At 37.1% G+C, this 72,089-nt stretch overlaps 1 protein-coding gene and 4 pseudogenes across 2 annotated transcripts in view; 1 reads left to right on the forward strand and 4 right to left on the reverse strand.

The window, feature by feature from the left end:
• Positions 1 to 13,075, forward strand: part of DYNC2H1 (dynein cytoplasmic 2 heavy chain 1) — a 372,064-nt gene extending 358,989 nt beyond the window's left edge. For both annotated transcript variants that reach the window (XM_060157926.1, XM_060157925.1), the window contains 2 exons: positions 2,589 to 2,705; positions 12,597 to 13,075. In XM_060157926.1, the coding sequence (XP_060013909.1) occupies positions 2,589 to 2,705; positions 12,597 to 12,755 (276 nt within the window). In that variant the 3' untranslated portion in view covers positions 12,756 to 13,075. The remainder of the gene's footprint in view (positions 1 to 2,588; positions 2,706 to 12,596) is intronic.
• An 11,567-nt stretch (positions 13,076 to 24,642) lies between these two features.
• On the reverse strand, positions 24,643 to 27,203 carry LOC132526532 (NADH-ubiquinone oxidoreductase chain 5-like; annotated as a pseudogene).
• Positions 27,204 to 28,943: 1,740 nt separating this feature from the next.
• LOC132526267 (cytochrome c oxidase subunit 3-like) lies at positions 28,944 to 29,711 on the reverse strand (annotated as a pseudogene).
• Positions 29,437 to 30,394, reverse strand: LOC132526266 (ATP synthase subunit a-like; annotated as a pseudogene).
• Positions 30,395 to 30,642: 248 nt separating this feature from the next.
• Positions 30,643 to 31,324, reverse strand: LOC132526268 (cytochrome c oxidase subunit 2-like; annotated as a pseudogene).
• Positions 31,325 to 72,089: the final 40,765 nt, after the last annotated feature.

Consider the following 72,089-nt stretch of genomic DNA (forward strand, 5'->3'; position numbering starts at 1 on the left):
GATCTCAGTAATTATTTCTTTGCATCCAAGGGATATGTGTCATGCACAATAAGGTACTAATGACTAAGATAGACTTCTAACAAACTTTTAATAGAAAAGTATGAAGTTTGCCCCATAAGTATATATGTTAAATATAAATAGCATTTTAATATGGCTTATCATTTAAAGGAGGTGAAAAAGAGAGTGGAAGTACAGTATTGATCAAATTAGAAAGCATGCTCTAACACATCGCCTAGCTGTTTGATGTATAAATGAAGTGATGGATAGACTCAGTTATCTAGGACAAATTTGGGAAATATTTTGCAAAATCAAATATAAGCAAAAATTTTTTGATTGAAATTATTTAAATAATTTCCAATCAAACCTTATTTTGCCTTATTTAAATGGATACACTATATGAAACAATTCTAAATGTCTAGAAATTTGAATATGGATTAGATTAAATGAACAGTAATAGCTAATACTTATTGAGCACTTGCTGTATATCAGGCAATTTTCCAAGTATTTTAAATATAATGTTAGAGGGGATTTCTTATTTCCTGCTCCTATTGTTTTTTTCTGCATGGAGGAATATTTACTAAGGTTCATACTCCTAGACACTCTCTGCCTTCTACCTGACTCCTTCCTTTCCAGGAAAGATGTCAGATAAAGGTGTTTATCTGACTGTGAGTTTGAGTCAGAAACCCAGGGCTGAATACTGTGCCTTCCTATGCTTTTCTTTTGGGTGTACACATTCTGCTCTGCCCCTTCAAGGCAGTCTCTGCACCTGGTGCAGCTGGCTCCTTAGCTTAGTACTGTCATAACTAGAAGTTAAGCCTTCCAAATTCTTGTGTTTAGTGTTGATATTAGCAAGTCCATTTGCCTGGAGACCTGTTATATCCTCCAAACTATCTTTTTCAGTAATAAAGGTAATATTTTGGGCCTACCTGTTTTTTCACCTTCCATTGATGCCGAATTCCAGATGGAACAAGGGTACCATTTGTTGATACTACTCCAATCCTTGATATATTATCATTTTATTATATAAACAACAGGGTATCACTTTTTGAAGTTCTTATGTTTTCATTTTTTTTACTTTACATTCCAAAGTAGGGGAATGATAGAGGGTATAGAGAGAAAAGGAGAGATTTAAAAGATTTTATTGGAAGTGGCTGGACTTGATAGTTGATGGCATGAGGGAGGTTCAGGAGAAGGAACCAAGAATGTCTCCCAGGTGTCTGATTAAGCAACTACATGGTCAGTAGTGCCAATTACTGAAATAGGCTCCAGAGAATAGTATTTCTCATCCCTCCTACCCCCTGGTTAGAAGAGGAAAATGATGAGTTTATATCTGTATATGCATATTACATAGTCAAGTTGTGACACTATCAGTGGGGGGACTACATTTACAAATTTCTGTAAAGACCAGTTGAGTGCAGAACTCAGTGAAATTTCTAGAAGAAGCCTTAGAAGAATTATCTTGCAGAGATTTTCTAGCACTGAAATTAGCAAGTACTCTTTAAATTTTAATTTACATTTCTTCAAGGCAATACTTCAACACCCCTGAAGTGGCCTGTATAACATCACATTAGTAGTATAGTAGAAAGAATATTGAACTTAGGAATTCAATAATTCTATTTTTAATCCCATCTCTTTCACTGACAAACAAGTTGCTTATCTTTTCATGGTAAAGAACCTTATTATAAATTTAGCTAATCAGAACTATTTGTCAAGGCATACTCTACTAGTACCTCCTCGTCCCTAAACCATTCTCTAGTTATAACTGAAAATGATTTCATCACTTCCAACTTAAAGTGTTCCCTTGACTCTAAAATTCTATAGTATGTTAACTTAAAAGGTACTATACAATATTTATAAGATTGTTTACATTATCTATCAAGTTTAAATTGTGAGACTATAGATGGGAGTCTGAATGCAAATGGAGGCTCTACGTTTGTTGCCTTTAGATAAACTCAGGGTAGATTAACACTACAGAAACGAAAAGAATGAACACTTTTAAAGAAATAGGAAACTAATATTACCAAAATAATTATATTTTTATTTTCATAACTTTATAAATTTACACTAAGTTTAATTTAGAATAAGAGATGAACTCTTTCTCCTTTTTTATTCTTCTTTCAGCTCTGCATGACATGTCAAGAATTTTTTCATTAACCTTTCCAAATTTTGTTCTATTTTTTAGAAAATGATGTTGGAATTCCAAGCAGGTAGCACATGTTCTTTTTCTCTAGTATGCTTTTCTTTCCCCCTCCTAGAAAAAGAGTAACTTTTTGGCTTTTGTCGTTATATGTCCATTAATCTAATGCCAAGACATATGCAGTTGTATAACTAATGACATTTATAAGTCTTTTTTTCCAAAATACTTGCTAAAATTGAGGATTCAGCCTAAAGGAAGCTCACAGTGAACATTGGTTCAGGTCTTCACCTACATTATTATCAAACAAAATACCGTGATCTTTGTTTTCACATTGTTTGGAATGAATAGTCACAATGAAAATTGTTGCCTTTCTTCTGAAGATATACTATAGTAACTCCTGCCATTTCAGCCTTTAATACATATTTTAATGGTTTATATGTTTCTATGACAGATCAGTGGCTTATTACTGGAAGGATGCAGTTTTGATGGAAATCGACTTTCTGAAAATCAGCATGATTCTCCTAGTGTATCATCAGTTCTCCCTTGTTTTATGGGCTGGATTCCACAGGTAATACATTTTTAACAGGAACAAGTTTTAATTTAATCAATTCATTTTTAGATTTTATCTTTTCAATAAGATATAATTGGCTTATGAATTTTTCATTTACTTTCTAATCTTACCTGCATTTGAACAAATTTACAGTCCAAATATTATGTCCTTTATAATTTTTAAGATGTACAGGACATTTTAAAAGCTTTATTTTGTTATGGAAAGAATAACATTATAGTTTTTAATTTCTAAATAAGTTATAGTCTAATAAGAAAAAAGCCTTAAATGGTAATCTGAACTACCACATATTGTGTTCCTATTATTTTCAGCAGTGTGCTAAATGTTTTATATACTTTACCTTACATACTTTTCTGAGTAGCCCTGCAAGGTAGATATTATTATTCCTATTTTCAAATGAGGAAATGTGTGTTCACATAAGTTAAATGACTTCCCTGTAGCTTGGCATGCAGAAATCGAAAGCATCAAGATGTTAATACACATCTAATACCATGTCACTATGCTGCTGATTGGCAGATGAAGAAAACTGTCTTGACAGAGGTCTATTCGGTTAACTTTTTCCCTTTTAAAACCTTCAATTTTTTTTAATAAATTTATTTATTTATTTTTGGCTGCATTGGGTCTTCGTTGCTGCACACGGGCTTTTTTCTAGTTGTGTCAAGTGGGGGTTACTCTTTGTTGCGGTGCACAGTCTTCTCATTGTGGTGGCTTCTCTTGTTGTGGGGCATGGGCTCTAGGCGCTCATGCTTCAGTAGTTGTGGCACGTGGGCTCTAGAGCGCAGGCTCAGTAGTTGTGACGCACGGACTTAGTTGCTCCACGGCATGTGGAATCTTCCCAGACCAGGGCTTGAACCCGTGTCCCCTGCATTGGCAGGTGGATTCTTAACCACTGCGCCATCAGGGAAGTCCAAAACCTTCAATTTTTGAAAGAACTTTCAACAATGGAACTTGAGGGATATTCGCCTTTAAAATAAGACATAGTTGTAGATGAAACACATAACTTTTACTAAATGTAAGTAAGAATACATGTGAATAAACTTTAAAGTTTTGATTCTGTATCTAATCACCAACAAGCTATTTCATATACTGTTACTACAAGAAAAATGAGTTTTCTAGTTGTGAAATACTTCATTGAATTTTCCAATTATTATAATTCTTTTTGTAAAATAAAAAAATCCAAAGCATCACAATATTTATTTTAAAATAAAAACTAATAAAGCCATAATTAACAGTTATTGCTCAGAGAGCTATAAGAGCATCCTCTGACCTAAAGGAACATACATTTCTGTGAAACTCGCCATTTCCACCCCCCATATAAGCTTCATTTTCTCTAGTAGTAGAGTGACAGAGAAGGGAGAAGTTGAAATCATCTTTATTTTATTTCTCTCTGGCTATTGATTCATGTAAGAAATTTGTATGTCAAAAAGTTGGTAACTTATGGATTACACACGTTAGGTGTGTGGACCAGATCGAAAGTTCTATACAAAAGTTAAGGCTAGGGCTTCCCTGGTGGCGCAGTGGTTGGGGATCCGCCTGCCGATGCAGAGGACACAGGTTCATGCCCCGGTCCGGGAGGATCCCACATGCCGCGGAGCGGCTGGGCCCGTGAGCCATGGCCGCTGAGGCTGCGCGTCCGGAGCCTGTGCTCCGCAGCGGGAGAGGCCACAGCTGTGAGAGGCCTGCATACAGCAAAAAGAAAGTTAAGGCTAAAATTTGCTGAGGGTTATAACCATAATATATAAAATTGTATATGATGACAGAGATGAATTCAAATGAATCCAAATTATGAGAAGTGTTACTTCTCTGGCAAACAAATTTAAAAGCCATATAATGACCTTGATGGGGGGAAAGGTAGGACATGTATAAAATGATTCACTTAAGGAGAAACCCCAGCAATAAAAATAGAGCATGGAGAATGAGTAGGCATAAATGCAAAAGAGAGTGACCTAGAGCAGTACCCACATAACTGACCACAAACTGAATGCAGATCAGGAATGCAGTGTGGTTATGAACAGAAGCCAATCTGTTAACTGGGTTGTATGAAAAGCAACATAACATTATAAGACTTGGAATTTATCCCTCCACAATATTTTACTTTGAGTATCATTTCTATCCAGTTTTATTTACCACACTTTAAAAAATCAGGATAGGAATAGAAAGCTAAAAGTAATTTAATTTGAAAAATATCTCATGTAAAGAGAGGTAAAATGAATTGGAATATTTAGCCAATAAAAGAGATGGCTGAAAGATAATATGAATTTATTATTTTTATAAAAGAGATTTCCCCAAAGGCTTCTGCACTTTTTCCTGCCATGTAATGGAAGGGTTTAAGATACTTCCCCACCTCTTTTTTCCCCTCCTTCCTTTACAGTGATCCTCTTCTTCCCATTAATCTTACTGCTTTGACTGCCTCTCCTAGATCAGCTAAGAAGGAGAGAATATGAGGTATATTGCTAAATGTTTCAGAACATGAAATTTTGGAGTCCAGCAGTCTAAATGCCACTCACAGCTCCCAAACTTATGAGCTGGGTGATTTGGGGCAAATTACCTAACCTCATTGAGCCAGTTTCCTCATTTGAAAGTGGAGATAATTATGTTTGTATAGGACCATGTTGAGGAATAAATAGGTCCTGTGTCTGTGAAGTACCTAGCAGGGCGTCATACACGGTAAGTCTAATTTTTCCTGATGCCAACACTTTTAAATGTTTTTATAATAGTATAATAATTAACTTATTTCATATGGTGCTTTATAGTGTACTAAGTGCTTTCAATCATCATTAGATAATTAAGTTCCTATGTACCATATTCTGAACACTGGGGTAACAAAAATAAATCTCTTCCATCAGAGTCTTCTGTTGAGTAGAGGAGCAAACAGGTAAAGAAACTATTACAGTTCAGAGTTACAGAAGTACAATTATGGAGGTTTACATGAAGTGCTTTGGCAAATGAAGGAGACCTCAGCTCTATCTTGTATAAGCAGATGAGGGAAAGTCAGATGACCTCACAGGGAGAGGAAGCAGCTTCTCAGGACTGTAGTCACAGTAGAAGTAAGAAAAGTTCAAGGACAAATTCAAAAATGGTAGGGGCAAGGCATTCCATATAGAAGGGGAAGTATATTTAAATGCATGGAGATACGAAAAGAATTTAGGTTATTTGGGGAACTGAAAGTATAGTATATCTGGAATGTACTGGAATGGTTCAAATGGAGAGTGGTAGGGGATGCGGTCAGAAAGGAAGACTAAGACCAAGTACGACAAGCCATGGAGCCATGCCAAGGAGTTTAGACTATCTTATGATCATAGAAAGCCATTGAGAGCTTAGAACACGTGTGTTGTAAGATCAGATCTGTAGTTTTAGAAAAGCAGTCTAGCACTGAGAGAATTGAGGATTGGCATAGGGTGAAATACAATCACACTTACCTTTCATTGCAGTCCTCTGAGTATGGTAGAGTAGTTTTTCTCTCTGTTTTGCTGAGGAAGAAACCGTGAATCTGGTAAATAGAGTGATTTGTTATGGGTCCCCCAGTAGTAGCACTAGTGTTTGAACAATAGCAATGAGCATTTATTTGTATTTATTATGTGCCAAGCACTGTACAAACTGTTTAGAATACAAGATATTTAGGCTTTCCAAAAACATTTGAAATAGGAATTATCATCTCCATTGTAAACTAAGAAAATGGAAGCTTAAAAGATTGTATAACTTGACCAAGATAAAGATAACATAGTTAATAGGTAAGCAACTAAGTTTCAAATCCAGGTTATCTCTCTTAAATCTTAGGCCTAATACTGAGGCAACCTAACAGTATAAACCAGAGTTTGGAAAACTACAGGCCACAGGCCAAATCCAGTATGCTGCCTGTTTTTGTACAGCCCACAGTCATGTGAGCATGAATGACTTTTACATTTTTAAATAGATGAAAAACTTAGAAGGATAGTACTGGGTTGGCCAAAAAGTTCATTCGGGTTTTTCTGCAAGATGTTACAGAAAAACCCGAACGAACTTTTTGGCCAACCCAATATTCTATGATGTGAAAATTATCTGAAATTCAAATTCCAGTGTCCATAAAGAAAGTTTTGTTTGGAAAACACCTATGCCCATTTATGTAGATGCTTTCAGACTACTACAGCAGAGTTGAGGATATAGTTGTATCCAAGACCATATAGCCCATAAAATATTTACTATCTGACCTCTTACAGAAAAGTTTGCTGACTCTGTATAAACTATCAAACTCTCCAACTTTGCTTGAGTTAAGCACTATTTTTGTTCAAGAAATCATTTTTTTTAGGGCAACTATAGCTGTTTTTAATAAGTTTTACAGAATTTGGTGGGGGGCATCAGCATTTTAACGCGTTTTTACCAAGAGGGAAGGAACCAGCATAAAATCAAAGGAAGCATCAACATCAATTTATATAAACAAGTAAAAAGAATTACTTTTGCCACTTACTCTTACAGCTACTTCATTGCAGAAAGTTCAGAATCCTTTGATAAGCTTAGATAAAATAATGGAGTTCAGAACTTTGGTGACTAATTCCTTTTAGGCCAGAAGAAGGTTTTTCCACAAATTATTTCGATAATATTATCTGACCCCTAAAAGTCCTGAATAGCATTATTTCAGCAGAAACATGCCAGACAACTCAGGCACTAGGAGGTACATAGCACCTACATTTTTTTAAAGAGCATTTTAGGTTGCAGAAGACTGAAGAACTTTGAGATTTTTTAATATGTGGTAATACTTAACAAAGGATATGAACAACAAATTCTAAGGCTTTTATTGAGGGGAGGGGGAGGTTTACCATTGCTTCTATTATAAATGTAATGTACTTCGCCAGTTAACAAAATTAGAATTATGAATGCTCAAGAATTAAAAGGAAGTAAAATGCTGGTGCTAATGTTTTCCTAGTGTTTCTGTTTACCATTATCTATGTGCAGGAAGTTAATATACCTACACTCACACTGTTCATTTATGCGTTCATTCATTCATGATGCAGACTCTTAAGGTTCTTCAAGTTCCAGTTCAGTTCTAGGGGTTAAATTAATATAGGTACAATAAGATTTCCCTACAGGATTTTACCCAGAAAAGCATTCACTTTCTCCAAAGCAGTTCCTAAAAAGTGTTTGACACTACATTATTCCATAATGGTTCTCTGAAAAATTGTTCAGTAAACAGATTTAAATTTGGAACTTCATGATGTATTTGAGGATATTAAAAACGCTGGGAACTACCAAAATTTACTTAACATGCAACCCTGTTCATGCATCTACACCCCACCCTCCATCTGGATCTATGTTCCACATCACGTAGTTTGGGAAACACTACTTTATGAGGTAAGTCAGTCTTAGATAATGTCCTGTTCTGACATTCCACAGGAAGTCAGTTTGCCTTTGTTCTATTTTTCCAATAAAGAGTGTTACTTCGGGTTTATCAGCCCCACAGTAACATAGAAACCCTGGACCAGCCTGAACCCCACAGGCCTACACCATCCAACAGTTGCCACAACTGACAGTACAACTTCAGAAACAATTTCATTCTCAGGGAAATTATGACTATATAATGATTACACAAGCAACTCACAGTAACAGTCTTTTCTTTACGTTAAAGTATTTTCACCATGTATATGAAATGATATATGCTGAAAACTCTGCCTTGGATGCACTCTGGTTTAAATATAATAAATATTTAATTAATGTCTTTTCTATGTGACAGGTTTTTTTTCTTAAGAACTTACTATGAGAGCAATGTTGTTAGCATTGTATTATTGAAAAATAGAGGGAAGTATTTCTCTGCCAAAGTAGAGTACCTAGACATTCTTGACAGAATGAAGTCTTTCAAAATAATCATTGTTGGCAAGTTGTTTTGTTTCCTGTTTTGAGATAGTTATATTTTCAAGGGTTGCTTTACTAATAATGCCACTTTTACGTACATGAAACCTCTGATGTCATAACATCTTCTTTCCTAAAAAAAAAATAACTCTTCACTGACTTGGTTCATAAACATTCAGAAAGCATATGTTAGAATAAGTTAGTTGGACTTTATGCATAAATATATTTCTGATGAGAAAAATATTTTGGTTTGCCCTCGTGTGTTTTATTATAATGAAATTTGAGTTGATATCGGCCAAATAGTTAACATAATTAACCTGGATAATTTGGGGCTTTTTTGTTTTCTGGTGTTGTTTTATTTTGTTATTTTCTTTAGTTTGTTGGCTAAGTAATACCAAATATCACCATTTGCCTTTGTAAATGTCTTCTTTCACATATTAGCTTATTGCCTTCTGTTTGTAGTACACGTATACTTTTAAGCCACTTTCCCTGGGGCATGGGCATGAGCGTGAGTAATCATAATATATAGATTTTTAATTATTTAATTTTAATAATGTCAAACTAATTTGTTTACATATAATATAATATTATTTGAAGTTTTCCTAATATATCTTTTTGCATTAACTGAGCACAGTGTATTTATTAATAGTTATTAATAAAATTTTAGTTTCATCCAAATATTTCAGCCCAGCAGGATCTGTACTTTGTCTTTTAAGATAAACATATTAAAGAGGGAATTGTGGCATAAGAATTTAATTCAGTTAAACAATATAAAGTTTCTGTCTGCATAAGGTATTGTGTTAAGTGTGAGAATGCCCAAGTACTTAGCTCTATTACTTTGATCATTTATTTATTGGTGACATAAGGGCAAGTCCATTTAACCTTTCTTACAAAAGGTTGTAACGTTTACTGTTTATGAGATTTTAAGCAATGACAAGTAAAATTTTAAGAAGCAACTGTGGTACTTCGCTTTTAAAACACTGTACGTTTTGCTGGAAAGATTTGTACCCTCACTTTAAAACAAACAAAAAGCCTACAACCAAAAGCAAGTTTAGAAGGGTTTGGAAATATATACAAAAACTGGTAAATTGATAGTGAATATGCAAAGAATCAACTTTGCATTACTCTTAAATTCCTAATTTAAAGAGAAAATTGCTTGGCATTAAAATGAAGAGATATAGAGAAAATCTTCTGAATAGAAAGGAATAGCATTATAAAACATTTCAATGTGATGTTTTCATTTTTGACCATAGAAGTTATGGGAAAGAAAGCAAATATAGAGAGGCAGAGGAAGATAATTTAAGACCTTTTCTAGGATTATAGACATTCATAGGTTCAGATCATTTCAGTTCAACAAATATGCAATGTTTGTCTGCTCTTTGCTGAAGAATTTAAAGGCAATACCAAAAGAAAGCCTATACTAGGTTATTAATTTTAGGAATGGCTAAGGAGTTATGAAAATCACAGGAATTTGTGAATGCTAAAGCTTTGCCATTTAAGCAGAATTAGAGAAGAGGGAAGAGATTAGGCAGTGACTAATAATGGTTGAAAATTCTCTTTACTCCAAATTCTGTATTTTTCTGAGGCCCAACTCAGGATTCATTCTCCCCATTAATCCTTGTCAGGTTAACATATCCCAGAGTAGTAGTTTATTTTGATTTTCTTTAAAATACTCATTTTGCAAAAAATTATATTCTAAATATTTGATGTGTATGTTGTTTCTTAAACTAAATTTTAAGCTTTAAAGAAGATTATTATTTTCTCTATTTGGATATATATTGAAATGCTTTGCTTTTATAATTCTAGGTGCAATATTAGCACATAAATGCTGTTAAATGAATGGATGAGTAACAGAATCATCAATACAAACATAGAGGAAAATTAGAAACATTCAGGGCAGATGGTCTTCTTATCTATTTGGGTAATGATTCTTCATAAAGAATGAATTTTCTCATGTCAATCAGGTTACAATTTAGGAATTTTAGAAATGAATGAGTTTTCAAAGGGACTTAACTGTTTTATATCAAGGACTTAGAAAAGTTAGTGTTGTGGGGGTAGAGAAAAGGATTGGAAAAGACAATCAAAATTCCATATAATGCCCACTTAGACTTAAAAATAGAATGCTTTAAATTTCTTCATGAAGGAAAAAATATTTTTATTTCTCTCTATCCTAGCACCATCCATGACCTGTAGTAGATGGTAAAAAGCTGGGACTTTTTTTCTAATTGATTTAAGAATTAGTAGGAATTAAAGAAAAGTTATGCATATGTAGTCCTTGTGTGAATAAATAATGCTTTGTATTTGAACTCCTTAATAATACATCATTGGATTCACCCAACATCCCATTAGGTGGACCAGTGTTGTTTATGTTCCTTTTATGATAGGGAAACAGATGCTCAGAGAGTAATCTACTCTCTAGGGTCAGGAGCTCCTAAACAAGCTAATGCCAATTTTTTTTTTTCAATTGTACTACCTATGGCAACTTTGCCACTTGCCTAACTAGGTTACCATGATAAATTCTTCATGGGTTTCTGATTTGTCACTTGTAAAATTCTAGAATGAGACTAACTTTTCTCTTAAGTTTCATTCTAACTCTAAAAACTTATCCATTAGTTGAATAAAATTATATAAATTCAATAAAAACATGAATCCTAAATTTGAATTGGAATTACTATTATGAACTTCTGATGTTTTTCTTTAAAAAAATACATATTTCTAAGCTTCAGTCACTGAAAAATCCTAGAAGGAGAATGATAGATCATTCCTAGCACCCAGACTACGATCTCTAGTACCATTTCTCATTAAAGGAACCAAGGATCCTCAGAGTAATGACTAATTTTTGATTTCTGGGACAGCAAATATACAAGATGAACTTACAACATCTTGACATACTAGAAGGTAAGAAAGCTACTGAAGACTACTAGGGACATATCAAAACAAAAACAAAAACCCTCAGGAGCCAGCCTAATGAGTTCCCACTGCACAAAGATTGACATTTTGAACACCAATAAGATAGTAATTGCATTGCATTGAAGCACATTGAACATATTTAAATCCACCAGTTCATAATGATACTTAAAAAAATAGAGGGTGCTCATTGATCACCTTTACAGTATGCTAGGGAACAAATGCATTATTTTAAAAGCGTGTAAATAAAGGGAAATTAGATAGCATTTATTCCAGCCTTTCCTATATGAACTGTACCTCCTGGTAATCAAATGATTGATAACTGGAAGTTCCTCTTTATAGATTTGTTTCTGCCTGGAAATGAAGGGATGTAGAATTAGATTATCATTTTTTAATCTTAAATATAAATAATGATCATCAATGGCTCCTAATAGCTAAAAAGAGAGACACCCAGACTTTATATGCCTCTTGATTGAAATATACACTACTACCTATGCAGTGTTTTTACCGGAAATTGAATCTGAATCTGAACTCACCTCCAGACCCACTTTACAAGAATACAGGGAACAGAAGAACATGACACCATGGGAATGTAGCGAACAAAAGTCAAGAATGTGGGAAACTCTTTGGTGTAGTTCTTTAGCAAACAAATTACAAGGAATAAAGGAGAAAAAATAAATTTAGGAGAATTAGGACACATAACAAACCTCAAAGTGTGGGCTCTATTTGAATTGCAGTTCTTCCAAAAAAATCTTTTAAAAATTATGGGATAATGGCATAGTGGGTATAAGATGATATTAAGGAATTATTGTTAATATTTTTATGTGATATAGTATTTTGATTATGTTTTTATATTTTATTTATAGACATATATTTAAATACTTATAGATGAAATTTTATAATGTGTAGGATTTGATTCAAAATACTCTATTATTTGGGGCTGGGGGAGGTTATAAATGAAATACAGTTGGCCATGAGCTGATAATTGTTGCAACTGAATGATGCGGTTTATTATGCTAGTCTTTATTTAAAACATTTCATAATAAAATGTTAAATATATTTTATTATTTGGGAAGATTTTGTGTTCGTATTTGGTTATCTAATGACCTGTTGCAACACAGTATATTGCTGTATTTTAAAACAAAATTAATTCTTTTTAAACAGGGCGCATATGGTCCATATTCCCCTGATGAGTGCATATCTTTGCCTGTTTACACAAGTGCTGAAAGGGATCGTGTGGTGATCAATATCGACATTCCATGTGGGGGCAGCCAAGATCAGTGGATTCAGTGTGGAGCAGCTCTATTTCTCAAAAATCAGTAGAACCTAATGACAATAAAAGCTGTCTTAGCCAAAAGAAACATTTATTATTTAAGCTTTAAATAAAATATGTGGTCAGTCCACATTTGAAGTGTTAGTTCAGAATATTAGCATGTAGTTGTCCTGTGTTGTTTATCTCATTGTGTTTTTATTTTAATGGGTAATGACAGCACCCTGTACCTTTTAAAGTAATAACTTAATGGAGTCAATGTTAAAATAGCATATTCCCTTTATAATATTAAGTATTTCTGTGAGGCAGTTCACTTTTCCAGTGGCTCAAAAATCTAATGTTTTAGCTAAGAGTTTTTAAATAGTGTATTTAAGGAATCTGTAATAAATATTTTGGCTATTATTTCTGTATCATCATTTATTTAATAAAATATAAGATATTATTAACGTTTCAGTCTTCCATGGTTTTATATATATACGTATATGTATATATATAATGTCTTTAAACGTTGAAGGAAGTATTATATTTTAGTTAAAATATAGAGCATCTCAAAGTAATGCAAAAGAAATGGGAAGTAATAGCACAGAAACCAGGATAAGAATTTTACAAATAGAATAATTAAATGATGAAAAGGTTATAATTTCTCATGGGTATGGCTTTCCCATGTGTTTCTATGAAACCGTAAAATTCTACAATGGCTGAAAGCTTAAATAAACAGCTAGAAAAGGGAAAAGCAGGGAGGAGTATTCAGGGAAGGTGTTTGTGGGCCATGTCTGGAAATGTCACACATCATTTATGTTTATATTCCATTAGAGAGAACTTAATCACATGGCTACACCTAATTTCTAGGGTGGTGGGAAACAGAGTCTAGCTGGGTGCTCATAGAAGGGAAGACTAGAGAGGCTAGCTAGCTCTCCTTGCCACATCCCCATGCAAAGGAGAAAGCTCATTTCTCAAATGCCTCCAGGACAAAGGCATAAAATGACTGAAAACTAGTAAAGACACGTATGGCCTTTAATTGGTCTTCTGACTCCAAACCTTGTGCTTGTGAATTATAATACTTACAGAAAATAACATGATCCAGACATTAGCCAGATCCCAGTAATACAAGGATGAATAACATACTGTCTCTGCTCTTGAGAGATTTAAGAGCTGATAGGACAGTGAAAGGTAAAAATAATATCACTGTAAATTCTGTGATATTAATATTGCTATACAAGCTTTCTTTCGGTTACTATTTTTTATTGAGTATATAATACATAAAAAGAAAATATATATATAGAAAAGAATTACAGTACAGTGAAATCCATTATATGGCACACCAGCAAAGGGCTATAGAATTCCAGAGGATGGTGTAACTAATTCTACTTGCTATATGTGTTGTTTAATCTAAGCTTGGCTAATTAACTTTTTCTTTCTTTCTCTTTTTCTTTTTCTTCTTTTTTTTTTCTTGGAAAACTTACTTTGAAAATTTGTTACAAAGGATAACAAACACATTTATTGGTCTTCCAAAATGAACAAATATTAACATGCTGTGGCATTTACTTTAGATTTTTTCAAGAACTTTTAAAATTTTTAAATAATTTCAAAACCAGTTGAAGCCCTTCATGTTCCCTTCTGCAGCCCCATTTTCATCTTTACCATTTCAGAGGCACCCACTAACATGTATTTGTTGTGTACACAGGCCATTAGTATTATGGCAAAATGTTTGACCAAAAACAATATAGGAGAGTTTTTTTTCAATCAGTGGGAACTCCAAGGAAACTACCTAAAACTTCAGAAGAACACACTATCTGAGATTCTCAATCAGTAGAAGCAACAAACAATAGTTTTAGATTCCCAGGGCCCACAGATGGTGGAATGGCCCAATCAGGACAGGGATTTTCAAAATAAAAACCCCAGCAAACCAAGAATAGAAGGGAACTTATTTTCATGGATGGTGGATATCTAGGAACTAAAACCTATAACAAAGATCATTCTTAATGGGGAAACAGAAGCACTCTCTGCTTATCACTTCCATTCAACATTGTTTAGAGATCCTAACCATCACAGAATGACAAGAAAAACAAAAGCAAAAGCAAATAAGAGAAAAATATGTTCAGGAGGAAGACATTAGTACTCCCTCCCTCCCTTCCTCCAATAAGCCCTTTGTTCATCTTTAATTTTTGCAATCTTTAACACATGCACCTACAAAAATAAAAGTTTAAGAGCAGAAATTGTGAGCTTAACTGTGTTAAGCATTTGTCCAGAATTCTTTGGAGGTTTTATTTTTTATTCTGAGACTTTCTGCTGTAACGTCTTATTATTATTATTATTATTTTTGCGGTACGTGAGCCTGTCACTGTTGTGGCCTCTCCCGTTGCGGAGCACAGGCTCCGGACGCGCAGGCTCAGCGGCCATGGCTCATGGGCCTAGCCATTCTGCTGCATGTGGGATCTTCCCGGAATGGGGCACGAACCCGTGTCCCCTGCATCGACAGGCGGAGCCTCAACCACTGCGCCACCAGGGAAGCCCTCTTCTGTAACTTCTGAAAGAGAGGTGGAGACTGATGTAAGAAAACAGAAATGACAAAATCACTCCAGACACTTGAAACAGCTTTTTCCATTTGACTTCCATTCACTCATTTCCATTTGTCAAAATAAAGTATGGATGAGTTATCACTTCCCACCTGTCTCCTAAGAAAAGCGTGAGTACAAAGGAGTCCGACCAGTAAGGCAACTCCAGAGCACATCCAGGGCAAGACTGTGGTGAGCCCTGGGGCACACAGGAAAAATAGACAATGAAGTATATTAGACTCAAAATCATCCATCTTATCCCTTGCTTTTGGCCCTCTTACACATTAAGAATCTTGAGAGCAGCATGTGTACTTTTCATGCTTTTATTTCTGGTATTTGTTTACATTGGAGCTCAATAGATATTTGTTGAATCAATAACTAAAACTGCTTTCAGATGACTTAATCGTTGGATTTGTCTCCAAATTATTTTAGATTGTTCCCAAAGTCAAACCCACACTCAAAGAATGTGTATTTCCCATTATTAAGGATAGTTGAAGACTATCCAAAGGTCCTGAAGGAAATCTGAAAGAGAAGTTCCAAAAATATCAGAACAAGGGTAGCCTCATTTTTCCTATGTGATAATCATGAAGAAGACAACTACTTTGGATGTGTAGTCTTAAATCAAAATTTTTTGGAAATGAAAAGGATGATAGAGACTTGCTGGAGTTTTGTTTATGTTGTTTTACTTTGTAGTCCTACCTTCCTAAATGCTTTACTGTTCCTGTGAACTTGAGATTTTCAACTTAACATTGCAGCTAGGAGGAAAATTAATTATCAAAGTTTCATGAGTGAGGTGGATTTTATGATGGACATCAGAGAATCTATGCTGTAAGGAGTAGAGGTAAACCTGTCAGGGTCCAAAAGCTCAAACCAGTTCTCCTCCTCAGTTTATCTGAAGCCCTTCCAAATGTTAATGCTGCAAATCTCTCACTGAAAAAATGAACATTCTCAAATAGTTAAATCATTGGTAGAAGCACAGGAAAAATAAACCCAAGCTGAGGAAAAAAAAAGCCTGTTGAGAATAACAGGCTACCTGTTATTATCTCTACCTGTGTTAGTATTTTCCATACATGTAGACATAACAATCAGCATTTTCTTTTTTTAAAAAAGGAAAAGGGAAAAACAAGTATCAACCAAAGTACTGTGTTGTAAGTCTCATTACTTCTGATTATTCTATGCCTAATCTATCCTTACCCCCTCCTTTCCAGTTCCTAAGAACCATTTCAAAAGCGGTTATATCAATAGAAACTTAATAAGGTAACAGCAGAGAGAGGGAGGTGGATGGACAGATGACCTTTGATATCTCCTTGTTTTAGAAGTAGACTAGTTATTGGTTAACAAAGTAAGGGTAAAAACAAAACATAATGTTCGTGTTTTATGGAAAGCTCATAAGGCAATGAAGATACCAATTTAAACCACACAAAAAATAATGGAATCAGATCATAGCCTAAATATAAATTTTGAATATTTATTAAAGTCAATGACACCCATGTGATTTGGAAGCTAGCTTTATTTCTATTTGAAATAACAAATGGTTATTCAAATAGGAATTTATTTGAACAGATCTAGTTCTGCTGTAGTAGTTATATCCTTAGCAATGCTGCAGCTGCTAACTGGTTTGTAATTTTAAGCACAACTCTTTTCACATTAGAAACTGCTACTTATCATTCTCCCCTATTGCCATGATAATACAATGCTTAACTTGGTACTCTGAATAAAAACTACAATTCCTCATTTCCCTCATATTCAAGTATAGCCATGTGACTCACTTCTGGCCAAAAGATAGTGAACGCAAATATATGGCAGCTTCCAGGAGCCCTCCTTATAGGACATGATCAGTATGTCATTTTTCCTCTTCATCTCTTCCTCTCTTCTGCCTGGCACAGGGACACTACCATCTTGAGACGTGTTTATGGCCACAAAGGGCAGAGCAACAACATGGACAAAACCTGGTTATCTTATCGGAGCATAGATGCCGCCCCTGAACCATTTAACTCTGACTTCATTTACTTCATTTATACAAGAGAGATTACAAGCCCTAGATGGGATATAAAAAAGCCACTTGGCCAGTGGTATGGACAACTAGAACGGGACTGACTGCCCTCAGACAGTCCCTCCAAAAGACAAGGACTAGACTCAGATATTCAAACTGAACTGAGAACCTTGAGCTGGAATCACTTAAACCTGTCATCTCCAACTGACGCAGGTCCCACCTGGGTGGGCAACAGCTGTAAACAAAACTGTTTTTCCAGAGACACCAGGGGTACCTTTGGGACTGCACTCCTTATGTGAAATTCAGGCATTAACCTGCCTCTCTCTCAAAAGCACTTGTACCTTTGACCACTTTTTGGGTGGCCATAGGAGAGCTGCAAGTGTATAAAGAAGCACCACCAGTAGGTCATTTATTCCTCAGACAATTGCAGCCCTTTTTCCAAAATGAGTCTACCTTTGGTTACTTGGTGTAGGATAACTGCTTCATTATATATGCTCCTTGTGGACAGTTTTCCCTGTAAGGGGAATCATCCAATTAAATAAGGTGGTAGGAAATGTGTTCTTGACTTCAGCTGTAGTGATCAATGACATCATCTCAGCCCTAGAAGACATTCAGATCAGCCTCAACTCACCGTCCAATGGTGGTTTATCTCTGGAAAAAATTCTATTTGGTTATTAATTATATGATAATTAAAAAAGAAATGCTTGTAATGGTAGTAAAAAAAGATATAAAATATACAGTGTAATTTTTTAAAGATGTTTTTGAAGACCACTTTTAAAGTCTTTTTTACAATATTGCTTCTTTTTTATGTTTTGGCTTTTTGGCCACAAAGCATGTGGGATCCTAGCTCCCCAGCCAGAGATCAAACCCACACCCCCCGCATTGGAAGGCAAAGTCTCAACCACTGGACCGCCAGGGAAGTCCCCAGTGTAATTTAATGTGTAAATATATATATATGGCATATCTCTGATTTAAGAGAGAGATATTTAAAAATATTAAATGATGATTATCTCTGAGTAGAATGATGAATGATAGGTAATTTTTGCTTTACACTGGGTATATTTTTACATTTTTCAAATGTTCTGAGAATGTATTACTTTCATAATTAAAGCAAAATACTAAATTTTTTATTAAAGGAAATAAGAAATAAAAATGTAAACTTGAACAAAACAATGTGTAGCATTAGCTTTTCATATTCTGAGATAATTCCTTTCAGAATCCCTTTATCTGCAAACTTTCTAGTCTATTTATAGTATGTATTATTATAGAACTTAATTTACTCAACTTTTTATAATCTCAAGTGTTCATTGGGATTTGTATATAATTGGTATTTGATTAAATTATTTTAGATCAAAAACAAAGATGGCATTTCTACCTTGGCATATAGCTGCAATCAGATATATATGTAATTTTAAAGTTTAATATCTGTAATAATGAGAGAAGTGGTGAGTCAAGGTAAAATTTAACTGAAGTCAATTTAAAGGCTTATATTTAATTACAGAGTGGCAAGAGCCCTGGACGTGGAGTTAGGACACCAGGCTGCCAGTCTTAAGCTGACCCCACCATGTTTGCCAGGGTATCATCTGATCCCTCTGAGCTTAGGTTTCTTCATCTATGAGATGTGGATCACTATTCCCATTTCAAAGTGTGATTTGAAGAGCAAATGAAATGTCATGTGATAACATTGTATGAGCTAGTATAAATTTAAATTTAAGATATTGTTATGTCATGTTGAGACTGGATGTGAACTTAAATGCTAAGATAAATTATATCACAGTTTTATATAAAACATTAATTCACTACTTAGAAATAACAAGCTGAGAATTATCTGATTGTAATATTCTCAAGTTTTACACTATCTGGTTTATTTGTTATTATGTTTCCAGTGTTAAAAGTCCATTTTGTTTTCACAAGATGAACCACAGTTTAATCAGAACACTGTCATTTGTAGTATTTTGTCCAAAACCAACAGTCTGTATATGACCAATGTATAATAACAATAATAACTAAGGCTTAGATAGCACTGATTACATGCTAGGCACTGCTCCAAGTGATTGATAGATGATAGAAAAATAGATAGATAGATAATTATATTCATTTATTTGTTTATGATGTCCATTTTACTAATGAGAAAACTAAGGCCAGGTTGAGTGACTTGCTCAGCTAATAAACTGGTAAAGTAGCAAGGGAGAAAACTCACACTTTAGCTCTCCCTCCCCTCAAGGAAAGAACAAAGTCAGCAAAGCTGAATTCTCTGGCAAATATCAGTTTGGAACTGAGTTTGTTAAAAGGAGGGAGCAGGGCTATTTCAGCACCACGTGTTGGTCAGTTCTTTATCTTGACAAATATTTGCTGCAGCAGAGTTTCTGGCAAAAAGATAAAATGAATTGATAGCACCAGTCAAAATAGTTGTTACATTACATATTTTCACTGAAAAGTCACCTCCAGAAAACTTAGGAAGAGAATATGGGAGGGAAAATGCTTTGAATTGTGAACTCAACTCTCCCAACTATCAACTTCCTTTGCTCCAAATACTGAGTGTCCTCTGCATGCACAGTACTATTCGAGGGGCCTTAAGGGCTTTCTGACACTGTCTCCTTCATGATATCAGAGCAATAATAAAATCAAGACCATTTTTTTACTTTTCTTATAAAGAAAACTGTGAAATATGTCAAACACAGATATATGTAGCATACATATACAGTATAAAGAGTAATAGAATGAGCACCTGTACTAACACACAGCTTAAGAGAAAGAACATTTACTAACACCACTTAACCACCTTGATATGTTTCCATAGTTTTTCTCAATATGAATGAATCCCTAAACCACATTTTATATTTCTGCTTAACTTGACAAATATTTGCTTTTAACCTTTGACCCCATGCATGGTTAGGTCATTCAAGATAGCTATTCTCTTGCTCTCTGTACATCCCCTGCTCGACCAGTGCCTGCTTCATTCACATGACTATCCAGTCCTCTTAATTATGGGGCTTAATTAATCCCTGGTACCTGCTGAGCCCACCTGAGGTCAATTGCCACTATTAATGGTAGACTCCTCCCCCGAGTAGCAAAGACTGCTGCCACATCCTGCCCACCGTCTGCCATCCACAATGGGGTGTTGCTCCAGGACCCTTCTGCTTCAGCCATATAAGATCTCTTGTCCAATAAGCTGTTGATGTCTCTGTTGCTGTCTCTGGGCTCTTTCTTTCAGTCTCAAGGCTGGGCAACTACAAGGCTTGCAGGCCTGTAGGGTGCAGCCCAGCATCCCATCATTTTTATATGGTTTTAATTTTTATGTAAATGGCATTTATTTTGTGACCTTTGTTTTTTCAGTATGAATGTGTGAATTGACCAAAATTTACTTATCCAGTCTCTTCTTGAGGAACATTTTAATAGTTATTTTTTTTTACTACTACAAATTACATTGCTGTAAACATTCTTAGTAAGTCTCCTGATGCGTATTTATAAGACTTCCTTTAGGGTATCTACCTAGTAGGGGAATGACTGAGTCTCCAGTAGGAAAACTATCAACTTAATAAGATAATGCCAAGTAATTTTCCAAGTGATTAAATGACTTAATATATATAAAGCACTTGAAAGAGTACCTAGCACTAGTTTTATTATAATCATAATTATGAAGGTGATTGAACCAATTTACAGTCCCATCAGCAGTGTATATGAGTTCTTGTCATTCTGCATCCTTATTCAGTACTTAACATTTCTGCATCTCTAGTAGATTTGAAATGGTATAACATGCTAGTTTTAATTTGCATTTCCCTATTTACAAATAAAGTTAAGCAAATTTTCTTATGTTTATTGTCCATTCATGACTTTTCTTCTGTGAAATGCTGTTTTCATCTTCTGCCCAATTTTTCCTATTGAATTATCTTTTCTTATGTTTTATTTTGATGAATAAAAGTTTTTTACTGGACTGCAGTAGAATTTTTCAGCCTCTTGTCTGGTTTGTTTTCCCATAACAAGGTCATTAAAATGACAACTTATTTTCCTTACAGTTTAAAGTTCTGCGTTTTGTTACTAGAACGACCTCGAACAGTAACTTTAAGTCAGGTAAAGCCATGTGCAAATCCAAAATTCAGCTGCATGTGTTTTTTGATATCTGTAACAGTTACATAGTCCTAAGAAAATGAAAGAATATGAGTCCATTAATTTCTGTTAACACAAAATGAGCTCTAGGCAGATGTTGATTGCTGGGCAGGAGGTTCATGCAAACACACTGTGGATGTTTTACATGGATAGGCTTTGGGGGAAGATTTCTGGTGCAGGGTTTTAAAGCCAAAATCATAAATTGCTTTAGGCTCAAATTAGGCTTAGAATAAAGGGATATGTCTAGAATGTACAGTGAAATAACAGGCTTTGCATAATCATAAATTTGCTAACAGTCTGTTTTGCTACTAATTCTAGTCACTCTTCTGAGAAATGATTGCTTGATTTCTTGACCACTAGCTATTTTGCCAAGTCTCACATATACCTAGGTGTCTGTAGATGCTTTTTGTTAAGTACATGATTTGTCAATTCAAAGGTCTTTTTGTTGTTATCAATAGAACATATATTTGCATATTTTAGGAGTCCACCAATCTCAACTGGTCATCATCATTAGATAGGAAATTTACGTGTCTTACGATATCGAATGTCTTTAGAGTTGTACTGAAAATACATGTAACTATCTAAGAGCCAAAGAAATGAAAAACCCAATCATGTCCAAAAGTTGAACTGCAGATTTGTGAGTAGATAGTAAAGCAGGTAATATGTATAACTTACATTCATGAGCAAGGGCTTCCTGTATAAAAGTTAAATTTTGAAGCCCATGATATAGTGACAATTAAAAAAGTTCTCAGTATGACAACAAAAGCAATGAGAGGAACTTTCTAGTTGCTGATAGTCCAGGATTTCACAGAAAGTAAAACTGTTGTGGAAAGTTGCTCTCCATAGGTGCTTGCCCAGAAAGCTGTAGGAAACAGGAGGTACAATCTCCAGCCAGGAGAAGAGTGGGGACAGGAGGACCTGGCAAATTTGGTGATGGTCACATGCCCCTACATCCCCATCTTCACATCTCTCTTTTTATTCCTCACCCCAAGGCTTCCTTTCACATCTTCTTTTCCATGGGTTTCCTTTCCATGTGAACTCAGGCTGTACCTGGGGCCCTGGAATTGCATGGCCCAAGCCCAAACTAGGGGCACAGGAGAGAAGGAGAAAGAGATTAGTCATCTTTTCCTAAGAGCAAATAGGTCCTGCACCAGCTCACTTCTTTAGGGTAATGTCTCCAAGCAGGGCAAATAGGGCACTTGATTACATGTGACAGAAGCAAAAGAATCTTACATGAGGCTGAATAGAACGGCTCTTTAAGGAGAGATTTGTGCAAGATTAGACTCTCAGAGCCTCAAAAATTAATTTTGAAGGTTAGATAGTCATTGATAATAATAGTAAGGGTCAGATATGTACAACGCTGCATCATTTGCAAAGTGATTTTGCATACATTATCACAACCCTGTGAGGACTGCAGGCCAGTTATTAGAATCTGAGACTTTTGTAGGTTAACAGCTTGTTCAAACTCAGGACCCAAAAGTTCTACCTCTAAAATCAACTTAAAATATTTCTATCTCACTCTTTCACCCAGTGGGAAAGACCCATTGTCTAGTTCCATCATACTTTTATTCCTATGGATGAACAGAACAGATTCTAATTCCCTTGCTAGGAACCTTCCTTCTGCGAGCTCTGTTTTCTGAGAATTGGTCTAGCAACAGATATTTTGCTGAGACTGTGGACGTAGGAACTCATGGAAAGAAGAGATTAAAGTCAGCCCTTGGAGAACTCAGGACTGAATTGGCAGAAACTATTCAATAGATAGACCATTTAATGTGCTAACTTTAAGCCTTGTCTCAAAGGTGTGGTGTGTGTGTGTGTGTGTGTGTGTGTGTGTGTGTTTATAAATAAGCTGCTCTCTGAGGACTTACTCTTCAATTTTTCAGCTCCCTAGCCCAGTGGTCCCCAAACTTTTTGGCACCAGGGACCAGTTTTGTGGAAGACAATTTTTCCACGGATGAGAGGGGGATGGTTCAGGCGGTAATGTGAATGATGGGGAGCGAAGGGGAGCGGCAGATGAAGCTTCGCTTGCTCACCTGCTGCTCACCTCCTACCATGTGGCCTGGTTCCTAACAGGCCACGGACTGCTATTGATCTGTGGCCCGGAGGTTGGGGACCCCTGCCCTAGCCCCTTCACTTTCCCTTTACTGATGGAGGTCTTTCTGTTCAGAAAAATTTCTCCATACATCTTAGCATCTCTGGCATAGACATATATGGCTTAATTCCAGCCCTGATTGGCCAGATGTAAAAACAGAAAGATTGAAGAAGAGAATGAAGTGGAAGGCAAAGAATCGTGTTAGGATTGCTTTGTCTACAGAAAAGCTACCTCAAGTTCATTCGATGAGGGTGGTGCCGATATATGGGATTGCTGAGAGTAGATTTGGGATGACAGTTGCTCCTCAGAATGATATTTGTCCTCAGGGTAGGACATAGCCTATGAATGTGGTGGCTATGACTATAAGTAGTAGGATAATTCCAATGTTTCATGTTTCCTGAAAGGCGTAAGATCCATAGTATAGACCTTGTCCTACATGGGCATAAAGGCAGATAAAAAATATGGAAGCTCCTTTTGTGTGTATATATCAAATGATTCAGCCATAATTGACGTCTCAGCAGATGTGTGTTACTGATGAGAAGGCAGTTGTTGTGTCTGGTGTGTAGTGTATTGCTAGGAATAGGCCTGTTAGGATTTGTAGGATTAGACAGACGCTTAATAAGGAGCCAAAATTTCATCATGATGAGATATTTGATGGGGTATGGAGGTCAATGAATGTGTTGTTGAGGATTTTTATTAGTGGGTGGGTTTTTCGGGTGTTGGTCATTGGTATTCTTGTAGTTGAATGACAATGATTTTTCATGTCATTGGTCATTTTTGAAGTCCATGTGAGAATAATGATGACATATACTGTATTTATTTTAAGTATTATTTTTGTGATTAGTTTTGTGGGGGTTTCTTCAAAACCTTCACCTATTTATGGGGGTCTAGGGTTGATTGTGGGTGGTGGTGTTGGGTGTGGGATTGTGTTAAATTTTGGTGGTTCACTTCTGGGTCTAATGGTATTTTTGATCTATTTAGGGGAGATATTGGTTTTGTTTGGTTATACAACGGCTATAGCCACTGAACAATATCCTGAGATTTGGGTTTATAATAAGGTTGTATTAGGGACATTTCTTTTAGGGTTGGTAGTAGAGTTTTTAATGGTATTTTATATTTTGAAGGATGAGGTTGTGGAAATTATGTTTAAGTTTAATGGGTTGGGGCATTGGGTTATTTACAATACTGGTGATTCTGGGTTTTTTAGTGAGGAGGCTATGGGGATCGCGGTGTTATACAGCTATGGTACTTGGTTGGTGATTGTTACGGGCTGGTCATTATTTATTGGTGTTGTGGTTATTATGGAGATTACTCGGGGTAATTAAGTAGGAGTATACTCAGGGTGATGGTAATGAGGAATGATAGAAAGTATAGTTTAATAAGGCCTTTTTGGTTTGAGACTAGTGTGAAGGATTTTAGTTGAATAAAGGCTGTAGTCTTTGGTAGGATATTTTCTAGTCAGATTAAGTCTAGTAAGGAGGTTGCTAATTTTTGGCTTATTGATAGGTTTAGATGGGGAGGTAAGTGATATATGATGGTGGGGAAATATCCTAAGGGAGTGGAGAATTTAGAGGAGTTTGAGGGGTGAGTATATTTTAAGTTGTGTGTGTTAAGATTGATTTCGAATGCTAGCACAAAGCCCAGAGCTGTTACTGCAAGGGTAGTTAATTTTAAGTATAAAGGTATAGTTATTAGGGGGATGGTTGTTGGAGGAATGCCGTTGGAGATGAGGAAGCCAGCAAAAATACTTCTGATTAATAGGCGCTTGATGGAGTTAACTAAGAGTGGGTTGTTTTCATTGATAGGAGCTGAAGGAGAGAAGCAGGGTTGTCCTAGTAGTGCAAAGAAGATAATGCGAGTGCTATAGATGGCTATGAGGGAGGTAGCGGTTAGAGTTATTAATAGGGCTCAGGAGTTGTTATAAGACGTGGTGGCGGTCTTGATAATTAGGTCTTTAGAGTAAAACCCGGTGAGAAAAGGTATTCCTGTTAGTACTAGACATCCAATGATAAGGGCTGTTGCAGTGAAGGGTAAGGTCTTGAATAAGCCTCCTATTTTTCGAATGTCCTGCTTGTTGTTTAGGTTGTGAATAATGGATCCAGAGCATAAGAATAATATGGCTTTAAAGAAAGTGTGTGTGCAAATATGTGAAAATGCTAGATGAGGTTGGTTGGCACCAATTGTCACTATCATTAGACCTAATTGGCTTGAGGTAGAGACGGTGATAGTTTTTTTAATGTCGTTTTGGGTAAGAGCACATATGGCTGTGAACAGGGTGGCAAGGGCTCCTAGGCAGAGCATTATTGTTTGAATGAGTTTGTTGTTTTCTGTTAAAGGGTAAAATCGGATAAGTAGGAAAATTCCCGCTACAACTATTGTGCTTGTGTGGAGTAGGGCCGAGACTGGGGTAGGACCTTCTATTGCTGAGGGGAGCCAGGGGTGAAGTCCAAATTGGGATGATTTTCCAGCTGCAGCTAGTACGAGTCCTGTGAGAGCGAGGTTTAATGGGTTTTTGTCGAGTATGAAAATTTGTTGCAGGTCTCATGCATTTGTGTTAGATAAAAACCATGCCATTGATATTATGAATCCAACATCCCTGATTCAGTTATATAAGATTGCTTGAAGAGCAGCTGTGTTTGCATCTGCTCAACCATGTCATCATCCAATGAGCAGGAAAGCTATGATTCCAGTACCCCTTCTCATCCAATAAAAAGTTGGAAGAGGTTGTTGGCTGTAACAAGGATTAGTATGGTGATGAGGAAGAGGAGTAAATACTTGAAGAATTTGTTGATACAAGGATCTGAGTGTATATATCATACTGAGAATTCTATAATGGATCATGTGATGAGCAATGCCACCGGTATGAATATAATTGAGAAATAATCTATTTTGAAGCTAAGTGTCAATTTAAGGGTTTGGACAGTAATTCAGTGTCAGTTTGAAATGAATATTTCTTGGCCTGTATGAAGGAATATCATTGTTGGGATTAGACTGGTAATGAACACACAGGAGACAGTATTTTTTACATATGATGGGTATTTATCATTTTTGTAGAAGTTTGTACTAGGTATCATGATTAGAATAATTAGCACTAGCAATGTGATTAGGGCAAAAGAAGAGAATAGGTTTATTACCTTTATTTGAAGTTGCACCAGGTTTTTGGCTCCTAGACCAATGGATAACTACCATCCTTTAAACGTTTGAAATAAGCCACACTATTAAGTATGAGAGCATGAATTAGCAGTTCTTGCGATACTTTCTCAGTAAATAAGAAGTCTTAGTCTTCTGTTGCTAGATCCACAATCTAGTTTTTTTTAAAACTATATTTACAGTATAGGGGACCCAAGGTTATTTTGGGGTTTAGTGACAGGAGTAAAAGTGGAAGGATATTGGAGGGCTATAAGGGCGTGTTCTCGTGTACAGGAGGGCATAATGTTATTGATATGGTGTGTATATTTGCTGCGTTGTGTTGTGATTAGTATATACATGGAGTATAGGGCTGTAATTACAATATTGGTTCCTATTAGGATAATAGTGAGATTTGACCATGAGAAAGTTGATATAACTACGAACAGTTCTCCGATCAGATTAATGGTAGGGGGTAGGGCCAGGTTCCTTAGGCTTGCTAATAGTCATCAAGTGACTATTAGTGGGAGAAGAATTTACAGGCCTCGGGCTAAGATTATGGTTCGCCTATGGATTTACTTGTAATTTGAGCTTGCTGGGCAAAATAATATAGACGACGTGAGGCCATGAGCAATTATTAGGGCGGTAGCCCCTATATAACTTCAAGGGGTTTGAATGAGGATAGCTGCGACAACTAGTGCTATATGGCTGACTGAGGGGTATGCGATGAGTGATTTTAGGTCTGTTTGACGTAGACAAATAGAGCTAGTTATGATTATCCCTCATAAGGAAAGCATAAGGAAGGGGTATGCTATATACTCTGTTAGGGGATTAAGTATTGACGTGATTCGTAGCATGCCATAGCCCCCGAGTTTTAGTACAGCTGCAAGGACTATGGAGCCTGCGATGGGAGCTTCTATGTGTGCTTTGGGTAGTCAAAGGTGGAGGCTGTAGAGGGGCATTTTTACTATAAAAGCTATCATGCAGGCCAATCATATAAAGACGTTGGACCCGGAGTTGGATACTGGTTGGGTTCAATATTGAAGTACTAGGAAATTTAGGGAGCCCATGATGTTTTGTATATATGTTAATGCCACTAGTAATGGAAGTGACCCAGCTAATGTGTAGAATAGAAAGTAGAGTCCTGCATTAAGTCGTTCTGTTTGGTTACCCCAATGGGTAATGGTAATAAGGGTAGGGACTATTGTGGCTTCAAATATAATGTAAAATAGGATTAGCTCTGTGGCAGTGAATGTTATGAGTAGAAGTATTTGCAACATGATTAGTATTGTGATGTAAAAATTTTTTCGGATTAGTGGTTCTTTGAGTAAGTGGGACTGACTAGCTATTAATATTAAGGGGAGGAGTCATGTTGTTAGGATTAGTAATGATGAGGAGAGGGAATCTGAGAAGAATGTTAATGAGTAGTTGAGGCTCTTGTCGCTGAATTGGTTAAGAAGAAGTAGGCTTGTAAGGCTAATTAATAGACTGTGGGTTGTGGAGTTAATTCAGATTATGTTGTTTTCTGATAGTCAAGTTAGAGGTATTAGTATGATTGTGGGAATAATAAATTTTAGCATTGGAGAAGGTTTTGAGGTTTTGTATGTAATTGGTCCCATATGTGTTTGATACTATTACTAATAGGGCTAATCCGAGAGCTGCTTCGCAGGCTGCAAATACCAGTAGGATGATTGGTATTATGCTGGCTAAGGTGAAATATGAGTTTAAGATTGTCAGGGCTGCTAGGATAAATAGTGATAACATCATGCCCTCTAAGCAAAGTAGTGAGGATATTAGGTGGGACCGGTATATCAGTAAACTTATAAGGGATATAGTGAAAGCCATGATAATGTTTATATGTACTAGGGACACTTGGTAGTTATGAATTTAACCATAATCTAATGGGTCGAAATCACTTGTTTTATTTTAAATTAAATACCATATTCAGCTCACTCCAGCCCCTTTTGAGTTCATTCGTAGGACAGGCTGATCGCTAATAATGAAATTAAAAATAAGGCTATGATAAGTATCATTTTTAGGTTGTTTGTTTGGGTTGCTCAGGGAAGGAGTAGTAGGAGGGCAATTTCTAGGTCGAAAAGAAGGAAGGTGATTGATACTAGGAAAAATTTTATAGAAAAGCATAAGCGGGCAGATCCTATAGGGTCAAATCCACACTCGTAGGGGCTTGTTTTTTCTGCATAGATGTTTAGTTGAGGAAGTCAGAAGGTGGTAGGTATGAGTAATGAGGCTAGTATTGTGTTTGTTAATAAGGTCAGTATTAGGTTTATTGTTCTTTTTCGGGGTGTACCTAAACTAGCTGATTGGAAGTCAGTTGTACTAATTAATACTAAAAGAACTATGAGCCTCATCAATAAATAGATATGTAAAGAAATAGTTATACAACATCTACAAAAGGTCAGTGTCAAGCAGCAGCTTCGAAGCCGAAGTGGTAGCTGGATGTGAAGTGGAATTTTAGTTGGCATAGGAAATTAACAATAAGAAAGGTAGATCCAATAATTACATGCAGTCCATGAAATCCTGTGGCTACGAAGAAAGTTGATCCATAGACTCCATCTGAGATTGTAAAAGGGGCTTCGTAATACTCTGATGCTTGTAGTAGTGTAAAATAAATACCGAGAGCAATTGTAATGAAAAGGCTTGGAGTATGTTTGCAATTTCCTTCTATAAGGCTATGATGGGCTCAGGTAATGGATACGCCAGAGGCTAATAGCACAGAAGTGTTGAGGAGTGGTACTTCTAAGGAGTTTAAGGGGTGAATGCCTGTTGGTGGTCAGCATATGCCTAGTTCAGGAGTGGGGTGTGAGGCTTGAGTGGTAGAAGACTCAAAAAAGCCAGTAAAAAATAGGACTTCTGATACGATAAATAAGATTATTCTGTATCCAAGTCCCTTCTGGATGGTTGGTGTGTGGTGGCCTTGGAAAGTGCTTTCTCGAATGATGTCTCATCATCATTGATATATTGTTAGAATATTAGTTAATAGGCCCAGTATTAGTAGAACTATTGAGTTGAAGTGGAATCATATGATTAGGCCTGATGTTATGAGAAGTGCTGAAAGAGCTCCTGTGAGGGGTCAAGGACTAGGATTTACTATGTGATATGTGTGGGTTTGGTGGGTTACTATGTGTTGTCATGCAGGTATAAGCTTACTAAGAGGGTAAATACATAGGCTTGAATTATAGCAACAGCAAATTCGAGGATAGTGAGTAGGGCGAGAATGATAAATGTAATGAGAGCTGTGAATGTGCTGGTGCTTACTAGCACAAGAGTTGTCTCCCCAATTAGGTGTATTAGTAAGTGGCCTGCCATAATGTTGGCTGTTAGTCGTATGGCCAGTGCTACTGGCTGGATGAATAGGCTAATAGTTTCAATAATTACTAGCATAGGGATGAGGAAAGTGGGTGTGCCTTGTGGTAAGAAGTGGCCTAGAGATGCTTTTGTTTAGTTACAGAGGCCTGTAATGACGGCACCTGCTCATAGAGGGATAGCCATTCCTACATTTATTGAGAGCTGTGTGGTGGGTGTAAATGAGTGGAGAAATAGTCCAAGGAGATTGGTTGAGCCAATAAATAGAATGAACGATATAAGCATTAGTGATCAGGTTTGTCCTCTGTGGTTATGAATACCTATTACTTGTTTTGATGTGAGTTAAATTAATCACTGTTGAAGGGAGATTATGCAATTATTAATTAGTCATTTTGATGTTGGGAATAGAATGCTTGGGAATATAACGATCAGGATGACAACAGGGATGCCTATTATTACTGGGGTTATGAAAGGGACAAATAGATTTTCGTTCATACTGTTTCTCAAGGGGCATATTGTTTTTGTATTTTAGTGAGTGTTGATTTTGGGTTGGGGTAGTAGGTGTGCTTTGAGATTTTTAGTTGAAATATAATAAAGTGTTAAAAATATAGATGAAATAGTAACAAATCATGTTGATATATCTAGTCGTGGCATGTTATCAAGGAAAGCTTTGGCTCTCAATCTTTAACTTAAAAGGCTAACGCTAATTTAGCTTCCTAATGAATTTATAGCATAGACACAGATCATTTCTCAAAGTATTTTCGGGGTACTAGCTCAAGAACAATTGGCATGAAGCTGTGATTTGAGCTACAGATCTCTGAACACTGTCCGTAGAACAAGCCTGGTTATGCTGATATTAGAGTTGTTTGGTTTAGGTGCCCTGGGATTGCGTCTGTCTTTAGGCCCAAGGAGGGTATGGCTTATGAGTGTAGTACATCTTCGGAGGAGATTAGTATTCGGATTGTTCTCTCTATAGGTAAAATTACTCATTTATCTACTCCTAGTAGTCGCAGTTCTCCTGGTTTTAGGTCTGGTGTTGGGATTATATAGGAATCAAAGTTCAGGTCTTCATAGTCAGTGTACTCATAGCTTCAGTATCATTGGTGGCCTATAGTTTTTACAGTAAGAAATGGGCTGTTGATTTCATCTATCATATAAAGAATTCAAAAAAAAAAGAATTCATAATGATAGCAGGGCAATTAAGATTAAGATAATGGCCGGGAGAATAGTTCAAATAGTCTCCACCTCTTGGGCATCTATTGTGTTTGTATGTGTTAACTTAGTTGTAAGTATTAGTGTAATGATATAGAGGACTAGGGAGCTAATTAGGAAAACAATTATTAGTGTGTGGTCATGAAAATGTAGTAGTTCTTCTATGATGGGTGATGTTGCATCTTGAAAGCCTAGTTGGAAGGGATATGCCATGGAGATATACAAGATTTTCAACTGTAACTTAACTTCGACAAAGTTATATAAAGTTTTACTAATATCTCATTCATGAAGAAAGACATAGTGGCTATGATGTTGGCTTGAAACTGGTAGGAGAGGGTTCAATTCCTTCCTTTCTTGACTATTTTAGATTAATGTAGGTTGGTTCTTCAAAAGTATGATATGGTGGAGGACATTCTTAGTCACTCTAAATTTGCGGTAGTAAGGTCTACTGCTAATACTTCTCATTTGGATGTGAATGCTTCTCAGATAATGAAGACTATCAGTATAACCACTGTTAGTGAAATGAATGAGCCTATTGATGAGATAGTATTCCAAGTTGTATAGGCATCTGGATAGTCAGAGTATTGTCGAGGTATGCCAGATAAGCCTAGGAAATGTTGTGGGAAGAAGGTTATATTGATATCCATGAATATGATCACAAAGTGAATTTTTGCTCATGTTGAGTTGAGTGTATATCCTGAGAATAGTGGAAATCAGTGTACAAACCCTCTTATGATAGTGAAAACAGCTCCCATTGAGTGCACATAGTGAAAGTGTGCGACTACATAGTAGGTATCATGAAGGACAATGTCTAATGACAAATTAGCTAGGACATTACCTGTCAGTCTGCCGACTGTGAAAAGGAAGATGAAGCCCAAGGCTCACATCAGGGCTGGTGATCATTTAATATTGCCTTGTGGAGTGTTGCCAGTCAGCTAAATACTTTTACCCCTGTAGGGATAGCAGTAGTTATAGTGTCTGATGTAAAGTATGCTCGCGTATCAACGTCCGTACCTACTGTGAATATATGATGGGCCCATACAATAAAATCTTAGAACCCAATTGGTATTATAGCTCATACCATACCTATATATCCGAGAGGTGTTTTTTGTTTTTTTTGTTTTTTTTTTCCCCGAGTAGTAAGTTACAATGTATGAGATCATCCCAGGTAGGATTAAAATGTATACTTCGGTGTGTCCAAACAATCAAAATAAGTGTTGATATAAGACTGGGTCTCCTCCTCCTGCAGGGTCAAAGAAAGTTGTATTCAGGTTTTGATCGGTTAATAGTATGGTAATTCCAGCTGCTAGGACAAGTAAGGATAATAGAAGTAATACCGCTGTGATGAGGACTGACCATACGAATAGTGGTGTTTGGTATTGGGTTATAGTGGGTGGTTTTATGTTGATAATAGTAGTGATAAAATTAATGGCCCCGAGAATTGAGGATACACCAGCTAAATGTAGAGAGAAAATAGTAAAGTCAACTGAAGCTCCTGCATGTGCTAAGTTTCTGGCTAAGGGTGGATACACAGTTCAGCCTGTGCCTGCACAGGCCTCAACTATTGATGATGCTAGTAGTAATAAGAAAGAAGGAGGGAACAGTCAGAAACTTATATTGTTTATACGGGGGAAAGTTATATCGGGTGCCCCAATTATTAGGGGCACTAACCAGTTTCCAAACCCGCCAATTATAATGGGTATGACTATAAAGAAGATTATTACAAATGCGTGGGCTGTTACTACCACATTGTAAATTTGGGTGTATCCGAGCAGTGTGCCGGGTTGGCCTAGTTTAGCGTGAATTAATAAGCTTAGGCCAGTGGCCACCATTCTGGCTCATGCGCCAAATAGTAAATATAAGGCGCCAATGTCTTTGTGGTTGGTTGAGAATAATCAGCGATTTATGAACATAGGTAAAATGGACGAGAAGGTATTAGACTGTAAATCTAAAGACAGAGGTTGAGAGGTTGAGCCCTCTTTTTACCAAGTCCTGTGGTGAGTGATCATTTTGAATTGCAAATTCAAGGAAGCAGCTTCAACCCTGCCAGGACTTCTCTTGCTCGTGGCGGGAGAAGTAGATTGAAGCCAGTTGATTAGGGTATTTAGCTGTTAACTAAAAGTTCATGGGAAATGTATCCCTCCAATCTAGTGAGGATTTAGCTTATTAAAGTGTTTGATTTGCATTCAACTGATGTAAGATATAGTCTTGCAGTCCTTATTGGGCAGGAATTAAGTAAATTGTACTTGCTCAGGGCTTTGAAGACCCTTTGTCTGGTTTAGTCTGAACTCGTATTCTAGGATTGACAGTATTGGTGTGAGAGGTAGAAGTATTGTGGATATTATGATTATGGTTGGTAAAAGGGTTTTCTGTTTTGTGGAGTTGAATTGTCACTTTATCTTCATGTTGTTTGTAGAGGGGAATAAAGTTAGTGCTGTGGAGTATGTGAGCCATATGTAGAAGAATAGGTTGAGTAATGCTGTGATGGCCATGAGTGTGAGTAGAATACTGGTATTATTTTTTGTTATCTCTTGAATGATCATTCACTTAAGCATGAATCCTGACAGTGGTAGGAGTCCTCCTACTGAGAGTAGAATGAGTATGGTAAGGGTTGTGGTGACAGATGTTTTGTTTCATGTGTGTGATAGTGATAATGTGGTGGTAGTTGAGCTTTGAGTAAATAGTATGAATATAGTGAAGGTTGTTATGATATAGATTAGCAGGTTTAGGATGGTTATGGTTGGGTTATACAGTAAGATGGCTGTTATTCATCCCATGTGGGTGATTGATGAATAGGCCATTATTTTTCGGAGTTGTGTCTGGTTTAATCCACTTCAACCTCTGACTAGGATAGAAAGTATGGATAGGGCTAATATTAGATTTAGATTGATTGATGGTGAAATTTGATATAGGATTGACAGGGGTACAAGCTTTTGTCATGTTAGTAGAATTAAGCCTGCTGTTAAAGGGATGCCTTGTGCTACTTCAGGCACTCAAAACTGAAAGGGGGATAGTCCTAGTTTAATAGCTAGTGCTATTGTTATTATTATGGATGCTGTTGGGTTGAATAGCTTTGTGATGGTTCATTGGCCGGAATGCAATAGGTTAATGATGACTGCTATTATAAGTAATATGGATGCGGTGGGCTGTGTTAGAAAATATTTAGTGGAGGCTTCTATAGCTCGTGGATTAAAGTTTTTATTATGATCGGGATGATGGCTATTATATTTATTTCAAATCCAATTCAGGCTAGTAATCAGTGACAGCTTGTAATTACGATTGTAGTTCCTAAAATGACAGTTGTTAGGATAATAATAAAGATAATGGGATTTATTACTATAGGAAGGTTATAAACCAACATTTTCGGGGTATGGGCCCGATAGCTTGTTTAGCTGACCTTACTGTAGAATGTAGTGTAATGTGGTAGCACGAAGAACTTTGAATTTTTAAGGATAGGTTCAATTCCTATGATTCTAGAATAAGAGGGTTTAAACCTCTATTATTTACTCTATAAAAGTTACTCTTTTATCAGACATATTTCTTATGTTTGTGGAGGGATACTTGCTGTTATGATGGGTAGTGACACATGCCATATACACAGGGCTAGTGTTAGAGGTAGGAAGTTTTTTCAGACTAAGTGTATTAGTTGGTCATATCGAAATCAAGGGTGGGATGCTCAAATCCATAGGAAAGATGTTGTTAGTAGTAGTGTTTTAACAATGAGGTTAGTTGTGTACAGTTCTGGTGTGTAGGGGTTGTGGAATGCTCCTAGGAACAGAATTGTTGTGAATATATTTATTATAATGATGTTGGCGTATTCTGCTAAGAAGAATATGGCAAAGGGGCCTGCTGCGTATTCTACATTGAAGCCAGATCGAGTTCGGATTCTCTTTCTGTTAAATCAAAAGGGGCTCAGTTGATTTCTGATAGGGTAGAGATGAATCATATTATAGCCAGTGGTCATGATGGGGAGATTAGTCATAGTTGTTCTTGTGTTGTGGTCAGGGTTAATAGGGTAAAGCTTCCATTCATTAAGAGTACTGATAAGAGGATGATTGCTAATGTTACTTCATATGAGATTGTTTGTGCTACTGCTCGTAGGGCTCCAATTAATGCGTATTTTGAGTTGGAGGCTCAGCCAGATCATAGAATGGAGTATACAGCTAGGCTTGATATTGCTAATATGAATAATACTCCTAGATTTATGTTGTTGAGGGGGTATGGTATGGGTAGAGGGATTCATATTGTGAGGGCTAGGGTTAGGGCTAAGATAGGTGTGATAATGAATATGGAGGTGGAAGATGTGGCTGGTCATAGGGCCTCCTTAGTGAATAGCTTGATTGCATTGGCAAAGGGTTGGAGTAGGCCATAGGGGCCTACAATGTTTGGCCCTTTTGGGAGTTGCATGTAGCCTAGGATTTTATGTTCCACTAGTGTCAGGAATGCTACAGCTAGGAGGATAGGGATGATGAGCATTAAAATGTTAATTATAAACATTTTGCTGGGGAGAGGGTTTGAACCTCTGAGTATAAAGGTTTAAGTCTTATGCAATTACCGGGTTCTGCCACCCCAATAAAACCCTGGTCTTGGGTGATTAGTTTGTGCTTGCTTATTAAGTTGAGGTTAGATCATTAATTATTTTGAAGGCACTTATTTAGAGTGGGCCTTATTTCTCTTGTCCTTTCATGCTGGGAGAAATGCGTGATAGATAGAAATCGACCTGGATTGCTCCGGTCTGAACTCAGATCACATAGAACTTTAATCGTTGAACAAACGAACACTTAACAGCAGTTACACCATTAGGATGTCCTGATCCAACATCGAGGTCATAAACCCTATTGTCGATATGGACTGTAGAATAGGATTGCGCAGTTAACCCTAGGGTAACTTGTTCCGTTGATCAAGTTTTTGGATCAATAAGTAATACTATGCTTTGGCTAGTAGTTCTAGGCTTTAATCACTTGGAGGGTTTTTTGTGCTCCGAGGTCATCCCAACCGACATTGTCAACCCATGTGAAATTTTGTTGTTCCTTGGCGGTTCAAGATTATAGTTTTGGGGTTCATTAATTGAAGCTCCATAGGGTCTTCTCATCTTATTTTGTTATCCCCCCCTTTTCATGGGGAGGTCAATTTCACTGATTAAAAGTAAGAGACAGTAAAACCCTCATGTGGCCATTCATACAAGTCCTTATTTAGAGAACAAATGATTATGCTACATTTGCTCGGTCAGGATACCACAGCCATTTAACGATTGTCACTGGGCAGGGGGTGCCTCTAACACTGGTGATGCTAGAGGTGGTGTTTTTGGTAAACAGGTGGGGTTTGTGTTTGCCGAGTTCCTTTTACGTTTTTTAATCTTTCCTTAGGTGCACGCCTGTGTTGGGTCAACAGTGTTTTTAATAAATAGTTTAGTGTTGGATTATATTTATTTACTGTTAATTATCAGTATAATATTAGTTGCTGATGTAAGCTTGTTCAAGGAGAAATATTTCTTGTTACTCATGTTAACAGTATTACTTCTATAGTCTTATAGATTAGTCCAGTAATAATGCTAGGAGTTGATTTACTTAATATTGGAATTGAAATGTATTTTGTTGTTGAGCTTGAATGCTTTCTTAATTGGTGGCTGCTTTTAGGCCAGCTATGATGTTGTTTGTTTTTACTCTCTAGTCAAAGTTGTATCCATTTCTGAAAAGCTGTACCTTTTTAGACTAACGTTTAAATATACGTTGAAGCTTATTCTGGTTTTTAGTATCATTTAATGTTGAACTGAAATTCTTTTCCTGGACAGCCAGCTATCATCAGGCTCATTAGGCTTGTCACCTCTACTTATAAATCTTCTCATTATTTTGCCACATATATGAGTTTGTTCTAGTAACTGTTCATAAGTAGCTTGTCTGGTTTCGGGTAGTTTAGCTTAAGCTCTCTTTGTTAAATTGTTACTGTTAAGTCATTATGCAAAAGGTACAATGGGTAAGCTTTGCTTTTTATTACTTTTAATCTTTCTTCATCATTCCCTTACGGTACTTTCTCTATAGCATCTTCAGTGTTTAAATTTCTATCTCCTTTGCTTTAAATGTCTGGTGAATGTTTTATTTGACTAGCTTGTGTTAGTATGGTGGGAAAGGTGTGGGCTACATTTAGTTCAAGACGTACATAGGTTATGAAATCTTCTAAGTGTAAACTAGATGCTTTATTTAAGCTATGTCTTGTTTTATCCAAGCACACTTTCCAGTATGCTTACCTTGTTACAACTTGTTTATCTTTGCTTAAAGTTTAAGCAAAGATAAGCTCTGAAAAGAGAATTTCTACATGAAAAGAAAGGATTATAAGAAAATGGACCATTGATTGTATTCTTCAAAAATATTAATGTCTTATAAGACAAAGCAAAGCTGGGGAACTGTTCCAGATTAAAGGAGGCACAGTAAGTAAATACAACATTTGTTCTAGACTGCATCCTGTACTGGAGGGAAAAGGATGCTGAAAAGAACATTCCTGGGCAGGTAAATTGACAAAAGTGAAATATAGAAAATAGATTATAGAATTATATTTTAACGTTAAATTTACTGAAGTTGGTGACCAAACTATTGATATGTAAGAAACCATTCTTTTTCTTAGGAAATACACATAGACTTTTTTAAGAGTAAAAAGCCATGATGTACACAACTTATTTTCAAATGTTCAGGAAAAAACATAACATGTATTTGCATATAGAGAAAGCAAATGGAACAAAATATTAATAACAGATGAATCTGCATAAAGAACATAGGGTGTTCTTTACCATTTTTTGCAACTTTTTGTAGGTTTTAAATTATTTCCAAATATAAAAAATTTAAGAATATAGCTCATTGATATCATCCCATTGAGGGTAACCTTCCCTTTGAGAGTCTCTGACTTTAATTCCCACTGATGTCACCACCACACCAAGCTCCCAGAAGTGTACAATTCCAGCTTTAAAACAGTTGCTTTAGATTTTTCTCCCAGACAAAACCATGGAATCCTCTTATTATAACTGAGGTCCTTACGTTTTCAACAAGAGTTTTACAAAATACTGAAAAAGGGCCAAAAAGAAAATGAAATAAATGAATACAACCTTAAAAAAATAAAATGTTGTAAGAAAACACGTTTACAATATGTAGGTTTCAGGTCTAAAGCATCAACATGTAGATTTATTTTGAGTCAGAAACATGAGCTCAAACTTGTTTTGTCACATGACAGCTGTATGCCTCAAGATGGTCATTTTGTCTCTTTGTTCTTCAGTTTTCTTATCTGTTATATGGAGATAAATATCCACAGCCCACAGAGTTGTAGTTAGTATAATAGAAAATATTGTAATAAATCTCCATTACATAACAGGAACTAAACAAGCTATGTTAAGAATATGAATATGTTCATCAAAGAATTTTATTAGACCTCACATTTCTTTATTGACAAATAGCTAAACTCTGTACAGGCATACCTTGTTTTATTGAACTTTGCAGATACTGTGTTTTTTACAAATTGAAGGTTTGTGGCAACCCTGCATTGAGCAAGTCTATCGGCTGCATTTTTCCAATAGCATTTGCTTACTTTGTGTCTGTGTACATTTTGGTAATTCTTACAATATGTCAAAATTTTCATTATTATTATACTTATGCTGATCTATGATTAATGATCTTTGATGTTACTATTTTAATTGTTTTGGGTACCATGAACTGCACCCATATAAGATGGCAAAATTAGTCAATAAAAGTATTTGTTCTGACTGTTCCACTGACCAGCTATTCCCTCTCTCCCTCTCCTGGGCCTCCCTATTCCCTAAGACACAACAATTTTGAAATTTGGCCAGTTAATAACCCTACAATGACCTCTAAGTGTTCAAGTCAAAGGAAGAATCATACCACTCTCATGTTAAATCAAAAGCTAGAAATGATTAGGCTTAGTGAGGAAGGCATGTTGAAAGCCAAGACAGGCTGAAAGCTCTGCCTCTTGCACCAAATGTTTAGTCAAGCTGTGTATGCAAAGGAAAAGCTCTTGAAGGAAATTAAAAGTGCTACCCCAGTCAACACACAAATGATAAGAAAGTGAAACAGACTTATGGCGGTATGGAGAAAGTTTTGGGGGTCTGGATAGAAGATCAAACCAGCTACACCATTCCCTTAAGCCAAAGCCTAATCTAGAGCAAGACCTTGACTTTCTTTAATTCTATTAAGGCTGAGAGAAGTGAGGAAGCTTCAGAAAAAAAAGTTTTTGAAACTAGCAGAGTTTGGTTCATGAGGTTTACAGAAAGAAGCCATCCTTATAAAAGTGCACAGTGAAGCAGTAAGTGCTGATGTAGAAGCAGCAGCAAGTTATTAAGAACATCTAGCTAAGATAATTAATGAAGGTGGTTACACTTCACAACAGATTTTTGATGTAGATGAAATAGCTTCTATTGGAAGAAGTTGCTATTTAGGACTTTCATAGCTAGAGAGAAGTCAGTGCCTGGCTTCAAAAACTTCAAAGGACAGGCTGACTCTTTTAGTAGGGTCTAATGCAGCTGGTGACTTTAAGTTGAAGCCAATGCCCATTTACCATTCAAAAAATCCTAGGGTCCTAAAGAACTATGCTAAGTCTACTCTGCCTGTGCTCTATAAATGCAACAACAAAGCCTGAGTGACAGCACATCTGTTTACAACATGATTTACTGGATATTTTAAGCTCACTGTTGAGACCCATTGCTCAGAAAAAAAGATTCCTTTCAAAATATTACTCTTCATTGACAATCTACCTCATCACCCAAGAGCTCTGATGGGAATGTACAATGAGATTCATGTTGTTTTCATGCCTGTTAACAAAACATCCGTTCTGCATCCCATGGATTAAGAAAAAAATTTGCCATTCAAGTCTTGTTATTTAAGAATTGCATTTCATAAGGCTATAGATGCCAAAGATAGTGATTCATCTAATGGATTTAGGCAAAGTAAATTGAAAACCTTCTGGAAAGGATTCACCATTCTAGATGCCATTAAGAACATATGTGATTCATGGGACAAGGTCAAAATATTAATGTTAACAGGAGTTTGGATGAAGTTGATTCCAACCCTCATGGATGACTTTGAGGGGTTCAAGACATAAGTGGAGGTAGTAACTACAGGTGTGGTAGAAATAGAAGGAGGACTAGAATTGGAAGGGGAACCTGAAGATGGGACTGGATTGCTGCAATCTCATGATAAAAATTTCATGAATGAGGAGTTGCTTCTTATGAATGAGAAATGAAAGTAGCTTCTGGAGATAGAATCTACTCTGGGTGAAGACGCTGTGAAGATTGTTGAAATGACAAAAAATAAATAAATAAAAAGATTTAGAATATTATGTAAACTAAGTTGATAAAGCAGCTGCAGTGTTTGAAAGGATTGACTTCAATTTTGAAATAAGTTCTATTGTGGGTAAAATGTTATCGAACAGCATTGCACACTACAGACAATCATTCATGAAAGGAAGAGTCAATTGATGTGGCAAATGTTATTGTTGTCTTATTTTAAGAAATTGCCACAGGCACCCCACCCTTCAGCAGTCACCACTCTGATCATTGAGGCAAGATGTTCCACCGGGAGGATCTAGGGGAAGATGGCCAAAGAGTAAGACGCGGAGATCACTTTCCTCCCCACAGATACATCAGAAATACATCTACACGTGGAACAACTCCTACAGAACACCTACTGAACGCTGACAGAAGACCTCAGACCTCCCAAAAGGCAAGAAACTCCCCACGTACCTGGGTAGGGCAAAAGAGAAAAGAATAAACAGAGACAAAAGGATAGGGACGGGACCTGCACCAGTGGGAGGGAGCCGTGAAGGAGGAAAGATTTCCACACACTAGAAGCCCCTTCACGGGTGGAGACTGCGGGTGGCGGAGTGGGGAAGCTTTGGAGCCATGGCGGAGAGCACAGCAACAGTGGTGCAGAGGACAAAGTGGAGAGATATCCGTACAGAGGATTGGTGCTGACCGGCACTCACCAGCCTGAGAGGCTTGTCTGCTCACCCGACAGTGAGGGCGGGGCTGGGAACTGAGGCTGGGCTTCGGTCGGAGCGCAGGGAAAGGGCGGCATGAACACAGCCTGAAGGGGTTAGTGCACCACGGCTAGCCGGGAGGGACTCCGGGGAAAAGTCTGGACCTGCCGAAGAGGCAAGAGACTTTTACTTCGCTCTTTGTTTCCCGGTGCGCGAGGAGAGGGGATTAAGAGTGCTGCTTAAAGGAGCTCCAGAGACAGGCGCGAGCCACAGCTAACAGCGCAGACCACAGAGATAGGCATGAGACGCTAAGTCTGCTGCTGCCTCCACCAAGAAGCCTGTGTGTGAGCACAGGTCACTCTCCACACCTCCCTTCCAGGGAGTCTGTGCAGCCCGCCACCGCCAGGGTCCCGGGACCCAGGAACAACATACCCCGGGAGAACACATGGCACGCCTCAGGCTGGTGCAACGTCATGCCAGCCTCTGCCGCCGCAGGCTCACCCCGGACACCCCTCCCTCCCACCGGCCTGAGTGAGCCAGAGCCCCGAATCAGCGGCTCCTTTAACCCCGTCCTGTCTGAGCGAATAACAGAAGCTCCCCGGCGACCTACACACAGAGGCGGGACCAAATCCAAAGCTGAACCCCGGGAGCTGTGCGAACAAAAAAGAGAAAGGGAAATCCCTCCCAGCAGCATCAGGAGCAGCGGATTAAAGCTCCACAATCAACTTGATGTACCCTATATCTGTGGAATACCTGAATAGACAACAAATCATCCCAAATTGAGGAGGTGGACTTTGAGTACAAGATTTATTATTTTTTCCTCTTTTCCTCTTCTTGTGAGTGTGTATGTGCATGCTTCCATGTGAGATTTTGTCTCTATAGCTTTGCTTTCACCATTTGTCCTAGGGTTCTATGGGTCCATTTTTTTTTTAACTTAAAAAAATTTATTTTAATAACTTTATCCTCTTTCTTTCTTTCCTTCTTTCTACTTTTTCTCCCTTTTATTCTGAGCCAGGTGGATAAAAGGCTCTTGGTGCTACAGCCAGGAGTCAGTGCTGTGCCTCTGAGGTGGGAGAGCCAACTTCAGGACACTGATTCAAAAGAGACCTTCCAGCTCTACATAATATCAAATGGCAAAAACCTCCCAGAGATCTCCATCTCAATACCAACACCCAGCTTCACTCAATGACCAGCAGGCTACAGTGCTGGACACCCTATGCCAAACAACTAGCAAGACAGAAACACAAAACCATGCATTAGCAGAGAGGATGCCTAAAATCATAATAAGTCCACAGACACCCCAAAACACACCACCAGACATGAACCTGCCCACCAGAAAGACAAGATCCAGCCTCATCCACCAGAACACAGGCACTAGTCCCCTCCACCAGGAAGCCTATACAACCCACTGAACCAACTTTAACCACTGGAGACAGACACCAAAAACAACGGGAACTACGAACCTGCAGCCTGCAAAAAGGAGACCCCAAACACAGTAAGTTAAGCAAAATGAGAAGACAGAAAGATACAAAGCAGATGAAGGAGCAAGATAAAAACCCACAAGACCTAACAAATGAAGAGGAAATAGGCAGTCTACCTGAAAAGGAATTCAGAATAATGATAGTAAAGATGATCCAAAATCCTGGAAATAGTATGGAGGAAACGTAAGAAACATTTAACAAGGACCTAGAAGAACTAAAGATGAAACAAGCAAAGATGAACAACACAATAAATGATATTAAAAATACTCTAGATGGGATCAATAGCAGAATAACTGAGGCAGAAGAATGGATAATGACCTGGAAGATAAAATAGTAGAAATAACTACTGCAGAGCAGAATAAATAAAAAAGAATGAAAAGAACTGAGGACAGTCTCAGAGACCTCTGGGACAACATTAAACACACCAACATTCGAATTGTAGGGGTTCCAGAAGAAGAAGCAAAAAGAAAGGGACTGAGAAAATATTTGAAGAGATTATAGTTGAAAATTTCCCTAATATGGGAAAGGAAATAGTTAATCAAGTCCAGGAAGCACAGAGAGTCCCATACAGGATAAATCCAAGGAGAAATATGACAAGACACATATTAATCAAACTGTCAAAAATTAAATACAAAGAAAACATATTAAAAGCGACAAGGGAAAAACAACAAATAACACACACGGGAATCTCCATAAGGTTAACAGCTGATTTTTCAGCAGAAACTCTGCAAGCCAGAAGGGACTGGCAGGACATATTTAAAGTGATGAAGGAGAAAAACCTACAACCTAGTTTACTCTCCCCAGCAAGGATCTCATTCAGATTTGATGGAGAAATTAAAACCTTTACAGACAAGCAAAAGCTGAGAGAGTTCAGCACCACCAAACCAGCTTTACAACAAATGCTAAAGGATCTCTCTAGGCAAGAAACACAAGAGAAAGAAATGACCTACAATAACAAGCCCAAAACAGTTAAGAAAATGGGAGTAGGGAGATACATATCGATAATTACCTTAAGTGTAAATGGATTAAATGCTCCCACCAAAAGACACAGACTGGCTGAATGGATACAAAAAGAAAACCCAGGGCTTCCCTGGTGGTGCAGTGGTTGAGAGTCCTCCTGCCGATGCAGGGGACACGGGTTCGTGCCCTGGTCCTGGAAGATCCCACATGCTGCGGAGCAGCTGGGCCTGTGAGCCAAGGCTGCTGGGCCAACATGTCCAGAGCCTGTGCTCCACAATGGGAGAGGCCACAACAGTGAGAGGCCCTTGTACCGCAAATAAATAAATAAATAAAGAAGACCCATATATATGCTCTCTACAAGAAACCCACTTCAGACCTAGAGACACATACAGATTGAAAGTGAGGGGATGGAAAAACATATCCCACGCAAATGGAAACCAAAAGAAAACTGGAGTAGCAATTCTCATATCAGAAAAAACAGACTTTAAAATAAAGATTGTTAGAGGAGACAAAGAAGGAAACTATATAATGATCAAGGGATCGAACCAAGAAGAAGATATAACAATTGGAAATATTTATGCACCCAACATAGGAGCACCTCAATACATAAGGCAAACATGAACAGCCATAAAAGGGGAAATCGACAGTAACACAATCATAATAGGGGACTTTAACACCCCACTTTCACCAATGGGCAGATCATCCAAAATGAAAATAAATAAGGAAACACAAGCTTTAAATGATACATTAAACAAGATGGACTTAATTGATATTTATAGGACATTCCATCCAAAAACAACAGAATACACATTTTTCTCAAGTGCTCATGGAACATTCTCAAGGATAGATAATCTCTTGGGTCACAAATCAAGCCTTGGTAAATTTAAGAAAATTGAAATTGTATGAAGTATCTTTTCTGACTACAATGCTATGAGACTAGATATCAATTACAGGAAAAGATCTGTAAAAATTACAAACACATGGAGGCTAAACAATTCACTATTAATGACGAAGTGATCACTGAAGAAATCAAAGAGGAAATAAAGAAATACTTAGAAACAAATGACAATGGAGACACGATGACCCAAAACCTATGGAATGCAGCAAAAGCTGTTCTAAGAGGGAAGTTTATAGCAATACAATCCTACCTTAAGAAACAGGAAACATGTTGAATAAACAACCTAACCTTGCTCCTAAAGCAATTAGAGAAAGAAGAACAAAAAAAACCCAAAGTTAGCAGAAGGAAAGAAATCATAAATATCAGTTCAGAAATAAATGAAAAAGAAATGAAGGAAACAATAGCAAAGATCAATAAAACTAAAAGCTGGTTCTTTGAGAAAATAAACAAAATTGATAAACCATTAGCCAGACTCATCAGGAAAAAAAGGGAGAAGACTCAAATCAACAGAATTAGAAATGAAAAAGGAGAAGTAACAACTGACACTGCAGAAATACAAAAGATCATGAGAGATTACTACAAGCAACTCTACGCCATTAAAATGGACAACCTGGAAGAAATGGACAAATTCTTAGAAATGCACAACTGCCAAAACTGAATCAGGAAGAAATAGAAAATATGAACGGACCAATCACAAGCACTGAAATTGAAACTGTGATTAAAAATCTTCCAACAAACAAAAGCGCAGGACCAGATGGCTTCACAGGCGAATTCTATCAAACATTTAGAGAAGTGCTAACACCTGTCATTCTAAAACTCTTCCAAAATATAGCAGAGGGAGGAATACTCCCAAACTCATTCTACGAGGTCACCATCACCCTGACACCAAAACCAGACAAGGATGTCACAAAGAAAGAACACTACAGGCCAATATCACTGATGAACATAGATGCAAAAATCCTCAACAAAATACTAGCAAACAGAATCTAACAGCACATTAAAAGGATCATGCACCATGATCCAGTAGGGTTTATTCCAGGAATGCAAGTTTTCTTCAATGTACAGAAATCAATGTGATACACCATATTAACAAATTGAAGGAGAAAAACCATAAGGCCATCCCAATAGATGCAGAGAAAGCTTTCTACAAAATTCAACACCCATTTATGATAAAAACTCTCCAGAAAGTAGGCATAGAGGGAAGTTTCTTCAACAAAATAAAGGCTGTATATGACAAACCGACAGCCAACATCATCCTCAATGGTGAAAAACTGAAAGCGTTTCAAATAAGATCAGGAACAAGACAAGGTTGCCCATTCTCACCACTCTTATTCAACATAGTTTTGGAAGTTTTAGCCACAGCAATCAGAGAAGAAAAGGAATCAAAGGAATCCAAATTGGAAAAGAAGAAATAAAACTGTCACTGTTTGCAGATGACATGATACAATACATAGAGAATCCTAAAGATTCTACCAGAAAACTACTAGAGCTAATCAACGAATTTGCTAAAGTAGCAGGATACAAAATTAATGCACAGGAATCTCTGGCACTCCTATACACTAATGATGAAAAATATGAAAGTGAAATCAAGAAAACACTCCCATTTACCACTGCAACAAAAATAATAAAATATCTAGGAATAAACCTACCTAAGGAGACAAAAGACCTGTATGCAGAAAACTATAAGACACTGATGGAAGAAATTAAAAATGATACAAATAGGTGGAGATATATACCATGTTCTTGGATTGGAAGAATCAACATTGTGAACATGACTCTATTACCCAAAGCAATCTACAGATTCAATGCAATCCCTATCAAACTACCAATGGCATTTTTTCACAGAAGTAGAACAAAAAATTTCACAATTTGTATGGAAACACAAAAGACCCCGAATAGCCAAAGCAATCTTGAGAACGAAAAATGGAGCAGGAGGAATCAGGCTCCCTGACTTCAGGCTATACTACAAAGCTACAGTAATCAAGACAGTATGGTACTGGCACAGAAAAAGAAATATAGATCAATGGAACAAGATAGAAAGCCCAGAGATAAACCCATGCACATATGGTCACCTTATCTTTGATAAAGAAGGCAGGAATGTACAGTGGAGAAAGGCAGCCTCTTCAACAAGTGTTGGTGGGAAAACTAGAGAGGTACATGTAGAAGTATGACATTAGATCACTCCCTAACACCATACAGAAAAATAAGCACAAAATATATAAAGACCTAAATGTAAGGCCAGAAACTATCAAACTCTTAGAGGAAAACATAGGCAGAACACTCTATGACATAAATCATAGCAAGATCCTTTTTGACCCACCTCCTAGAGAAATGGAAATAAAAACAAAAATAAACAAATGGAACCTAATGAAATTTCAAAGCTTTTGCACAGCAAAGGAAACCATAAACAAGACCAAAAGACAACCCTCAGAATGGGAGAAAATATTTGCAAATGAAGCAACTGACAAAAGGTTAATCTCCAAAATTTACAAGCACCTCATGCAGCTCAATAACAAAGAAACAAACAACCCAATCCAAAAATGGGCAGAAGACCTAAATAGACATTTCTGCAAAGAGTATATACAGACTGCCAAAACACATGAAAGAATGCTTAACATCATTAATCATTAGAGAAATGCAAATCAAAACTACAATGAGATATAATCTCACACCAGTCAGAATGGCCATCATCAAAAAATCTAGAAACAATAAATGCTGGAGAGGGTGTGGAGAAAAGGGGACACTCTTGCACTGCTGGTGGGAATGTGAATTGGTACAGCCACTATGGAGAACAGTATGGAGGTTCCTTCAAAAACTACAAATAGAACTACCATATGACCCAGCAATCCCACCACTGGGCATATACCCTGAGAAAACCATAATTCAAGAAGAGTCATGTACCAAAATGTTCATTGCAGCTGTATTTACAATAGCCCAGAGATGGAAGCAACCTAAGTGTCCGTCATCGGATGAATGGATAAAGAAGATGTGGCACATATATACAATGGAATATTACTCAGCCATAAAAAGTAACAAAATTGAGCTATTTGTAATGAGGTGGATGGACCTAGAGTCTGTCATACAGAGTGAAGTAAGTCAGAAAGAAAAAGACAAATACAGTATGCTAACACATATATATGGAATTTAAGAAAAAATATGTCATGGAGAACATAGGGGTAAGACAGGAATAAGAACACAGTCCTACTAGAGAATGGACTTGAGGATATGGGAAGGGGGAAGGTTAAGCTGTGACAAAGCGAGAGATTGGCATGGACATATATACACTACCAAACGTAAAACAGATAGCTAGTGGGAAGCAGCCGCATAGCACAGGGAGATCAGCTCGGTGCTTTTTGACCACCTAGGCAGGTGGGATAAGGAGGGTGGGAGGGAGCGAGATGCAAGAGGGAAGAGATATGCGAACATATTTATATGTATAACAGATTCATTTTTTAATAAAGTGGAAACTAACACACAATTGTAAAGCAGTTATACTCCAATAAAGATGTTTTTAAAAAAATCGAAATCATAGAGTGAATTCATGACAATTGAAGGTAACGGGAAAAGAAACTTTAATATCAAACTCCTTAGAACAGATATTTTCAAGGGAGGAAGGGTACAGGAAAAGAGCCTACCTATGATATGATAGAATAGTTTGAAAGAGCATTGTCAAAATTGTAATTTTATGTTTAGAAAACAAAAAAGTACCTATTCAACAGCTAATACTACAAATAAATTTTTTTATTAAAAAAAAAAGATCTTCCACCAGCAAAAAGATTTCAAATCACTGAAACCTCAGATGCTGATTAGCATTTTTTAGCACTAAAGTATTTTTAAATTGTTATGTATATTATTTATTTAGACACAATGTTATTGCACACTTAATAGACTACAGTATGGTGTAGAAATAATTTTTTAAATGCACTGGGGAACAAAAAAATTTCATGTGGCTCACTTTATTGTGATATTCGCTTCCTTGGGGGTGCTTTGGAAGCAAACTTGCAGTATCTCCAAGGTCTGCCTATATTTGATGGACTGCTCCAACTTGCCTGGCATCTTTCTACCATGTGTTCTCTCTTCATGAGGCACACGGCATTTTGTGAATTAATTAAAAGCTTCCAACTTTTCTGGGCACAACCACACGAAAATGCATGGGCCATAGTCCTCAAGAGAGGGATGCCTCAGCCTTTCATTCTTGCATATTATTGGTATTGCAGTGTCACAGAGACAACTGAGATGTCCTACACAGAAAATGAACACCGAGATGGCTTACCTGCCTCTCGTTTCAATTCACAGCCATCTTTCTTTTTCTCTCTTTCCACCTAACTGGAAAATAGCTCCACCTCCTCATATTGCCGAAAGGTCCAGGGCCAATGCCAAGCTTGATCTGACCCCATCCCACCCAGCTTTTCTCTTGCTTAGCCCTATCCTAGTGTTCAATTGTCAGATTTCACTTAGCTTCTGTGTTTCTCTTCAAAGCTTTCCCTATATTATAATAAACCAGCCCCAAATTTGCTTTACATTATGCCATGCTGGCTTTTGGTTTCTCCCCTCATTCTTTATTTTCTCCTTGAAAATCAAGTTGATACCTATAATTTTCTATAAGTAATATAATTCTGTTGTCAGCCTGCATCAAAAAAGGAACAAAAACTCAGGTGTAAAACTTGTACTACTCTGTGCTCTGTGCCTCATATTAAATATATAGAAAGAAATCTATGGTTACACTCAAAGTTTGAATTTTATTTGGCCTTTTTAGCCTGTCAGTTGTGCAAATGGTGGTCCTACTGCACCAGATTCATAATGGAGGCAATAAAATTCCCAATCCAGAGGGTACAACAATGAAATGTGAGCGTCCACCATATAGTCTGGTACTGACTCTACTGGTATAGGAAATAATAAAAAGCTTTTGTCTAGTGGTATACCCAGTTGCAAATGTATACTAATATATAGGAGTGGTTTTGGATACATTTATTGGAAAACATACTGAAAAAAATTTTCTCAATCTCATTTTTTTCCAGATTATTGTCTTAAGAAATAACACTTAGTTAGACATAGAATTTTCTAGTTTGATGTAGCAAAATCACAAATGAGAGTGAAGAAAATCTTTTCAAAAAATAACTGAAACATAATATGATAATCAATATTTTGATTTTTTGATTCTCTTACCAAAATAAGAACAAATTAATCACCTTTATTTATAGAGAAAAATTTTCATAAAGTGAACATAAAATTACAAAAAATAGATAATGTTAGACCTAAAGGTGCTAATAACTGAATGTCAGCCAATGACACTGCTTGAAAGTTCTCCATGGTAACCCTTAGAGCTCAGACATACCTTTCAGTTCAGATATACCTTTGTGTACTATTTGAATGTTCTATAAGCTGTACATAGTGTCTTTAGAGACCAGATTTTTAGAAACCCCATAAAAGTAAACAAAACAAGAATAAATCCAAAAGATGGAAGAGGCATTATTAACTAAGGACAAATATGAACAGCACAGATTTAATAGAATTACATTATGCAGGCTAAAGCTAGAAACTTGTGGAAAATGCTAACACCAACATAATAGGCCTTTTAATATTCTGTTCAGAGCAAGAAGGAAAAAAAAAACTACTTGGGATTTATAGCCATGATTGACTGTGGATTGTTAACTTCTATTGTGATTATTTCTTATTTATCAAAGAGAATGGCCAATATATTTAAAAGAGTATAATTAACACTTGCACACTGAAGCACAGAATTCATAAAAAGTTGCTGTGATATCACTCATCTGCTCCAAAAGTCCTGTACCAGCTTGTGGGCAATATACAGAGGAATTTACCAAAACAACACAGACATTTTCAAAGAATAATCAAAAAGTAAGAGATATCGGGGAATGATAGCCATCAATACCACCATGGTTTTTTTTCCAGAGAAGAACATAAGTGGATTTGGTATACCAGAGTTATCCAATACAATATAATAAAAGCTACATATGTAATTATATATTTTCTAGTGCCTACATTAATAAATTAAAATTAAAAGTGCGAAATTAATTTTAATAATAAATTTAACCCAATATACCAAATATTTTATCATTTTGACATATAATCACTAAAATATTATTGAAATGTTTTTATTCTTTTTCATATTAAGTATGAAATCCAGTATTAAAAACTCTTTTCACCCTCATTTGTGAAAGAAATTTCTACTAAGTATAGAATACTAAATTGATATTTTTTTCTTTCAGTTCTTTAAAGATGTGTTTCACTATCTCTTGCTTGCATTGTCTGTGAGAAATTTGTTGGCATTCTCATTCTTTGTTCCTCTGAAAGTCTTTTTTCTCTAGCTCCTTTTAACATTTTCTCCTTTTCACTAATTTTGAGCAGGTGTATTGTCATGTGCCTTGGTTTTATTTTCTTCATGTTTCTTGTGCTTAGAGTTCATTGAGCTTCTTGGATCTGTGGATTTACAATTTTCATCAAACTTTGAAAAAATTTAGCCTTTATTTCTTCAAATATGTTTTCTGCCCTGCCCTTTCTCTCCTCTCATTTATGGACTCCAATTACGTGTATATTAGGCTGATTGATGTAGTCTCACAGCTCACTGACGCACTTTTCAGTTTATTTTTTCATTATTTTTTCTCTCTGTTTCTTTCTTCTTCTTCTTTTTTTTATACAGCAGATCCTTATTAGTCATCAATTTTATACACATCAGTGTATACATGTCAATATGAATTGCCCAATTCATCACACCACCACCTCAAGCCTCCACCGCTTTCCCACCTTGGTGTCCATACATTTGTTTTCTACATCTGTGTCTCAATTTCTGCCCTACAAACCAGTTCATCTGTACCATTTTTCTAGGATCCACTTATATGCACTAACATATGATATTCGTTTTTCTCTTTCTGACTTACTTCACTCTGTATGACACTCTCTGGATCCATCCATGTCTCTACAAATGACCAAATTTCATTCCTTTTTATGGTTGAGTAATATTCCATTGTATATATGTACCACATCTTCTTTATCTATTCATCTGTCGATGGCATGTAGGTTGCTTCCATGACCTTGCTATTGTAAATAGTGCTGCAATGAACATTGTGGCACATATGTCTTTTTGAATTAGAGTTTTTGCTGGGTATAGGCCTAGTAGTGGGATTGCTGGATGATATGGTAATTCAATTTTTAGTTTTTTAAGGAACCTCCATACTGTTCTCCATAGTGGCTGTATCAATTTACATTCCCACCAACAGTGCAAGAGCGTTCCCTTTACTCCACACCCTCTCCATCATTTGTTGTTTGATTTTCTGATGAGGCCCATTCTAACTGGTGTGAGGTGATACTTCATGGTAGTTTTGATTTGCATTTCTCTAATAATTAGTGATGTTGAGCAGCTTTTCATGTGCCTCTTGGCCATCTGAATGTCTTCTTTGGAGAAATGTCTATTTAGGTCTTCTGCGCATTTTTGGATTGGGTTGTATGCTTTTTTAATATTGAGCTGTGTGAGCTGTTTATATATTTTGGAGATTAACCCTTTGTCCGTTGATTCGTTTGCAAATATTTTCTCCCATTTTGAGGGTTGTCTTTTCGTCTTGTTTATGGTTTCCTTTGCTGTGCAAAAGCTTTGAAGTTTCATTAGGTCCCATTTGTTTACTTTTGTTTTTATGTCCATTACTCTAGGAGGTGGATCAAAAAAGATATTGCTGTGATTTATGTCAAAGAGTGTTCTTCCTATGTTTTCCTCTAAGAGTTTTAAAGTGTCTGGTCTTATATTTAGGTCTCCAATCCATTTTGAGTTTATTTTTGTGTATGGTGTTAGGGAGTGTTCAAATTTCAATCTTTTACATGTAGCTGTCCAGTTTTCCTAGCACCACTTATTGAAGAGGCTGTCTTTTCTCCATTGCATATCCTTGCCTCCTTTCTCATAGATTAGTTGACCACAGGTGCGTGGGTTTATCTCTGGGCTTTCTATCTTGTTCCATTGAGCAATATTTCTGTTTCTGTGCCAGTACCATATTGTCTTGATTACTGTAGCTTTGTAGTATAGTCTGAAGTTAGGGAGTCTGATTTCTCTAGCTCCGTTTTTTTTTCCCTCAAGACTTCTTTGGCTATTTGGGGTCTCTTGTGTCTCCAAACAAATTTTAAGATTTTTGTTCTACTTCCATAAAAAATGCCATTGGTAATTTCATAGGGCTTGCATTGAATCTGTAGATTGCTTTGGGTAGTATAGTCATTTTCACAATGTTGATTCTTCCAATCCAAGAACATGGTATATCTCTCCATCTGTTGGTATCATCTTTAATTTCTTTCATCAGTGTCTTATAGTTTTCTGCATACAGGTCTTTTGTCTCCCTAGGTAGGTTTATTCCTGGGTATTTTATTGTTTTTGTTGCAATGGTAAATGGGAGTGTTTCCTTAGTTTCTCTTTCATATTTTTCATCATTAGTGTATAGGAATGCAAGAGATTTCACTGCATTAATTTTGTGTCCTGCAACACTACTAAATTCATTGCTTAGATCTAGTAGTTTTCTGGAGGCATCCTTAGGATTCTGTATGTATAGTATCATGTCATCTGCAAACAGTGACAGTTTTACTTCTTCTTTTCCAATTTGTATTATTTTATTTATTTTTCTTCTCTGGTTGCCATGGCTAGGACTTCCAAAACAATGTTGAATAAGAGTGGGGAGAGTGGACAACCTTGTCTTGTTCCTGATCTTAGAGGAAATGCTTTCAGTTTTTCACCATTGAGAATGATGTTTACTGTGGGCTTGTCATATATGACCTTTATTATGTTGAGGTAGGATCCCTTTATGACCACTTTCTGGAGAGTTTTATCATAAATGGGTGTTGAGTTTTGTTAAAATCTTTTTGTACATCTGTTGAGATGACCATATGGTTTTTATTCTTCAATTTGTTAATATGGTGTATCACATTGACTGATTTATGTATATTGAAGAATACTTGCATCCCTGGGATAAATCCCACCTTATCATGTTGTATGAGCCTTTTAATGTGTTGTTTGATTCTGTTTGCTAGTATTTTGTTGAGGAGTTTTGCATCTATATTCATCAGTGATTTTGGTCTGTAATTTTCTTTTTTTGGAATACCTTTGTCTGGTTTTGATAACAGGGTGATGGTGGCCTCATAGAATGAGTTTGGGAGTGTCCCTTCCTCTGCAATTTTTTGGAAGAGTTTGAGAAGGATGGGTGTTAGCTCTTCTCTAAATGTTTGATAGAATTCGCCTGTGAAGCCATCTGGTCCTGGACTTTTGTTTGTTGGAAGATTTTTAATCACAGTTTCAATTTCATTAGTTGTGATTGGTCTGTTCATATTTTCTATTTCTTCCTGGATCAGTCTTGGAAGGTATACCTTTCTAGGAATTTGCCAATTTCTTCCAGGTTGTCCATTTTTTTGGCATAGAGTTGCTTGTAGTAGTCTCTTAGGATGCTTTGTATTTCTTCGGTGTCTCTTGTAACTTCTCCTTTTACATTTCTAATTTTATTGATTTGAGTCCTCTCCCTCTTTTACTTGATGAGTCTGGCTAATGGTTTATCTATTTTGTTTATCTTCTCAAAGAACCAGCTTTTAGTTTTATTGATCCTTGCTATTGTTTTTATTTTGTTTCTATTTCATTTATTTCTGCTCTGATCTTTATGATTTCTTTCCTTCTGCTAACTTTGCGTTTTGTTTGTTCTTTCTCTAGTTCCTTTACGTGTAAGTTTAGATTGTTTACTTGAGATTTTTGTTGTGTCTTGAGGTACGCTTGTATAGCTATAAAGTTCCCTCTTAGAACTGCTTTCGCTGCACCCCATAGGTTTTGGACCATCGTGTTTTCATTGTCATTTGTCTCTAGGTATTTTTTTATTTCCTCTTTGATTTCTTCAGGGATCTCTTGGTTATTTAGTAATGTATTGTTTAGCCTCCATGTGTTTGTGTTCTTTTTTTTGTTTGTTTTTCCCTGTAATTCATTTATAATCTCATAGTGTTGTGGTAAGAAAAGATGCCTGATATGAATTAAATTTTCTTACATTCACTGTGGCTTGATTTGTGACTGAAGATGTGATCTGTCCTGGAGAATATTCTGTGCGCAATTGAGAAGAAAGTGTAATCTGCTCTTACTGGATGGAATGTCCTATAAATATCAATTAAATATATCTGGTGTTTGTGTCATTTATAGCTTCTGTTTCCTTATTTATTTTCAATTTGGATGATCTGTCCATTGGTGTAAGTGAGGTGTTAAAGTCCCCCACTATTATGTTACTGTCTATTTCCTCTTTTATAGCTGTTAGCAGTTGCCTTATGTATTGAGTTGCTTCTATGTTGGGTGGATATATATTTATAATTGTTATATCTTCTTCTTGGATAGATCCCTTGATCATTATGTAGTTTTCTTCCTTGTGTCTTGTAACATTCTTTATTTTAATGTCTATTTTATCTGATATGAGTATTGCTACCATAGCTTTCTTTTGATTTCCATTTGCATGGAATATCTGTTTCCATCCCCTCACTTTCAGTCTGTATGTGTCCCTATGTCTGAAGTGGGTCTCTTGTAGACAGCATATAGATGGTTCCTCTTTTTGTATCCATTCAGCAAGCCTGTGTCTTTTGGTTGGAGCATTTAATCCATTCACGTTTAAGGTAGTTAGCAATACATACGTTCCTATGACCATTTTCTTAATTGTTTTGGGTTTTTTTTTTTTTGTAGGTCTTTTTCTTCTCTTGTGTTTCCCACTTAGAGAAGTTCCTGTAGCATTTGTTGTAGAGCTGGTTTTGTGGTGCTGAATTCTCTTAGCTTTCGCTTGTCTGTAAAGGTTATAATTTCTCCATCAAGTCTGAATGAGATCCTTGCTGGGTAGAGTAATCCTGGTTGTAGGTTCTTCCCTTTCATCACCTTAAGTATATCATGCCACTCCCTTCTTGTTTGTAGAGTTTCTGATGAGAAATCAGCTGTTAACCTTAAGGGAGTTCCATTGTTTGTTATTTGTCATTTTTCCCTTGCAGCTTTCAATATTTTTTCTTTGTCTTTTAATTTTTCCAGTTTGATTACTATGTTTCTCAGTGTGTTTCTTCTTAGGTTTATCTTGTATGGCACTCGCTGCACTTCCTGGACTTGGGTGGCTATTTCCTTTCCCATGTTAGGGAAGTTTTCGACTATAATTTCTTCAAATATTTTTCTTGGGTCCTTTCTCTCTCTCTTCTCCTTCTGGGACCCCTATAATATGAATGTTGCTGCATTTAATGTTGTCCCAGAGGTCTCTTAGGCTGTCTTCATTTCTTTTCATTCTTTTTTCTTTATTCTTTTCCACAGCAGTGAATTCCACCATTCTGTCTTCCAAGTCACTTATCCGTTCTTCTGCCTCAGTTATACTGCTATTGATTCCTTCTAGTGTAGTTTTCATTTCAGTTATTGTATTGATCATCTCTGTTTCTTTGTTCCTTAATTCCTCTACGTGTTTGTTAAACATTTCTTGTGTCTTCTTCATCTTTGCCTCCATTCTCTTTCCGAGGTTCTGAATAATCTTCACTATCATTATTCTGAATTCTTTTTGGAAGGTTGCCTATCTCCACTTCATTTAGTTGTTTTTCTGGGGTTTTATCTTGTTCCTCCATCTGGTACTTAGCCCTCTGCATTTTCATCTTGTCTATCTTTCTGTGAATGTGGTTTTTGTTCCACAGGCTGCAGTATTGTAGTTCTTCTTGCTTCTGCTGTCTGCCCTTTGGTGAATGAGGCTATCTAAGACACTTGTGCAAGTTCCCTGATGGGAGGGACTGGTGGTGGGTAGAGCTGACTGTTCCTCTAGTGGGCAGAGTTCAGTAAAACTTTAATCTGCTTGACTCCTGATGGGTGGGTCTGGCTTCCCTCCCTGTTGGTTGTTTGGCCTTAGGTGACCCAACACCGGAGCCTACCCAGGCTCTTTGGTGAAGTTAATGGAGGACTCTTGGAGGGCTCACGCCAAGGAGTACTTCCCAGAACTTCTGCTGCCAGTGTCCTTGTCCCCACAGTGAGCCACAGCCACCACCTGCCTCTGCAGAAGACCCTCCAACACTAGCAGGTAGGTCTGGTTCAGTCGCCCCTGGGGTCACTATTTTTTCCTCTGAGTCCTGATGCACACACTATTTTGTGTGTGCCCTCCAAGAGTGGAGTCTCTGTTTCCCCCAGTCCTGTTGAAGCCTGGCAATCAAATTCCACTAGCTTTCAAAGTCTGATTCTCTAGGAATTCCTCCCCTTGTTGCCAGACCCCCAGGTTGGGAACCTTATGTGGAACTCAGAACCTTCACTCCAGTGGGTGGACTTCTGTAGTATAAGTGTTCTCCAGTCTGTGAGTCACCCACCCAACAGTTATAGGATTTGATTTTCCTGTGATTGCGTCCCTCCTACTGTTTTATTGTGGCTTTTCCTTTGTCTTTGGTGGGGTATATTTTCTGGTGAATTCCAGTGTCTTCCTGTCATTGATTGTCCAGCAGCTAGTTGTGATTCTTGTGTTCTTACAAGAGGGAGTGAGAGCACGTCCTTCTACTCCGCCATCTTGGTTCCTAATCCTCTCTCTATGTTTCATTTCAATGATTTTCCATTGCTATGTGTTCAAGATCACTAATCTTCTCTTCTGCAATATCTAATCTACAGTTATTCTCAGTCAATTTGTTTAATTTCATACATTGTAGCTTTTATTTGGGTGTTTTTAAGTTTTGGGGTTTTTTTAAAAAAAATTGTCTTTCGTGTCTCTTCTTAAATTATTGAACATGTGGAGTACAGTCATATTACTTTTAAAGTACGTATCTGCAAATTCTAACATCTGTTATCAGTTCTGTGTCATTTTTTATTGTTGTCACTTCTGATTATGGGTCATATTTTCCCACTTTTTTGCATGTCTGGTAATTTTTTATTAAATGCCAGACATAAACTTTATCTTTTCCGATTTTTGGTACTTTTGTAATTCCTGTAAATATTCTTGGACTTTGTTTGGGATTCAGTTAAGTTACTTGGAAACAGTTTGATACTTTCAGATCTTGCTTTTAACATTTGCTGAGTGGGAACAGAATACTGCTCATCCTAAGACTAATTATTTTCCACTCTTGAAGCCAGTGCATTCTATGTACTCTACTGAATGCTCTGTGAATCTTCAGGTTTTTCCAGTTTCACTGGTGGGATCAGGCACCATCCAGGTACTGTTACCTCTAATTCTTTTGAGTGTTTTTTCCGTGGCCAGGAGTAGTTTCCTCACACATATGAGCTGATCTGTACTCAGCTGAATACTCAACTCTTTGCATATCTCTGGAGTTTTCTCTCTGTACAACTCTCTTCTCTCTAGTAATCTGCCCTGAGAATGCTGGCTGCCTTGGACGATATCTCTGTGATTATAGAGTTGGTCAAGCTCTGCTTGGGTTTTCTTTCCTTATGCTGCAGACTAGAAACTCTCTCAAGGCAGTAAGATGGGGAAATCATAGGGTTAACTGCTAGTTCACATATTTTGTCCATTTTGGGGTTCTTTTAGATGGGATGGTAAATGAATTGCTGCTCTATCTTGGTTGGAAGCTAACATCCTATACAATTTTTTTTTCTTTCTTTTTTTTTTTTTTGTGGTACGCAGGCCTCTCACTGCTGTGGCCTCTCCCATTGTGGAGCACAGGCTCCGGATGTGCAGGCTCAGTGGCCATGGCTCACGGGCCCAGCCGCTCCACAGCATGTGGGATTTTCCCAGACTGGGGCACGAACCTGTGTCTCCTACATCAGCAGGTGGACTCTCAACCACTGCGCCACCAGGGAAGCCCCAACCTATACAATTTAATATAGCACATTCATTCCACAAACTTTCGAGCATCCATGGTGATAGCTATTCATAAGGCAAAATGCCTCATTATAGTTTGGTGGTGAAAAAGGATGGAATATAATCAGGAAATGTTGAGAAGTATAGATTAGTTGGAAATTTAAGGAAGTAGCGAGTAAGAAGCCAAGAGCTGGTTTGTAAAAAATTCTGAAGAAAGAAAATTTCTGAGTGAAGGAATGCATTAAAAATCTAAACCTAAACAGTAAGCACATTCCAGCTGTGTCCAAATCTGTGCAGTCTTGAAGGACTCATCTAGTTATCCCTGACACAAGCTTTTTGCACATGTCTCTACTTAGAGGCAGGAGCCACTAACCCTTCCTTATCTTTTATGATTTTTCCCACCTACTGGATGGGGAGATAAGGTTGAGGAATGATGTCCTCAATAAGTAGAGGGGTATAACTCCTGTCTGTGTGACCAAAGTGTGTGAAAGTCCTCCCCCACTTCCCCCAACTTCTCCCTGTTCCCTCTAGTCTTCCACATAGACCCTCTACTTCCAAATTACACATCCTCTTCCCTCCCATCTATGAAACACATTCTTGTTTAATCAAATCCACTCTTCATGCTCAAAGGATATGGATGAAAGACCCATATTATATTTTGTATTGGGCCCATTTTATTAGTTTTGCTACTCATAAGGATTATATCTTTTTGTTAATATCTAATCACACGTGACTTCTGAGGCACCATGTTTTCTTTGGGTATTTGGTGCCCACAGTTGGCAAACACCAAGACTAAGAAACAGGAATTTGATATAAACTCAGAGTTCAAGAAGTATTACAGTGACTCTAAACATTGGCTACACATTAAAATCACTTGTAGAGCTTTTCAAAAAGTCCTATATGTCCTAACAGCCTGTACCTGTTCCCATCTCAGATCAGTGAAGATGGTTCCCAGGCATTGGTATCTTTAAAAAAAACTCAGGGGCTTCCCTGGTGGCGCAGTTGTTGAGAGTCCACCTGCGGAAACAGGGAACATGGGCTCAAGCCCTGGTCCAGGAAGATCCCATATGCTGTGGAGTGGCTGGGCCCGTGAGCCATGGCTGCTGAGCCTGTGCGTCTGGAGCCTGTGCTCCACAGTGGGAGAGGCCACAACAGTGAGACGCCCACATACTGCAAACAAAACAAAACAAAACAGAAAAACTCAATAAGTCCTTCTAATGTGCACTGAAGATTGAGAATTCCTAGAGTATTGAATAGGTAGAGATCACAGTTAAGAGTATAATGAGTGATAAAAATTAATTGGTTTAAAAGTAAGTGGTAGGGGAGATCTTCAAGATGATGGAGGACTAAGACATGGAAATCACCTTCCTCCCCACAAATACATCAGAAATATATCTATATGTGGAACAACTCCTACAGAACACCTACTGAACACTGACAGAAGACCTCAGACTTCTCAAAAGTCAAGAAACTCCCCATGTACTTGGGTAGGGCAAAAGAAAAAAGAAAAAACAGAGACAAAAGAATAGAGATGGGACCTGCACCTCAGAGAGGGAACTGTGAAGGAGGAAAAATTTCCACACAATAGTAAGCCCCTTCACTGGCCGAGATGGTGGGTGGTGGGGGGAAGCTTCAGAGCCACAGAGGACAGCACAGCAACAGGGGTGCAGAGGGCAAAGCAGAGAGATTCCTGCACAGAAGATATGTGCTAACCAGCACTCACCAGCCTGAGAGGCTTGTCTGCTCACCTGCTGGGGTTGGGGGGACTGGGAGCCGAGGCTCCAGCTTCGGAGGTCAGATCCCAGGGAGAGGACTGGGGTTGGCTGGGTGAACACAGCCTGAAGGGGGCTACTGCACCACAGCTAGCCAGGAGGGAGTGCAGGAAAAAGTCGGGAATTGCCTAAGAGGCGAGAGACCATTGTTTCTGAATGCGCGAGGAGAGGGGATTCAGAGCACCACCTAAATGAGCTCCAGAGATGGATGCAAGCTGCGGCTATCAGCACAGACACCAGAGACAGGCATGAAACACTAAGGCTGCTGCTGCAGTCACCAAGAAGCCTGTGTGCAAGCACAGGTCATTATCCACACCTCCCCTCCCAGGAGTCAGTGCAGCCCGCCACTGCCAGGGTCACGTGATCCAGGGACAACTTGCCCAGGAAAACACACGGTGCACCTCAGGCTGTTGCAACGTCACACCAGCCCCTGCCACTGCAGGCTCACTCCACATTCCATACCCCTCTCTTCCCACCGACCTGAGTGAACCAGAGCCCCCTAATCAGCTGCTCCTTTAACCCCTTCCTGTCTGGGTGGGGAACAGACACCCTCAGGCGACCTTCACACAGAGACGTGGTTAAATCCAAAGCTGAACCCCAGGAGCTGTGTGAACAAAGAAGAGAAAGGGAAATTTCTCCCAGCAGCATCAGGAGCAGCAGATTAAATCTCCACAATCGACTTGATGTACCTGCATCTATGAAATACCTAAATAGACAACGAATCATGTCCAAATTGAGGCAGTGGACTTTAAGAGCAACTGTACGCTTAGGGTTTGCTTTCTGCATCTAATTTGTTTCTGGTTTTATGTTTATCTCAGTTTAATATATAGAGTTCATTATCATTGGTAGATTTGTTTATTGATTTGGTTGCTCTCTTCCTTTTCTTTTTCATATACAGATATATATTTTTTGTTCCTTTTTCTCTTTTGGTGAGTGTGTATGTGTATGCTTCTTTGATTTTGTCTGTATAGCTTTGCTTTTACCATTTGCCCTAGGATTCTGTCTGTCTGTTTTTTTGTTTTTTTAGTATAGTTTTTAGCATTTGTTATCATTGATGGATTTGTTTTTTGGTTTGGTTGCTCTCTTCTTTCTTTGTTTCTTTTTTTATTACTTTTTAAGTTTTAATAATTTTTTAATGTTCTATTTCTTATATTAGTAACTTTATTTTATTTTCTCTTTCTTTCTTTCTTTTTTTCTCTCTTGTCTTCTGAGCCATTTGGCTGACAGGGTCTTGGTGCTCCAGCTGGTGCCAGGCCTGTGCCTCTGAGGTGGGAAAGCTGAGTTCAGGACTATGGTCCACCAGATACATCCTGGCTCCACATAATATCAAATGGCGAAAGCTCTCCCAGAGATCTTCATCTCAATGCTAAGACCCAGCTCCACTCAACAACCAGCAAGCTACAATGCCAGACACCTTATGCCAAACAACTAGCAAGACAGGAACACAACCCCACCCATTAGCAGACAGCCTGCCTAAAATCATAGTAAGTTCACAGCTACCCCAAAACACACCACCGGACGTGGTCCTGTCCCCCAGAAAGAAAAGGTCCAGCCTCATCCCCTGGAACATAGGCACCATTTGCTCCACCAGGAAGCGTACACAACCCACAAACCTTAGCCACTAGGGGCAGACATAAACACGCAGCCTGTGAAAAGGAGACTCCAAACACAGTAAGTTAAGCAAAATGAAAAGACAGAGAAACACTCAGCAGATGACGGACCAAGGCAAAAACCCACCAGACCTAACAAATGAAGAGGAAATAGGCAGTCTACCTGAAAAAGAATTCAGAGTAAAGGTAGTAAATATTATCCAAAATTTTGGAAATAGAATGGAGAAAATACAAGAAACATTTAACAAAGACCAAGAAGAACTAAAGAGCAAACAAACAATGATGAACAACACAATAAATGAAATTAAAATTTTTCTAGAAGGAATTGATAGCAGATTAACAGGAGCAGGAGAATGGACAAGTGACCTGGAAGAGAAAATAGTGGAAATAACCACCACAGAGCAGAATAAAGAGAAAAGAATGAAAAGAATTGAGGGCAGCCTCAGAGACCTCTGGGACAACATTAAATGCACCAACATTCAAATTATATGGGTCCAAGAAGGAGAAGAGAGAAAAAAAAAAGGGGGACTGAGAAAATATTGGAAGAGATTATAGTTGAAAACGTCTATAATATGGGAAAGGAAATAATCAATCGAGTCCAGGAAGGATACATCCAAGGAAAAACAGGCCAAGACACATATTAATCAAACTATCAAAAATTAAATACAAAGAAAAAATATCAAAAGCAGCAAGGGAAAAAAACCAAATAACATACAAGGGAATCCTCATAAGGTTAACAGCTGATCTTTCAGCAGAAACTCTGCAAGCCAGAAGGGAGTGGCAAGACACATTTAAAGTGATGAAAGCAAAAAACCTACAACCAAGATTATTCTACCTAGCAAGGATCCCATTCAGATTCAACGGAGAAATTAAAACCTTTACAGACAAACAAAAGCTAACAGAATTCACCACCACCAAACCAGCTTTACTACAAATGCTAAAGAAACTTAGCTAAAGGAACTAGGCAGGAAATACAAGAGAAGGAAAAGACCTACAATAACAAACCCAAAACAATTAAGAAAATTGTAATAGGAACATACATATCAATATTTACCTTAAATATAAATGGATTAAATGCTCCCACCAAAGACATAGACTGGTTGAATGGATGCACAAACAAGACTCATATATATGCTGTCTACAAGAGACCCACTTCAGACCTAGGGACACATACAGACTGAAAGTGAGGGGATGGGATTTCCCTGGTGGTGCAGTCGTAAAGAATCTGCCTGTCAATGCAGGGGACACCGGTTCGAGCTCTGGTCTGGGAAGATCCCACATGCCACAGAGCAACTAAGTCCGTGTGCCACAACTACTAGCCTGCACTCTAGAACCGTCACAGTACAACTACTGAAGCCTGCATGCCTAGAGCCTCTGCTCCTCAACAAGAGAAGCAGCCACATCAATGAGAAGTCCGTGCACCACAACAAAGAGTAGCACCCACTCACCGCAAATAGAGAAAGCCTGCATGCAGCAACAAAGACCCAATACAGCCAAATTTAAATAAATAAATAAAATTAAAAAAAAAGAAACTGAGGGGATTGAAAAAGATATTCCATGAAAATGGAAATCAAAAGAAAGCTGGAGTAGCAATTCTCATATCCCACAAAATAGACTTTAAAATAAAGACTATTATAAGAGACGAAGAAAGACACTACATAATGATCAAGGGATCAATCCAAGAAGAAGATATAACAATTGTATATATTTATTCACCCAACATAGGAGCACCTCAATACATAAGGCAAATGGTAACAGCCATAAAAGGGGAAATCGACAGTAACACAATCATAGTAGGGGACTTTAATACCGCACTTTCGCCAATGGACAGATCATGCAAAATGAAAATAAACAAGGAAACACAAGCTTTAAATGATACATTAAACAAGATGGACTTAATTGATATTTATAGGACATTCCATCCAAAAAGAACAGAATACCCTTTCTTCTCAAGTGCTCATGGAACATTCTCCAGGATAGATCATATCTTGGGTCACAAATCAAGCTTTGGTAACTTTTTTAAAATTGAAATCGTATCAAGTATCTTTCCAACCCCAATGTTATGGGACTAGACATCAATTACAGGAAAAAAAAATCTGTAAAAATTACAAACACATGGAGGTTAAACCATAAACTACTAAATAACCAAGAGTTCACTGAAGAAATCAAGGAGGAAATCAAAAATTACCTAGAAATAAATGACAATGAAAACACGATGACCCAAAACCTATGGGAAACAGCAAAAGCAGTTCTAAGAGGGAAGTTTATAGCAATATAATCCTACCTCAAAAAACAGGAAATGTCTCAGATAAACAACATAGCCTTCCACCTAAAGCAATTAGAGAAAGAAGAACAAAAAAACCCAAAGTTAGCAGAAGGAAAGAAATCATAAAGATCAGATCAGAAATAAATCAAAAATAAATGAAGGAAAAAATAGCAAAAATCAATAAAATTAAAAGCTGGTTCTTTGAGAAGATAAAATTGATAAACCATTAGCCAGACTCATGAAGAAAAAAAGGGAGAAGACTCAAATCAACAGAATTAGCAATGAAGAAGGAGAACTAACAACTGGCACTGCAGAAATACAAAGGATCATGAGAGATTACTACTAGTAACTACATGCAAATAAAATAGACAGCCTGGAAGATATGGAAAAATTCTTAGAAAAACACAACCTTCTGAGCCTGAACTAGGAAGAAATAGAAAATATAAACAGACCAATCACAAGCACTGAAATTGAAACTGTGATTAAAACGTTTCCAACAAACAAAAGTCCAGGACCAGATGGCTTCACAGGCGAATTCTATGAAACATTTAGAGAAGAGCTAACACCTATCCTTCTCAAACTCTTCCAAAATATAGCAGAGGGAGGAACACTCCCAAACTCATTCTACGAGGCCAACATTACCCTGATACCAAATTCAGACAAAGATGTCACAGAGGAAGAAAACTACAGGCCAATATCACTGATGAACAAAGCTGCAAAAATCCTCACCAGAATACTAGCAAACAGAATCCAACAGTACATTAAAGCATCATACACCATGATTAAGTGGGGTTTATCCCAGGAATGCAAGGATTCCTTAATATATGCAAATCAATCAATGTGATACACCATATTAAAAAATTGAAGGAGAAAAACCATATGATCATCTCAATAGATGCAGAAAAAACTTTTGACAAAATTCAACACCCATTTATGATGAAAACCCTCCAGAAAGTAGGCATACAGGGAACTTACCTCAACATAATAAAGACCATATATGAAAAACCCACAGCCAACATCGTTCTTAATGGTGAAAAACTGAAACCATTTCCTCTCAGATCAGGAACAAAGCAAGGTTGTCCACTCTCACCACTATTATTCAACATAGTTTTGGAAGTTTTAGCCACAGCAATCAAAGAAAAAGAAATATAAGGCATCCAAATCGGAAAAGAAAAAGTAAATCTGTCAGTGTTTGCAGATGAAATGATACTATACATAGAAAATCCTAAATAGGCTACCAGAAAACTACTAGAGCTAATCAATGAGTTTGGTAAAGTGGCAGGATACAAAATTAATGCACAGAAATCCCTTGCATTCCTATACACTAATGATGAAAAATCTGAAAGAGAAATTAAGGAAACACTCTCATTTACCATTGCAAGAAAAAGAATAAAATACCTAGGAATAAACCTACCTAAGGAGACAAAAGACCTGTATGCAGAAAATTATAAGACACTGATGAAAGAAATTAAAGATGATACAAACTGATGGAGAGCTATACCACGTTCTCAGATTGGAAGAATCAACATTATGAAAATGACTATATTACCCAAAGCAATCTACAGATTCAATGCAATCCCTATGAAACTACCAATGGCATTTTTCACAGAAGTAGAACAAAAAATTTCACAATTTATATGGAAACGCAAAAGACCCCAAATAACCAAAGCAATGTTGAGAAAGGAAAATGGAGCTGGAGGAAGCAGGCTCCCTGACTTCAGACTGCACTACAAAGCTACAGTAATCAAGAGAGTATGGTACTGGCACAAAAACAGAAATATAGATCAATGGAACGGGATAGAAACCCCAGAGATAAACCACATATGGTTACCTTTTTTTTCATAAAGCAGGCAAGAATATACAGTGAAGAAAAGACAGCCTCTTCAGTAAGTGGTGCTGGGAAAACTGGACAGCTACACGTAAAAGAATGAAATTACAACACTCTCTAATACCATACACAAAAATAAACTCAAAGTGGATTAAAGACCTAAATATAAGACCAGTCACTTTAAAACTCTTAAAGGAAAACATGGGCAGAACACTCTATACTATAAATCACAGCAAGATCCTTTTTAACCCAAGTCCTAGACAAATGGAAATAAAAACAAAAATATGGGAGAAAAACCTAAAGCAACTGTTTTAAAGTTGGAATTGCACACTTCTGGGAGCTGTGTGTGGTGGTGACATCAGTGGGAATTAAAGTCAAAGCAGTTTCAAGGCTAAGATATTATTGAATCTGGCTTTGGATACAATGATTCTGAGGTGACAGCAGGATATTTGTGTGTAAATGTCCAAAATACAAAAGGCAGTTGATAGCATGGGAGTGGGTGAAATCCCACTGGGGAGTGGAGAACCTCAGCAGGGTAAGCACTGAACCCCAAAGACAACCTGTTTTCAGGAGGCTGGTGCAAAGAGGAGCCAAAGAGAGAATGAGAAGCAGCAGTGGAGCGGAACAAGAACTAATAGAGCATGTTTCTCAAAGTTGTCTACAGTCTCAGATGTGACTGATTTGCTAATTTAAAAGATTGGATTCCTAGGCCCTGACCAGACTTTCAGAATCTGAATCTCTGGGAGTGAGACCTGGGAATCTAATTCTTAATTAATTTCTCAGGTTATTCTTATGACAGTCACTATAGTAGAAAGAAGTGTTACAGAATCCAAGGCAGAAAATATTTTGAAGAAAAAAAGTGAGCAATACTTTAAAATTCTATAGAAAAGTCAAATTCCATTGAAAAGTCAAAATATGGATTAAAAACTGACCACTGGATTTTACAGTTAAGAGGTTATTGGAGTCCTTAGTGAGAATGAATTTTGTAAAACAGTGCAGGTAAATGTTAAATTGCTTTCTAGAGTGTAACTCACTTTTTCCGGAAAAAAACTAAGGGTAAATTTTTTGGTAACTTTTGCAAATCTATGCCTTTCTGCTACTTTTAGAAATTTCATTATTTTTATTTCTATAGCACTGCTGTATCACACTCTCCCCTAAGAAATGTCAAACCAGTTTCTTCTAGCAATTTAGGTATGTTAAGTTTCCTTTAAAAAAATCACTTTTGCAAATCTTTTATTTCTTCCTTTTAGTTCAAAGATAAGAAAAAAAATTATTTTCTTAAAGTTTAAGAATGTCACTAGAATGTGTTCTAATGCTAGAGTTTGCATATTATTTTTCTTCTGGAAACTAGATATCAATTTTAAGTTTTTAACTTTTCAGGTTTTTTTTTCTTAAAGTTCTGGAAAGTTTTCTTCACTCTTGATAAATTTCTCCCATTTGTTCTGTATTCTCCTTTAGGAAATTCAATTAATCTTGAATTGCTTCTTAGTGTAATATCATCTATAATTTTGTCACCCTCTCTTGAATTGTCATTTTTGTTATTTTCTTTCACGGTCTCGTATATATTTACAGAGTCTATTTTCTGTTTCATTAATCTGTTTCTGAAACATTATTTCAGGATTCCAATGAGTATTTGTTTTATCAGGGAATTTGTCCTGATCTCTTCTTGTTTCATAACTTTGCTGTTATCTTCTATCTCCCTGAAAATAAATTATAGATATTTTCATTAGATTAGATGTTTCATTCTTATGTTTCACAAGGAAAACCTACATGATCAATTAGAACTGGTTGAAATACAGACTTGTCATTGCGTTTTCTGTTTCTTTGGCACTGCCACTTCCTGACTGCTTTTCCTTCCTTGCTCACACTCCCTCTAGCTTGCTTTGATAATCCAGGGCCATTGCCTCTGCCTGTGCAGGTTGTGCTGGCTGAGGGGTGAGGGGGCCTGGAATCCAGCTTGCACCATGCTTGCCTGTCTGAGCACTCGGGTGGAGCTGCAGCCCCTAGAGAAAGAGGCACCTCTTTCTAACTGTCACAAATACTCTTAATTCTTACAGTACTAGCAGTGGTTTCTGTTGGCCATACAGAAAACTGCTTGAAAATTTCATTCTGATCATTTCTTTCAGCAGAAGACTCTGTACATTCAAGTTTGGGTATCCTTGCATTCTTTGTAGCTTCACAATGACCAGGGATAACAGCAGAGAGCCTTTCACTTCCAACCATATCACCTACTCAATTGTCAATCAAGTGCTTCCTGGCAGATTTTACATTAGAAGTTACTCTGAGGCACTCTTTTTCACTATGATTGTCTGTTTTAAAAAATGTGAGCAGCATATAAAAGAATAACGTCAGCTGCCTTGTTAAGTCTCTTTGAGATCAGCCTTGAGGATGTAGCTGCAAGTGATATGGTTGTGAGAGCTCCTGTCCCATCTGTTGCCAGGATTGATTTGACAGATCTGGCCGCCTAAGCAGGTGACCCTTCTTTTTATCCTGATTCACGTGTTCCTACAGAAGCTACATAATCACTTGTGGGGAATGACTTTCCCCAAATAAGAGGTTATTCAGGGAAAATATATCAAAAGACTGATTTTGTGAGAGAGGATTTGGATTACATTATTTTTATAATGTCCCTCAGTGAATCATGCTTCTCTGTGTCCATGTCCCTTTGTAATGTGATTTGCTGCTCCTGGTATCAGGAGGTGTACTCTATTCCCACCACCTCCCCCCATGAATCTGGTCTGGTCTCGGGACTTGTTTTGACCAATAGAATGCAGCAAAAGTAATGTCATGCAGTTTCTGAAACTAAGCCTTAAGAGAACGGGTAGCTTTCTTTTTCACTCCTTTAGGTCACTGCTGCCTGTGGACAGCCTGGTTAACTTCCTTTCTCTGCCTAGAAGAGAAATCACAGAGAGAGAAAGACCCAGTGGAGAGAGAGTCTTGGCTGTTTCCGTGGAACTAAATGTAACCTCGTAAGTTCATTCAGGCTGGAGCTCCCTCCCAACCCACAGAATCCCAAGACCTAGTAATCATTGTTGCTTTAAGACATTAACTTTAGCTATGGTTTCTTATGCAAACATAGAAAACTGATAAAGGATTTAGCCTGGATGTTCCAGAAAGTAGAGCTTAAGGCAAAAGTTCCTTGCTGGTACTTTCCAGAGGAGCAGGGATGAGGGTACAGGGAGTGAGGCAGGGAAGGAGGGGAGCAATACATGCATGCATTCTTAAGGAGGTGACCATTGTTATTGATTGCTCCATTTTGGGGAGCATCTTCTAAGGAACCATTTGAATGGCTGCATCTCAGGATAGGCTGGTTGTCCAGGGAAGGGGTAAAGGAGAAAGCCTTAATCAGCCAGCTCCCATCTCCCAGCCATCAATTACTTGAAAATTTTATAACTTTCAGGATGTAAATTTCTCTGCACTCCTGGCTTCACGTTTCAAAGCATGGACCAGGACCTGGGAAGTCTCACCTTTGGGCGGAAAGGAGATGCCTCAAAGGGAGGCAAGTGGCCACTGCAAATTGCTGTCAAGTTGTGCCATTTGAAGGGAGTGGGCACCCATTTAGAGTTGGCACCTGTAGCAGTATCTGGAATAGTGGAGCAAGGTCAGGCAGAGCTGAATGAATCTGAGTTGCAGGTGTGTTTGACTTAGGACTCAGTACTTCTTTATATTTTAATGTTGATTGAACTCCTAATCAATATCCTGTCCTTCCTATCTAATATAAGCCTATAATGAAACTACGAGCACATACCTACACACAAAACTCTTAGATGATTATAATGATGTGACTTTTGTCGGTATGTATTTAGGTAATGTTTAAAGTTTTTTTCCTCCTTCAAAAATATTTAAATGAAAATATTTAATATAAAAATGAAGTGTTCTTCATTGTAAAAGTAATACATGTTCATTGTAACAATTCAAACTGTTCAGAGATTACTTCTTCTGTGATGTAATTTATATTACAATATAGTAGACTATCCTGTGCTTTCCCAAGCATTATATTTGTGTATGTTTAAATAGAGAGATACATTAACCCACAAGCACATTTGTATACAGGAATTTACTTTTTTTCAACAAAAATGAGATTTGACTACTACAATAACTTGTATATTTTCAATTTTAAGAGTGTACCATCATACAGCCACTTTGGAAACCATTTGGCAGTTCTTCAATATATTAGAGTTCTGACGTGACCTAGCAATTCTACTCTTAGGTATATACTCAAGAGAAATGAAAAAACTGTTCACATAAAAACTTGTACACAAATGGTCACAGAAGCACTATTCATAATAGCCAAAATGTAAGCAACCTAATTTTCCATCAGGTGATGAATGGATTTTTAAAATGTGGTATGTGCATACAATGGAATCTTATTCAGCAATAAAAAGGAACCAAATGTTGTGTATGCTATAACATGATGAATCTTGAAAACAGTCATGTTAAGTGAAAGAAGCCAGTCACAAAAGACCACATATTATGCAATCCATTTACAAAAAATGCCCAGAATCAACAAGCCCATATGTCTTAATTCATTCGGGCTGCTATAAAAAAATACAACAGACTGGGGAGCTTAGAAACAACAGAAATTTGTTTCTCACAGTTCTGGAAGCTGGTCCAAGTTCAGCACACCATAATGGCCCTTTCAGGGTGACAAACTTCTAGATACATCCTCATATGGTGAAAGGCGCTAGAAAGCTCAGTGCGGCCTCTTTTATTAGAACACAAAGCCCACTCATAGTGTGCCACCCTCATGACCTAAACATCTTGCAAAGGCCCTACTTCTTAATACTATCACATTGTACATTAAGATTTCAACATATGAATTTTGGGGGAACACAAACATTCAGACCATAGCACCACAGCAAATTAATAATTGTCTAGGGTTTGGTAGTGATGGGAGAGTAGGAAAATGGAGAGTGACTGCTGATAGGTACAAGGCTTCTTTTTATGGTGATAAAAATGTTTTGGAATTAGTGGTGATGATTTCACAAGTTCAGAAATATACTAAAACCCACTAAACTGTACATTTTAAATGGGTGAATTTTGTGGTTTACAAATTAAATTATATATCAATAAAGCTGTTAAAAATGTATCACAGACATTTCACAGAACATTACATATAAAACTAGTGCACTGTAGTTGTAAAACAACATTCCATAGTCTGCATCTAGTCTAATTTATTTTATCATTCTTATTTTAATGGACTCATATTTTTCCAGGTTTTTTTAAAATTATTAACAACAATGCTCTAATAGATGTTACTCTAAGTATATGTTTTTATTCTCTAAGTTAGACAACTACAACTAAAATTGTTGGACCAAATTACATGTACCTATTTAATTTTAACAGATGCTGCCAGATTAATTTATGAAAAGAAAATAGCAATTCACCCTTATACTGATAGTAAATGAGACAATTCATTTTCTTATACCCTCACCAGCACTGTATGTAATCAATCTTTTTAACTGTTGCAAATATGGAGATAACAACAATCAGTCATTATTGTTTTAATTTGCATTAAAAGACTGTTAGTGAGATTAAACACATTTTCATATATTTGTTAGGTATCTCCATTTAATCTTTTGTATATTTTCTTTTCTAGTATTTTGTCAGGTTTTTATTAGATTTTCTTTTGTATCTTTTTTACTTATATGAAGGGATTCATTATATGGTTGTGCTATTAACCCTTTGTCTGTCATATGTTTTCCAACTATTTTTTTCTCATTCTTTCATTTTTGGTTCTGCTCAGTGGTTTATTGCCAAATGAAAATTTTCAACTTTTATGAGATAAACTCTACCAATATTTTCCTTTATCATTTCTGAGCTTCCTGTGTAAATTAAGAACTACTCTCCCTCTGCACCTTGACCCCCAAATGATATAGTAATAGAAAAATTATACTGTTTTAGTTTAATTTTTCATAATTAGATATTTAACCAGATTGTTGTACATGATGTGGAGTATATGTCTAATTTGTTTTTTCTAGATGATATTCTCTTTTACCCAGTAAGCAATAATTTCAGCTTTGTCTTATTAACAGGTTGTGCTGGGGTTATTTGACAAAAAGGTGTTCAACTTTGCAAAATCCAAAGACACAACCTCAATCTCCATCTTGATCAGTCTTTTGGCTGCATTTTATAGATTAGTCATTCCTTTTTTCTTTTATTCATTTGGTCTGAGGAATAGCAGAGGCTCTGGTCTTTTGCCCCACCTCGCTGGTGCCTCTAAACTCTGTTGATAAATGTACCTCCTCCTCTCAACCTCTAAAGTAGGAGTATCAGTCTTACTCCTCTGTTTTCTTCTTTAGTTGATAACTTCCCAAATATGTATCTTTCTTTTGAATTCCAGATTTATATTTAATGTTTACTCAACATCTCTCTTGAATGTTTAAAAGTCATCTCAAATTTAAATTGAGCCTCTGATTCTGACTACACTCACCAACTCC

Source organism: Lagenorhynchus albirostris, chromosome 9 (assembly GCF_949774975.1).
Source record: "Lagenorhynchus albirostris chromosome 9, mLagAlb1.1, whole genome shotgun sequence".
Classification (NCBI taxonomy): domain Eukaryota; kingdom Metazoa; phylum Chordata; class Mammalia; order Artiodactyla; family Delphinidae; genus Lagenorhynchus; species Lagenorhynchus albirostris.